The sequence below is a fragment of the Tachypleus tridentatus genome, chromosome 11 (assembly GCF_004210375.1).
Source record: "Tachypleus tridentatus isolate NWPU-2018 chromosome 11, ASM421037v1, whole genome shotgun sequence".
NCBI classification, from domain to species: Eukaryota; Metazoa; Arthropoda; class Merostomata; order Xiphosura; family Limulidae; genus Tachypleus; species Tachypleus tridentatus.
In genome coordinates, this window is record NC_134835.1 from 604,552 (window position 1) to 676,640 (window position 72,089).

General features: G+C 37.0%; 3 protein-coding genes and 1 long non-coding RNA gene across 7 annotated transcripts; all 4 read right to left on the reverse strand.

The window, feature by feature from the left end:
• Nucleotides 1-8,269: 8,269 nt before the first annotated feature.
• LOC143231405 (uncharacterized) lies at nucleotides 8,270-13,832 on the reverse strand. 2 transcript variants are annotated; one of them, XR_013016905.1, is made up of 4 exons: nucleotides 13,545-13,832; nucleotides 13,059-13,223; nucleotides 10,792-10,938; nucleotides 8,270-8,908 (listed from the first exon to the last, which is right to left on the reverse strand). It is a non-coding gene; the product is annotated as an uncharacterized LOC143231405 (long non-coding RNA). The 2 variants fall into 2 exon arrangements; XR_013016904.1 differs by lacking the exon at nucleotides 10,792-10,938 and having other exon boundaries at nucleotides 13,545-13,824.
• Nucleotides 13,833-22,264: 8,432 nt separating this feature from the next.
• LOC143231569 (uncharacterized) lies at nucleotides 22,265-40,523 on the reverse strand. 2 transcript variants are annotated; one of them, XM_076466084.1, is made up of 6 exons: nucleotides 40,384-40,523; nucleotides 26,588-26,808; nucleotides 24,855-25,903; nucleotides 24,040-24,106; nucleotides 23,237-23,368; nucleotides 22,265-22,400 (listed from the first exon to the last, which is right to left on the reverse strand). In XM_076466084.1, exons 2-5 carry the CDS (start codon nucleotides 26,805-26,807, stop codon nucleotides 23,310-23,312), a joined length of 1,395 nt encoding a protein of 464 aa, XP_076322199.1. In that variant the 5' UTR covers nucleotide 26,808; nucleotides 40,384-40,523; the 3' UTR covers nucleotides 22,265-22,400; nucleotides 23,237-23,309. The 2 variants fall into 2 exon arrangements, with proteins under 2 accessions (XP_076322199.1, XP_076322200.1); XM_076466085.1 differs by lacking the exon at nucleotides 40,384-40,523 and having other exon boundaries at nucleotides 26,588-26,951.
• Nucleotides 29,487-31,368, reverse strand: LOC143231523 (uncharacterized). Its single transcript, XM_076466045.1, has 2 exons — nucleotides 30,730-31,368; nucleotides 29,487-30,605 (listed from the first exon to the last, which is right to left on the reverse strand). The coding sequence occupies exons 1-2, from the start codon at nucleotides 31,366-31,368 to the stop codon at nucleotides 29,487-29,489; spliced, it is 1,758 nt and encodes a 585-aa protein (XP_076322160.1).
• A 7,678-nt stretch (nucleotides 40,524-48,201) lies between the features above and the next one.
• On the reverse strand, nucleotides 48,202-54,604 carry LOC143231570 (uncharacterized). Of its 2 annotated transcripts, none has more exons than XM_076466087.1 (2): nucleotides 54,050-54,604; nucleotides 48,202-50,788 (listed from the first exon to the last, which is right to left on the reverse strand). In XM_076466087.1, the coding sequence occupies exon 2, from the start codon at nucleotides 50,404-50,406 to the stop codon at nucleotides 50,029-50,031; it is 378 nt and encodes a 125-aa protein (XP_076322202.1). In that variant the 5' UTR covers nucleotides 50,407-50,788; nucleotides 54,050-54,604; the 3' UTR covers nucleotides 48,202-50,028. The 2 variants fall into 2 exon arrangements, with proteins under 2 accessions (XP_076322202.1, XP_076322201.1); XM_076466086.1 differs by lacking the exon at nucleotides 48,202-50,788 and adding an exon at nucleotides 51,844-53,553.
• Between the last annotated feature and the right edge of the window lie 17,485 nt (nucleotides 54,605-72,089).

The following is a 72,089-nucleotide window of genomic DNA, read 5'->3' on the forward strand; positions in this document are numbered from 1 at the left end:
CCTCGTTAGGATACTTCACTGAACAACAATCTAATCTCAGACATATGTACCAGCATAAGCAATTCCTTCACATCATTGTATCCGACTTCTTTCTGTTCACTGGACATGTTTGTATTCCTTACCACTGCTAATGGATTGTTTGATTATGATCCATTCTGAAAATTTCATGGTGATCTTTTTCATCAATCATGAAGCAGGTATCAGATCTTTAACTCTGTTTTAAAACACCCCACCACAGAGCATCGCTCTATAAATTCTCATGTATTAGAAGTGATGAACCTGAAAAGAGACCATCTGTATCATGTTCTTCCTATCAAATAGCCGCTTGACCCACAAGTTTTCTGATAATTGTGCGCCCTTTTGGGTAATTACGACTTATTTCGTCCTCAATAATCAAATTTCTTGAGTGGAACAGTGTATAGGAAACTAGTAAGCAGGGAGTTGATGTCGTTCTCCTATTGATAGAGGGATATTACTTCACCATAACATCATTGCCCATTAATAAGAATCACGTGAGTGTAGGTTAGAGTTGCCTAAAAGCTAGTGCCACGCAGATTCCTAAGGAAGATGTTCACAGAAGATATATTTTCTGTGTGAAATGGTAAGTCTCTAAAGGAAACACATTTTCATGCGAGAAAATGTAAACATTCCAAAACCAAATGTTTTCTGAACTAACCAACAGGAGATAATAGAATAGAGGTTCCTATCTTCATCTCTACATTTAACACAATAGTTTTATAATGTGTTAAAAGTTTCGTTCCTGCTTTTACTTTAATGTTTATCATACTGTTTATTACTTTTTATTTTGTACAGTTATTTAGTAACTGTAGTTTGAAAATTCACTCCAGGTGAACACAAATTTTAAATTTCACATTGCTTTTGAGACCCTTTTCACCTGGGACTATTTTTCAACACAATTTTTAACCAGTCTGAAATTTTGTTTTAAATGGAACCATGTATCTTTTAATTAACTCCTATAAGATCCGTTGTACAGTGTGTTCTTTTAGTACCAAAGTGTTCTGATAATTATACAATCAGTGAAATAATCTCTGTACACATTTACCACCCATCTCAGAAAGATAAGTTACACGTTTTTGGTCCCCAGTACCACATCGTTCTGCTTAGATGGTAAATTAATTATATCAAGATTGGACCAAGTTACCCATATATCTGTATGTTTCCTTCCGAAGGTTTCATCCGTCACTCAGTCCACACCAGCTAATGTCCTTTTGATAACACCTTTATGGCCAGCTCAAACCTAATTTTCAGTCCTTATCCTTCTTCAGAAAATACCCCCCTCTTAGTTTGTTTGTTTGTTTTGAATTTCGCACAAAGGTATTCGAGGGCTATCTGTGCTAGCCGTCCCTAATTTAGTAGTGTAAGACTAGAGGGAAAACAGCTAGTCATCACCACCCATCGCCAACTCTTGGGCTACTCTTTTACCAACGAATAGTAGGATTGACCGTCACATTATAACGCCCCTACGGCTGAAGGGGCGAGCATGTTTGACGCGAGGGGGATGCGAACCCGCGACCCTCAGATTACGAGTCGCACGCCTTAACATGCATGGCCATGCCGGGTCCCCCCTCTTAGTACTTCCCCTTACATATCACTACTCTGCGGTTTCAAACGTGGGTTTTGGATTAACTGTACATGTAGCTTATTTAGTTTTCATTTCCATATATCATTTTTATCTGATCAGTGAAATACTCAACGTCTGTATACAGTTGCCACCTATCTCAATAAGAAAAGTTACGTTTTTAGTCCTTTAGTACTTCCCTTTTAAATATCACTCATTCAACAGACCCAGTTTCAAATGTATCATTCCGCTATCGTCACCCTCTGGTTTCAAACGTGGCTTTTGGACTAATTATACATATAGCTTATTTCCTTTTCATTTCCACTTATCATTTTTCCTTTGTGGTATACAAGAGAATGTTATAACTGATGGATACAATCTTCTGCTGGTTCTTTTGTGGTAGAACTTGTTTTAGAAAGGTACTGGACCAACTAGATAATATTAGATCATATCTTCTTTTAAAGGTTCATTCCCGGAATTTCTGGTATAGAAATGAGATAGACTAGTCTAGATGTACTGTGTTAGCTAGGATATCACACATTACCATGGGAAAGGTGGACCAACCATCATACCTACAATTAAGGATGTCATCCTCTTTTTAACACCCAGTTTAGTGAAACATACTGTCAGGATGGGCGAAGTCTGTATCTAGTTATGAGCGCTCTTCCACATGTATGTTCCTCTAAGTTGAGATGTTACACTCCATAGAGATGAATTGGGACACTTTCCGAAGGGTGCTCGTATAGGTAAATTATACACTGTTTTATACTCAACCAACTTTGTGTAAGATATCATAATTTCTTACACTAATACCTCGACTCATATTTCTGGTACTTCTTTTCTTGGAAGCAGCTGCGACAGTAGTGGTAGTCACGTTCCTGTTGTAACCTTGGGTAGGTGGAACTAGTGGCGGCAGAAACTGAACGGTAAAGCCATCATATGAGAAGTGGTGTCCGTCTGAAATGTATTTACGGTGTATGAAAATATTAAGTTTTCATAAATTTACTATCATCCTGCAATAGCCGTTCGTTTCAAAAAAATATAGACATTACAGATGTAAGGCAAAGCTGAATATCGACATTACCAAAATGGTATTGAAATTTTATGTGTGTAATCTAGTATATATATATCTAAATAATTGTAGATAAACTCATCTACAGGTCCTTCTGTTTGTAAGTTCAAAAGTAGAATTAGTTGGCTTTCTTTATGCAAAATATTTGCCATCGTAAATTATCTGTATGTTTAACCTGTAAAGGCAGATCACAGATATAATGACACATATAAATGATGTAACAGTAATATCTGATTCCATGTAGTCCTAAACATTAATTATGGTAAGGATATTATTGAAACATTTTATTCAGAAGAGATTCAAAGATGTCATATTCACATGTTCAGACTATTTATGGATACAAATAACTGAAATCATGCATATTTTTTGCAATAAGATTTTTTTCAAAACTGTAGGTATGCTGTATAAAAAAATTATAAAAAACAACAACAACTTAAGACTGAATTATTTAAACAGTGAACAAACAGTTTATCTGATATATTTTCATTACATTGGTTCTTAACAATGTTGGGGAATGTCTTTACATTTGTTAATTCAAATATAACCACGTACCAAAAGTATAAAGTACTAACTAATTTACATTTGATCGTTTCTTTGTATAGTTTTACTTTTATTAGATAAACTTGTTTGTTAAAATATTTTAAACAAGCCTAAGTCTTCATAACAAGTTTTGCCCTACTTGATCCATTCAATAGTTGATTATTATTTAAGAAAAACTGAGGAAGAAAACATTTCTACATTTATTAAAATAATGGGATTTAATACGATCACATTTTATATTTTTTAGTAGTATACACAGGATTCAGGATGTTATATTAAAATAATTTTGCATGACAAAATCAACATCTTGAATATAAGGTTACACAGGTACAGTAACATAAAAAGCTATATTTGGTATTTAGTGTGTAGTTTCATGTCTCCAGGACTTTGTAACATTTTGGAAAGTATGTGATGGAAACTAATCATGTACGTGGATTATGAAGACGTGTTCAAATGAAGGTCTTTTCAAGATGGAGATAGTCCTTAAACGTAGTTGAATTGAGAAACAAAACAACATACATCAACACTTTCACTGATATACCTTCATTAACACTATATCAGTCCTCCATGGCTAGACAAGTAAGCTCTTGACTTCCAGTTTGAAGATGGCCGATTCGAATCCCTGTATCAACAAAAATGCTTGCCCCTTTTAGCATTGTGGGCTTATAAAGTGACGGTCAATTCCGCTATTCATCACTAAAAGCGTAGCTTAAGAGTTGGCGGTGGGAAGTGACGACTAGCAACATTCCTCTAGTATTTCAGTGCTTAATTAGGGAAAGTTAGCGGAGATGACCCTCGTGTGATTTTGAAGTTCAAGCTACACCAAACCAATTAACACAATATCACTGGTATGTCTTATTCTATAACGGGAATTTTATTTTGATATGGTTTCGTTGAAGTGGGTGTTTACTGTAAACTGCTATAATAATACCGTATTTTACAAAATTTACACTAGTAACTGATTAGCGTCAGTCACAGCGACACCCATATTAATTTCTCAGAAGTCACACTGATGCCTGCAAAGGTGACGTGATTGAAAGTGGAGCTAGTTTTACTATCGCGTATTTTATATGTAGACATGATGACTTTTTGTAACGTTTATTACACACAGGAAAACTTTATGTTTACAGCTTTGACTGATTATTTACACAAGGTAAAATGTTAGTAATTGGGAACGTCTATGAATTTCAATAATGAACAGAGACTTATTTTGCTGGCCATTCATTAATTTTGTTCACAGACACACAGTTAGGGACATTCAAGACACGGAATACCTAGTTATTTTCAGTTACCTGGGGTTCAGTGCCTCATATTGAATATGTAAAAAGTTTAGATTTAACAGACTAAGTGTACAGTGTCAGACTCGTTAGTTTTGGTAATGTAGTCGAAGGTAAACAACGGGTAAAAATCTGTTTAACTGGACCCAAATGCCATCTATATAATCACCTTTACTTACGTAACAGTATTTCATAAATGCTGACGGCTGATATCTTTCTTTACCTAAAGATAACCAACTTGTTTGTTAGGTTCTTTGATAACGTTTACCACATCTTTTAGTATTAGACCTAGACTGTTTGTTTTTGCAATTTCGCGCAAAGCTACACAAAGACCGTCTGAACGAACCATCCCTAATTTGTAGTTTAAGACTAGAAGAAAGGCAGCTAGTTATCATCACCCACCGCCAACTCTTGGACTATTATTTTATCAACAAGTACTGGGATTGACTCACATTATAACACCCCCCCATGACCGAAAAGGCGAGCAAGTTTGTTGTGACAGGGATTGAAGCCCGTGATCCTCAGATTACCTTAATCACCTGCCTATGATGTGACGTTAGACCCGGAATATATATCTAATTGTTTCCGTACACTACGTTTGTATTCTAACGTTACGCAAGATGTATATTTGTATTTCATAGGCCACGTACCAGTAAAATTTCTAACGCATGACTCTATCCAAATATTCACATTTCTTATGAGACAAGCTCCATCTACAAAATGTAATTAATTTGGTAAAATTACAAGTTATAACATAAGTTATATTTTCATATTAGTGAACTACTGCTCCTGTTTGATAATAAAATGGTTAAAACATTAGGACCAACACGTTTATTAAATTACGAGTAGTTCACACATTGTAGTCAACTGGAGGGCCAGGACGTGACGGTACGTTGCACGTGTGTGACAGGAATATGATAGTGTAACTCACGTGCAGCGGCCACATTATTCTTCCTCGAGAAACCAACAATGACGACGAAAGTTCAATCCTGTATTTTGTTTAACCAACAGCATCACAACAAAGTAGTAGTATTACACGATACAGTTCTTAGCATTTAATTGAATATAAGGTCATCGTTATTTCACTAATTTGTTATTAGGTCCAAGATGGCAGAATAAACAAAGCTGGTCAGGTGCATAACCTTTATAACGGTCTGATACACGTTACTCCGACACCTACATTTAGACTCAAGACTGTGACATCTATAACAGTTTCAGTTACAGATACCCCTTTCTGTAACTGTATACTTAACAACAAACAATGACAGGTAAGATGGATACATAACTAAAGTAAACTTTCTTCCGAGAACATTAAAATTAGTTGTTTTATTTTAATTTTCTAAAGTTGTGTTAGATCTCTAGTGGTATGTCTATGGACTAACTACGTTAGAAACCGGCTTTCTATACTAGTGGTAGGCAGAGCACAGAGAGCCAGTTGTGTATGCATACATACAAATAGAAACTGTTGATTTTAAAACTTTATGGAATTAAAATAACAGATACTAGCTTCCAACTGAAAGCATGGAGTATTGGATGGGTATAAACCTTCTTTACAAAATTTAAGACAGTAATGGTAGATGCCATACAGTTATTGCGGGATTGACCTACAAGTTCTTCACTACTTCCACTGATAACTTATTATTCACGTTGGCATCTTTTGTATCAAACGTTAAGAACAATTAGTGAGACTGTATAACTATGGTAATAAAACTTATTAGGTTTAAACTAAATCTCTCTCTAATTAGAAACACAAGTTGTAAGTTAATTATTATTCCTGCTACAGTGTATTAAACCCAGAAGAAAATAAAATAAGGTTTATCCTTCATTAGAGAAACAAGTACATTGCAATGTATTTCTATTAACGTATCACTGCGTTCTAATGTTTATAAACTTACTATTTATTAGTCAGATCTAGAACTTCTGTAAAGAAGTATAGTAAAAGAAACATCTCAACTAGAATATGAAATGAACTTGGTATATAATACATTTTAGTTTTACCGGTTGTATGTTCTTTGTGTATTTCAGTAATGGTGTAAACAGTTAAATAAACATGTTTACAGTTCTTCCTCTTTGTTATATTTTATTTTAAAATTGTCAAACCACTTTATCTTGTTAACAGCGATTACCAGCCCATAGTTAACTGTACGTCTTGGAGTCTTGTGTCTTTAAGTCTAAATTTTATAATTCTAAAGAATTCTATTAGGTAAAAAGACTTAATGTTGTTTTCGTGTGCTATCCCTATCTATCTTTCCTTAACATGTCTGAAGCACCTAGAAGGAGGTGTATTCATGTCAATCCCATATTGATTGTTTACTAATGCGATTGGTTTCACTCACCATTTTAAATTATGTCTACGGACAACCTATTTCTAAAGCAGTGTGGCTCCAAGAAGAGAAATCACAAATACCAAACGTGTAAAATAAAAGTTATACATTGAAGGTTATTCAGCGTGATAGGCCCGTCTAACCTCTTATGATCCAATAGGGTCGTATAGTTGACACTTACAGTGCAAGATAAACTGACACTTTATAATAAAAGTGGTTGATATACAAAAGACGTGAAGTTTTTTAGGCTATATTCTTCACCTACAGTCAGCAGCAGAGTAGATACGGTATCGACTTTGATAAATATGAAGGCTTAATTGTTCCTATAAAACAGTAAGATATACATTACTACGAAGTAACCAATTTCAGTGAACTTTGGAGAGATTACTACATCAAATGTACAATGTATTGACAAGAAAATAGCTGTAGACGTGTGCTCTTTACAGCAGACATGGGGTATTAGATATTTATATACTTTGGTATGAAATAGTAAAGTATTTGTACTTTAGAGAGACCAAGCAAAATTGAAATTGTTTCTTTTGTCTCATTCTTGAGGGAGGGTCTTTGTGGTTTCTCCAATAAATGATTTTACTCGATTCTTGTATCTTATGTTTAAAAGAAATCTTTCTCAGTAGCAAAGCTATACCTTTGTGATCTTAAGCCAGTTTTGACATTCGTGGGGGGCAGAGTACAGAGAGTCCATTTTGTACTTAACTGAAAACAAATCAACGGGGAAACATTTACGTGTATACATATATAAAATATTTTTATACTGTGATATTTTCCCGATTTAAGTTAAATTAAACAATATCACATGTACATAACATTTCGTTTTCTCGCGGACAAATGAAACTTAGACTCAGAACGAAACGTTAATATTGAGAATGTGATATAGGAAGTTATCTCCGATTATATATATTTCACAAAAATTTCTCAACATCACGCTACAGACCATAAAAAACCGCAGTAGTTAACGGTACGCAAACAAGTCAGTAATTTCAGGGTCAAACGTCATAGCAACAAAAAAGTTGCTGATGCAATAATTAAATTAATGATATGAATTGGAAAGCTCAGTCCCAACACCTAGTTTCGTCTGTCTTAAATTGTTAACACTAAATTCTGTGATTGGTGTATATCTAGTGTTAAGAATTCACTTGAATATTGAAGGAAGTACTTAACATCGTACGGTACTGTGGACTTTCATTGTGAAACTTCGAAAACTCTTTGGAAAATGGTAGGAAAAAGGTGAAAATCGAGTATTTTGTTTATGTAAACAGAAATGTACATATAAACGTGTAGAAGTATAAAAAAAACACTACAAACTCTCCCCCCCCCAAGGAACAACTATTTCCATGTTTAAAAACGTTGTACTTTGTTAATGGATAAACGAGTTTACAATCAGGTTTATAACTTAGCAAACACATTAGCGAAAAACAAAAATTAAAAGTCACTATCACGGAAAGAAATGTACAAAGAATGTCGGTATTACAGAATTGTAGTGCTAAAATCCGGAATTCGTTCCAAGAAGTGGGCGGTGTGAAGATAGCCAAATGATATTTCCGTTTTCAGCTTTTATTTGTATGTAGCAGCAGTAGTTTACTATTCATATAAATTACAATGATTTTTACTCGTTTCTTCCTAATTGAATTTCCCCAAAGCTGCTCAGGGGCTAAGTTTTCTTGCCATTCATGAATTAGAAATGATAAAATGAAGGGGAATAAAAGCTAATCAACATCATGCTATGGGCGACTCTCACACAATGTTATTTGACAGTCACTTTTATAATGCTTCTACCGCTGCATAAATACATGCTACAATTTTTTGCTCAATTAAATTCACTGTAAGTACAATATAAATATGCACCCTCAGTGGGGCTCGAACCACGAATCTATTCTTCGGTATAGAGTTGTTGTTTTTTTATTCTACATAAAATTTTTCTCTCCAAGTACCTGCTAAATAAATACTGGAAACGTCACAGTAAGCCTTAATACTTAGTTTTAATATACTGTTAACAATACAAGTTTGTATTGATTTTAATTCCTCTATTTTCATTCTGCTACTGTTTGTTGAAGCTCAGATCTCTTCAACTGAACCTTCTATACGATATTTGACCAATCTGTAAGAAAAGATTTGAATAAGGCATTGACATTTATTAAAAAACACAGAAATAGCAAGATACTATAATAGCTTTAAAGAACATTTTCAAACATATTTCTTGGTTATAATTCAAACATGATAGATGGCGCTTTTCCACTTACATCGAAGGTTCGGAAGTTATCATTCGTGCGTATTCGATTTGCTCTTAAATACTCTACATTTTAAATGTTTCTTTTAGTAAAAAGTCGCATCTTTTTAAGAGAGTTTGAATCTGTGTTTAATTAAATGATAATAAGCCAATACTTTGAAAGAACTAGCATCTTTCTGCGACTGAATAATACAATCACACCTTAAAATACTTTGTTTTCTCATATAATTATACACTAATTAAAAGCCTTCTTTAAAACTTTAAAAATGAGGAATAAATATTTTAAGTTAACTCGCACCTATGTTAGATTTAACTAGCACAAAATATCTGTAGAGTTTAGGACCCTTCTTGATTAACAGAGACTCCAATGTGTCAGTTAAGCTTCCCTACAATATCTAATTATTTTACATTTAACCATGAGTAGGGCTAGCATGCGAAACACAACCCTTTGGGTATTAAAACGTGGCATTAGTACTTGTGCACGTAAGGTATGTTTGGTTTCAACAGCTTTTGAGCGAGAAGTTAAGCACAGTATCAAACTTCATGTACACAGGATCTGGGGTAGAGAAGAAACACTGATAGTAGACTCTATAAGAAAGTCTGACAACTATCCATTGTGTTTGGGTAATCTTCATGGCACTTTGTAACCACTCCCGTCGAAACTCGGAGAGTAAACGACTAATAAACCATTTCATAATTAGTTTCCCAAGAAAAATCTACATTATACCCACTAAAACATGTTATCGTTGGAAACAGTCTTCAGTTTGTAAATGAGCTCACAAAACATAACATTAAACGTATTTTTGCTTTATTTGTTGTAACCACAAAACTGCTCAATTATTATCTGTACTGTGCGCACCACTTGTATAGAAATTCAGATTTTGGGCTTTGTAAGCCTTCAGATTGACAGCTGATCCACAAGGGCACAAAATATATTAGTTGTGGTTTTAGCACAGAATACTTAGGGCATCTTGGAAAGATTAAAATTTTGTTTTTCTTTTCTGGTAAAATATTTTTCCAACGTTTATTTTTAAATTTTTTTGACAACTGGTAACAGGTTTTACTTTTTATCTTCAACCAATCAAGAAAGAATGCTAAATGACGTGACAGAAACATTCTCCTTATTACAATACAGCTGACAGAAGTAGTAAAAAACATTTTCTGCAAATATTTTATATGAGTACATTGGAAGATTTGTTAAACTAAAACGCTAAAAACTGTTTTAATAATGAAATAATCTTAAACAGTTCAAATTTATTTGTTGAAATATATAGATTAAAAAGATAAACACTTTTTTTATAAAGTGTGTTTAAACCTACTGAACTTAGTAATTGATTAACAAAATACCACAATGAGCAAGTTAGTTTTTTTAAACAAAAATTACGTTTCGACGCATAGTATCGATGGTATTAGTCGAAATGGTGTAAATATAAAACTCAGATATTTTCTATTGTAAAGATTGTTATTGTAGTCAATATTATTCATTTATACCTTATTTGGCTTTGTTTTGCTTTCCTCAAGAGCAAATTTGCACAAATTGCCATACGAGTTGTGTTCACCACAGCAGTCGAATCTTTTAATTTAGTGTTACGAGATTTCAATCTTACCGATAAACAATCAGATGGAATAAACTTATCACGAATGTTCTAGAACTGAATATTAGAAGTAAAAAGGGATTTTGAGTTTAGTAAAAAGTTGTCAAGAAGTAGAAAAATTGTTTTTTTAATCCTTTATCACTGTCACGGTTTACTTACAAATCTGTATTAGAAAGAAGCCCTCTTGGTTCTCTATCTCCAGTATTGTATTGAAGTTGGCTGTTAAATGTTTCAGGTATAAGGAAGACTAATGTTTGCTACTATTGACAAAGATTAGTGAAGGTACAGCGACGTGCATGTATTTATCTGAAAGAATGAAACAGAACCACTAAACTCAACTTAGTATTAAATTTTATAAAAGAAATAAATGAAAGTTTCAAAAAAATATTTAACGTTATTTTACAAACAATAAATTTTCAATCTTTGCATTTGTTTTGTTAAACATATACAATAGGATATTCGTTTCGTGCCCACCACAAATATCAAAACAAAGTTTTTAGGGTTCCAAACAAACCTTCCACTGATCACGTGACAGGGACTTTTGTCTTTAAGGCTATACTTTTACAGCAATATTTCTTAGTGACGTATTGAAGGGATATAAGCACGTTCTTACAAACTGTCAAATAATCCTATTGTAAACACTTGATTGTGTTTAAAAGCTTTTACCATACATTTCAGGTTCTGTACAAATTACCTTGGCTATGGTGTATAATTTCGTTACATGCAACATCAGGGTACATTGTACTTTACAACAAATTAAAATAGTTTATTTCATATTTATGAATCAGGGGAAATAATATATTTAATACTATTATTTATTATAGTCTGTTATTGCATTCCTATGAAACATAATGGGTGAAAGTTTCAGTTTCAAAAATGTAATGTCTAGTTTGAAATTTAAGTAATTAGTGATATTTTGAAATAGGTTTTCTTTCTGCCACTCAATACGATATTTCATATTTTTAACAGTATTTTAGACGGTTATTAAAATGATGTTTTACGCACCCTTGGTAAGATGGAAAGGCATTGGTTAAGTCCTATGAAAAATAAACGAAAAAAAGTTTCCCAAGCGATTGTTAATACTAAGATAACGTCAGATAATGCAAGTCGGTTGGTACACAAAGTATAGTAATGTAGTTGTGTTTGATACCTGTCAGTGTTTATTATAGGATATTGTTAATCAAAGGTTAACGTTTTTAATACTAATGCATGACAAACGTGCTTTGTGGTTTTCTTATAAGAGAGCCACATCCGGTTATCTGCTAGCCCACTGAGGGGAATCGAAACACTATTTTTAACGTTGTAAATCCGTACACTTACCGTTTTATAGCAGTGGGCATGGAAAACGTAGCCAGATAATTCCTCTCGGTAAATACATTTTGTAGTGTTATTTCTCTTCATTGTTTTTATTTGTTTAGTGAAAAACTCCAGGATGGTCTATCAGGAGTTATATCCGCCGAAATATTCCATCCCCAAATTCAAGAATTTGAATCTGGGCCACTCAGGTTCCCAGGAGGTACTGTGCATGCAGCAGTTTTGTATACTTCTCATTGGAGAGAGAGAGAGAGAAAGAGAAAGAAAGAGAGAGAGAGAGTTTTGTAATCTGATGGTATGGAAAGGAATGTTGAACAAACAAAAGTTGAAAATAAAACTAACAAGTAATCTTGATATAAGTACCTAAATTACTAATAGTTGTAATAGAATGGCATAGACAGATATACAGCTTGTGGTGTTTGCATACCCGTTAGAACTGTAACAAGATTTTTAATACCCATAATAACAACACAAAACTATTAAATAAATTAGAAGACAACGCTTCGAAGTCCCAAAATTTTTACATTTTATACAAACAATCTTGAGATTCATTTTTACCTCGAATGGGTTTGTTGTTATCAGTTGAACTGATAGATAATGAGTGCGGCCAAGGTCATGAAAATAATTTTTTTTTGTTACAAAACAGTTGTGTTTACAACATTTAAACGAGATTGTATCCTACCCACTACTGGTTAGAGTGCAGGTGGTGTTACTTATTGGAAGATTTTACTATGTACATAAAGGAGTTTACCTTGTTAAAATTGTTTTAACATCCGAGTTTAAGCTGTTTGATACGTTTACTAATACAGCAGTTTATATACAAGTTTTTACTAAATTTATTTATAGAAAATATATACTGATACGGCTGTGCTAAGGGTCGACTATATTCTAGTTATAATTTAAACACTTATTACATGTTTTTATTTATTTATTTGCTTTTATCCACATAATGGTCCCTTTTGATTTTGTGTGAAATTTAACATTAAGATGTGTTCGTACACCAACCTTAAGCGGTCAGTGTTCATACATCAATATAAAACAATGTCTGGCGAGTGGCAATACATACTCTGGTAAACAAATGTTTATCAAAATACAAGTTTGTTTTAACTCACCAGTTCACGAATAAATAGAGATTGCTGCTCCTATCATCGAACGAAGAATAGAAGTACCAACCACCACAGTTCGAATAGGAGAGGGATATACTTCTTCAGTCACGAAATAGATGCCAGCAGCTGTGGATATGGACATTTTATCCATCATCGGAAAATTTATCATATCTGTACAAAGTAAATACATATTTAAAACGCCAATAACAAAATTACCAGTAAAACTACAATAAGAAATTAAATACAGATACGATACCTTAAAAAAAAAAAAAAAAAAACTTAACCTAACAAGTTTATAGCTGTTAAATGTTACTTCAGGAACGTAAATTCAATGAATATTAATACGTGACTAAATATTTTGCTTTTAAGCAAACACTGATTTGTAATTCATTTTAGTTTGTTACACTCAACATAACTGAAAGCATCATAACTCTAGTAAAATTATAATTATGATAAAACAAAGAATTGCAGGACACTTTGCTTTACACACACCTTGCGGAACAGCAATCTCCAGAACATAGGAAACACAAGTAACTAGGAAAGATACTATGATGGTTAGTTTCCGTTTCACAAAGTTTACCGTTAGAGGGAGCATTACACAAACCGGAAGTTCCACAGCAGCTTGCAGTGGTAAGCTGATGTACGTACTGTCCACTAGTGTAGAGGAGCCGAAGGTCAAGCCGTAGTGTTAAAATGTAAAACTTAAATGTTCCATAAATGCTACTAGTAAAAACATTTTTGTTAATACAATGTTGTGGTTTATCAATACCAAAACACAAGCTCGCGTATTGGAATATTTACTTGTCTGTTCTCAAATTGATATTCTTTAAAGGCAGAATTGGAGTAAATTAACCTGTAAAATTGTGGACGTGATAAAATGCACCAATCGATAGGGTTCCTTCGTCTTCTGAATCAGAAACCGTTATTAAATGTCAAATCGGTCAGGAGATGACGGAACTGAGCAAAACGTTTGTACCAAAAAAATATCAGGTCATTCTACGTGTGGCTATGCTGTGGCTAAAATATATTACAAAGCATGTATGGTTTCTGAAAAGTTAGAAGATAACTACCATTTCTATAATTCTACGACGCAATCGCAGTAGAAAGTCAAACTTTCCTGAAATTTGATTTATACAAAAGCCAGTGACGTCATTATGGTTTCCATTATTTTGTTGATATTCACAATTTCAAGAGGACATAAGTTAAAGATAAAGAGTCGTTTTCCTCCACCATCTTTGACATTAAAGTATTAACTACTGGTTAGTCAAAGAGCGCTTCAAGATCATCTACACAGTTTTTCTTTTGTACATTGTCGTGTTAAGTTGGGCCAAAATGCTATCCGTTACTTTAGAATATTTGCAACAGTTACTACTCATAATAAGGTGTGTTCTGATTCGCAAAATGGCTTCTAACATCCGCAGTCCCATACGATTACGGACCTTGTTTTTCAGGTGATATGGGTAAATATGCATTTGGCAATTGCATCACTCACTGGGGTGGTAAAACAGGATAGTGCATAGGCTGCTAGATCTTCATAAAACACGTGTGCTGCATCTTGATATCTGAAATTCCTTCCCAAAACTCACCAGGATCTTTTGGATGGTTGATTTAGTGTTTTATAGCACAAAGCAGCTAGTCTGTCTGCGCCAAACATCTGGTAAAAGTAAAATTACAAGTATATGTAGCAAAATTCATAAAAGGAAACTATGGTAAAACAAACGTTATTTTAGATAAAACAAAAGTAGCATAAAACCAATGTGTATATCTAGGGTACCATGTAAAGAGAAAAAACTAATTATCATAACCCGCCAGAAAGACTAACAGGTAAGTACAAAAACCATCGTCAGTCACCTGAAGTTGGCCTTTCCAGTCCTGGATTCGAGTTATTTAATGTTACTGCCAGTTTATCATTTCAAATCGAACGAGATGAACTGCGATTTTTAAAAAGTGAGCCACATTATAAAAAGTGTAATATAAAAATTAAAAACTTGTATAGCATTAGAAAGATCAATGGCCTTTAAAAACTAAAAATTATTATTACCATTACCAAGATGGACAGCGTTACCATCACCAATAATACTGTCTAACGTTATGGGCAAACCATGGGATGGGATAGAACATGTTTAAAATTGTGCCGTCGTTGAGTCGTAACGACAACAAAAAAGTAAAATATGGCTTATTGCAATCCGAGTGTTACACGAACTACACACTGGTGCAGTTTCAGATAATAGAAAAAAAACGATGCGTTAAAAAACTGACCAACGCGTATTTTAGTTGGAACAACTTCCTCTTTCCGATCCTTACGGATCGAAGACGAAAGTTCAATAGAGAGATTTATTTGGTAAAGCTCGTTTTCACGTTGCTCAATCCAAGTAGATTGCCAACTGGGATGGAGCCGTGCCTTAAATATAGGATTATAGTCCATGTATGGAACAGGCACAGCAGTGATAGTGCCAGAGCAAGTAGATTTAGCTGCAGTGCGAGTGAGCTCATTCCCATGAATACCAACGTGGTCTGGTATCCAGAAAAACTAGATAGCAGTGGATGTTAAAAGAGAAATGGTCTAATCGGTTTTGAATAATTAGCTAGAATAGGGTGAGAAGTGATTCAAAGCTAGCAGAGAACTAAGCGAGTTATTATAAATTGTGAAATGTGAGTACTGCTTAGCTTCTGTGTAATCGAGGTCAAGAGAAATGGCATACAGTTCAAACAAGCCATGAAGAGCCCACACAGTCGCTAGATTTCGAACCATCTGTATAAATAGGAATGAAGAAGGTCCAAAAAGAATGTTTAGCAAATAAACAGTATTTCCAATCGGGAGCGTCTGCTTTCCTCAGATGACCTAAAAGATACATCAATTCATCCAAATGTGCTTGGATATAAAGGCGAAAAAAAAAGAGCAGTGACCGATCGTCTGTTCTAACAAGTGTGGTCCACTGAGGAAGGAAAACACATCTGCAGGTGAGCTGTTTTGGCAAGGAACGAAGTTTTGAAGCATATAGTAAAGATAGTTGCAAATGGCAGAGGTGCAAAGAAAGTTCATGAGATTGTAAAAGCTGATGTAGGGAAGTGCAGATAGCCAAGCGCAGAGTAAAATCTTTGATGACGAATGGGGTCCATAATCGAGTTTGGATTGAATAAGAGCACGATATATTTTTAAACATAGAACCTCGATCTGCTCCTGAAGTGGCAGAAGAGAAAACAAGAAGAATGCTTGGTGTTCTTGTATATTTGACCCATAGCTGCATTACATGTGGTTTCAGGATCAGCTTACGGTCAAAGATATGCCCCAGGAACCAAACAAGAGGAGCATTATCCCTGATCCTAAGGTCTTAGAGACTACTCGTCAAAGCAATTAGACAGTAGTTTGAAGAAATCTAGGGATCCTTCCCAGGCTTAAAAGAAATGTAGGACAATAGTTTGGCGCCAGACATTAAGTAAAACATTCTCTTACCAAATGTAGTTACAGTGCACATCATCAGGTCCAACTGATGAACTACCAGACCACTGAAAAGCCAGGCTCAGTTCCATTAAGGTAAAGGGACAACTATAGTCAAAAAACAAAATCAGCTTGAAAGGAAAGAGGTGATCGCTCTACTAGAGTCTTGACAGGTAAGAAGGTGTAGGAGGGAGTAGAAGTTGTAAATACTCGGCTAAAGATTGACGATGCTCCAAGTACCAGCTATTTCCTGACCATCAGAAAGAAAGATTTAGAGAAATAAAGTGTATTGCTCACTGACCTTTCGAAGCTTTGAAACCGGTGGTAAAAGATATGCTGGTTGTGAACTTTATCCAAAATTTCTTCTGACATTTGTAGCATTGGATAATTGGTTTTTGGTGTGTTTTTCCCGGTTCGGTCGTGTGTCTTTTGAAAAATAAAAGCAACCGTTTTTAATAATTTTTCCTGATCGTCTTTTTTTGTTGACGGTTACAACTATTACGCTGTTCACTCACAAAGTTTTATCAACTTTGTAGGATTGAACGAGATATATTGAGTCGCCTGTGACGGCCGCGCTTCTCGCGACAGCTATCGAGTTCGCAAACCAAAATGCTATTGGCTACTTTTCAATCCTGCAGCGCGCAATTTAAACGCTGACTGAATTTTGCCCAAGTTTAGGTTTAGGGGTTTTCGAGAGACCTGAGCTAGTCACCGAGCAAGTCAGACGTGCCAATATGTTATTCAAAACGAAACGTTCATCCTCGCCAGTCAGGCCGTTATTGCCTCCTGTAATCGTCGACGGCTTACCGCCGAACCTCACGCCGTACCAAGTCGCCACGTTGATCGCCCGAGCTAAGCCTGGGGCAACCATCGAACCGTCCAGGACCCGTATTTTACGCCGGGGCGGAATCCTCATCCAACCAGCCACTATTGCAGACCAAACCTATCTGTGCCAGCCATGGAACACTGAATTTAAAGTAAGTTGTTCCCCAACGAAAAGTCCAGTCAATCTTTATTCTGTATTCCTCAGGGCGTCGACCCATCAATTCAACCAGAAGAAATCAGACAAACCATAGAACCCCAAATACAAGCCAAGGTATACGCAGTTCATCGAATTTATTCTAAGAACAGTAATCATCCCACACACTTCATAAAGATAGTGACAACATCGAAGTACAGTGCCGACTGTATTTTACGAGATGGCTGTTATTATCATATATTTCATTTTAGAGCCGAACGCCCACATCGACGACCACTCAAGAATGGTTCAAACCAAGCACCCAGATATCGCAAACAACCAACGGAAATCTTCCAACAGGAAAATACCAAAATACCGCCGAGTCCAGACCGTATTAGAAGAAACATGAAGACGGATTCAGACAACCCGACTCAGAAGACGACAACACCCATTGTTAGCAACACGCCAAGTTCCAGTAGTTCAAGAAAGAAAAAGGACAGTTCCTGCCAGACTTCAATCCTAGTTCCACAGAATTTAACAACCAGCCAGACTCAAACCATTACGAAAATAACCACTGACGTGACAGCACAAACTGAAAAACAATCTACCTCCACGCAGAAAACTCAAACCAAAATCTCGAGAAGAAACAAAGCATCACAGACCAGCGAAGAACAACTCACCGAAGAACAGCCAGTAGTTCCACCACCAAGACCACGTTTCTCAGTTGCACCAATGGGCTTCAAGTGTGGAAACAAGTTCATGATGAAGTTACCACCCGATCTACAAGACTGCAGCTAACAGTTTCCACGTACACCACCAACATAGTTCATCAGTTTTTTTTTTTTTTTTTTTTCCCAGCTACTTCCGGGCACGGTCTGGGTAGATTATTCGGCGCCCAGGCCGTGAAAGTGGGTTTTCTCGGGGCACTCCCGTTTCCTCCCACAGCAAAATTTCTGGCATTGGACCTGTAGGTCCCTGCCTCATTCTGAAAAGGGCCGTTTTCCCAGTCAAGGGTATCTAATCAATTACAGTAAATTTTAAAAACCAATTCGCCAGCCGCCAGTGTACTCCATCCTCGAGCCAAGGTCTGGCTCACTTCACTTTCGCTGCTTTCGTCCAGTTCTCCCGTCCTTCCTCTCACTCACAAATACACCACTACATTTTTTTGAAATGTTAAAAATAAAGTAAAAATTCCACGGATATCTTAAAACATTTCTCATGTAAGGGGACGAAGAGGAACTACAAAGTTCCTGAACACCCCAGTTGGAGAGAGAACTCTTCTGATTTCTCTCTCTCTAAACTGAACCCCTGCCACGTTAGTTTAGTTTAGTTTAGCCCAAGTTTATTTTTCAACATGCCTCCACAACAAGCGTCTGGAAAAGCTGTGAAGAAGGCCGGAAAGGCCCAGAAAGCCGTACGAGCTGGAGACAAGAAAAAGCGAAAGAAGAGGAGGAAGGAGAGCTTCAGTATTTACATTTACAAGGTTCTCAAGCAGGTCCATCCCGATACTGGAATCTCCAGCAAAGCTATGTCTATCATGAATAGCTTCGTGAACGACATTTTCGAGAGAATTGCTGCCGAAGCTTCTCGTCTGGCTCACTACAACAAGCGATCAACTATCACGAGCCGGGAGATCCAAACTGCAGTGCGTCTGCTTTTACCTGGAGAATTGGCCAAACACGCCGTCTCCGAAGGGACCAAGGCTGTGACTAAGTACACCAGTTCAAAGTAATGTGTTCTTCTTCTATTTTCAATTCAAACGGCCCTTTTCAGGGCCACCACATCTTGAAAAGGAGAAAGTCACATCGAATCTATTTCACTATTAACAGTTCAAGCATGCTTTCTCTATAACCATGCTTATAACGTGCGAGTAGAAATACACACATTATTAGAGAGTTTTGTTCCATTCCCACCTCTATGCTCTCAGTGAGTATTTTTCGTTTGTAGTTAAGTGAATGAAGACAGACAAACGAACGTATACACACCCAGCCAATACATGTCGTCACCGAAAGGTACAAGATAATTATGATAATAACAAGAAAACAACAGCTACTCATTATTTAAGAAAGCAAAAAAGAGAGAATGACAGAGGTTTAATCGATACACGGAAATAGTTATTTCATTTAGAGTGACATCCATTACATGTTTAATATCCATGCGCTTGGGAGAAAACGAAATAGTGTCTGAGGGACAGAGCAACAGAGAAATTGTCTCTATTAAGGAGCATAAATCATATTAGTTATTAATAACTAGTAAATCTAATAGTAAGGCACACTATTCAGCCGTATATGCATGTGCATACGGAATAGATTTCTCCATTACATTTGTGAAAGGCTCAGTACACTTCACTAACTAGTAAGGAGGCATACAATTTATATGGGTGGCTAGTAGTATAATACTGTTGCGAAAGAGTTAATTAATGAAGGAGCCCCGAGTTATTTTCCTTCGACCAATTGTGATTAAAACTAAAATGTAATTAAATGCAGTACTAATTGAAATTAAACTAAAGTTACGAATCATTAAGTATAATTTGAAAACGAGCATATCTATAACAGCACAGGGGAAGAAATAAATAAAGTCGCACTACATTACTTTCTTTTCTCGAACGTTCGTTAGACTACAAATCTGAGCATGAAACGTTTTAAGAATTTTTTACCATTTCACTCGCTCGATATAACAAGTGTTGTTACGAGCGGAATGAGTGTTTTGTTTGTTTTCTGTAACGACTTATATGGCAAACTCTTTATCAGGAGATGGTGGCCCTGAAAGGGCCGTTGATTTTGTGATATCACACAAAATTGGAAAAGAAGCAGCTTACTTATTTCTTTCCTGCCACCTTCTTGGAAGCAGCCTTTTAGGGCGGCTTTGGCCTTCTTGGGGCTTTCGGTTTACTGGTTGCAGGTTTCTTTGCTGGCTTCGCCACTTTCTTTGGTTTTGCCTTTGCCTTGGGTTTTAGCAGCTGTCTTTGCTTTCTTCTCAGCTACTTTCTTGGGCTTACTCGGGGCTTTACTTTTCTTTGCAGTCGTTCCTTCTTTCTTCTTTGGTTTTTTCACCACCTTCTCTTTGCTCTTTTGAGCACTCAGCTTGAAGGAACCCGTAGCTCCTTTTCCTTTAGTCTGTGTGAGAATGCCACTATTTACTGCTGATCGAAGATACTTCTTGATAAAAGGGTTCATCCGCTCCACGTCGAGTTTATAGTTGGCAGCAATGTACTTTTTGATAGCCTGGAGAGAAGAACCTCCGCGTTCTTTGAGAGAAGTAATGGCAGTGATTACCATTTCGGATACCTCAGGATGTACGGGTGCCGTTCTCGGTTTTTTCGCTTTTGTTTGCTCACCTTCTTAGGAGAAGGAGCCGTGGTAGGCGCCGTCGCATCAGCCATTTTTAAAGCTTTTTTATTTATTAATCTTTCTACTCGGTTGAAAAATACGAGCACAAGCACGTGAAGACCTTAAGTAAAGAGAGAGCGGCCGTAATTGAGAGCTTCATCTAACTGAGAGAAGTCAGCTGGGGTCGCCATTTCTCGCGTCTGAACGTATCATCCGGCTGTGTTTGTTCACAAAATTCTGGGTTCCTTTTGAGAAGTTTCGAATTTCCAAGATTTTTCCTAAGGTCTACTAAACGAAAGTTCGATCTTTCTTCTATAGATACGTCTATCCACGATTCGTCAATGGTGGCATTTTCTATTCCTTATTCAGAAATTGTTTTCGATCCTTATTATCGTAAACAGTGCATTACAAAGAATATTCAAACAGCAAAACGATTACAAGCCACCCTAAGCCAGTTTGAAAGCAAACTGGTGAGAGTTCGTGACAAATGAGAAACGAAACTAGTGTTCGTCGATACAATCATATAACACATATTCGATTTCAATAAGATGCCTTGAATCGTTAATTTATTTCTTTTTATACTTCCTCTGAAGGTTGATTAATATATATAATATTTATATATATAGAAATAACGATGCAGTTTTGAAACGCAGTGTTCTTGGCTTCGTCGACCTTTCTGACATCATTAATTAAGGAATATTTTATTGTAGAGTCTATGTTTACACACATTTTTCGGAGATAGAAAACTTTAGAGTGGTATCTAATAAGCTTGCAACTTTCATCTTTTGAATAGAAATTAACAATTGAGCAAGACATTCATTCGTCTCTCTAAGTGTATGTGTACTCAATAAGCGTAACGCTTCTTCATTGGCGAGTGTTATTTCTACACTGTTAGAAATTGTTCGTAATTTTACACTGCAATATAGTAGCAGCAGAGTTGACGCTACACTGGAGTGTAATTTTTACGGTGCATTGCAAAAACAAATCTTGTCATTTAACATGGCAATACACCGTAATTTTCATGCAAATACAGTGTAATTTTACATAGCAAGGTAGTGTAATTTTAATGCTGATAGGAGTAATTTTACATGAAAGGCAGGATAATTTTTATGCTGATGTGGAGTAATTTTACAGTAATATTTAGTGTATAATTTTTACGACCATGGTGGTGTTACTTTACAGAAAGAAATGCTCAATATGATAACATGCGCGGGGCCTGCATTTTTAGCATAACATTAATAGAAAGAAAGAGACATATGACTTTTTCTTGAAATAAAAAAAACAGAGACTCCTGTTTATTTTCCATATTTATTGCAAACTGATGATATTTTGTTTTTCAAGAAAACATGAAATAATGGTATACAAGGAATGTCATGCCAATGTTCCTATTTATTAACTGGTTAAATTTCAATATTAGAAACCATAAAGTCTTGCAGTTGTTTAAACTTTTATTGTCCATCTTTTATTAAGCAGAAATAAAATCTCAGTAAATAACTGAGATATCATTATCAAAATCCCTTAGATTGTCTATCAACTTTCTAACTTTGGTACTAAAGGCAGGCCTCCTCTTGTCGGTCTTCCTCACTTTGGAGCCCCTCTGAGGATTTATGCCAAGGAAGATCCTGTTAAAATTGATAAGCATGGTTAAATGAGTCATAATATCCTGGAATTCTGTTTTATATATATATTTTTTTATAACATTTTGACAATTCAAATTATCTGCATTATAACAAAATACAATAAGGCCACAAGGAACAAATCTTTTGTTACTCATCCTTTTATTCCTTCTAGAGTGGGTTACAGGGGCACTTTTTTTTTTATTCTGACCAGTCCACTGTTCAATTTGCAACAAAAATCGCTCAATTTTTCATACATGTCAATTCTCTTATAGAAAAAATTGTCATATTCTGCTGCAAATACCATGTACTTCTATTTCTGCCTACTGGTGACATAACTTTTTAAACTGAATATTCAACCAAATACTTCTAGCAAATATACATTTAATGCTGTTAACATATAATATTTTAAAAAATTTTATTCAGTAAAGCCATAAAAATGTTTATAGGGCAGCCAAGACTGGATGCAGATAGCGATGATTCACAAATCTGTATTTCTTGTGGCCTAAGCTTAAGTTTTGTATGGTGAAACAGGGCTGGGACATGTGAGAGAGGACCTGTGTAGTAAGACTAACTAACTACTTCAGCTGGCCTTGCATGTCGGCCAGTCTAAATACATGCAAATTGATTAGTACAAGTTTAAAACTTTTGAAAGACCAACTGTGAGTAGGGAACATTTAACCTTGGTCCTAAGAATGGCTCTATCAAACTGATGGGTAGCAACCAAAGTACCGGTATTCTTTTGCATAGGAAAGAACTATTCATATTTATCATCTTCATTTACAGGTCAAAAGAAATTATGTAAGTAAATACAGGTAAATTAAGAAAGTGCTATTCCAAACCTTTGAATAAATTCAAGAGTGTTGGCAATGGACTCTGGGTAGGTGATGTTCAAGTTATAATAAGCTGCTATGGTCAAACCAACTGCCATCCTTCTACAACTGCATAGCAGTTATTTTCAAATGGATGGTTTCCTACAAAAATATAAAACAACAAGAGTACATTTTGATGTTCTTGTGAGGCATATTGTCTTGTTAATACTGTTATCAAGTTTTCAGCCCTGATAATTCAGGTCAGACCAAAACCACATATGGAACCCTGCAGCCTGTAGTGTGTAGTTTTCTTTTATATATCTCTCCTGATGTTACAAATAAAACAAAGTACTTAGCAAACGGCCTAACAAGGAAATAATTACAGCTGCCCTCTTCTATCAGAGGCAGCTATCATATTTTCAGTGACGTCTGTGTGTCTCCCTGTGTGTGTGAGTTGCCCACATTTTTTGCCATGCAGGACTGTGTAACTTTGACCTTGAATGGTCAAAAATTAAGGTCTAGCAATTCACAGGTCTAAACTCTAAATTTACAGAAACATCAAGGAATTCTGAATATTGTATTATATAATCTGCAGTGGTGCCATATATTTTAAACATATCTCAAACTTTAGGCCTTCATTATCATTTTCTTGTTATTTTTAATATATTTAAAGAAAAACATGACTAATTGTTCTTAATGAAGGTTTTAGAGTTTCAAAAACACAATGAAGTCCATTAAATGGAAAAATAGGCATACAATGTGATGCACATACCCCCCCCAAAAAAAAAAAAAAAATCCAAGTACAAAAACAGTATGCATAATAAGTATCTTACCTCTGATGACTACATGGGGGTGAGGTAGGTCATCATGTTGTTCTAAATCAGCAGATGTGATGATATCCTGTTGAAAAATTATATAATCCTATTACATGTATTTATAAATTAGTGTCTAATACTGGAAACATACAGCAGGTCAAGTGACAGCAAAAGTTGATTTGTAATCAGGATTATAATATGAACTTATCTGCAGCGCAGCCCTAATTTGACGGTCACATAAGTGCTTAATTCATTTGTATAAATTCTGCCAACTTCAGTGATCCATAATACAACATTCAAAATGGCTCATTTTGCTGGGGAAAATCTTCAAGGACTGGCAACATTGGTAAGGTTGATGAATATTTTTCTTTAGTGAATATTTTCCTGTTTACAGTATAATCCTGTTTCAAATCTTATATAAGCGTTTTATGTTAATTATGTTAATGCTGGATACTGTCAGTCTACTAAATGTTTGTGAAAAGAACCTTGGTACTAAGTTAAATTAGGCAGTAGTATTAAAATGTACAGTACTACAGAGAACAGTATTTCCTTAAATAGTAGCCCTACCACAGGTCTCTGTTTTTTCAAGCTTATATTTGACATAAATTTGCTAATCCCATTTTCTTATAATTAAACTAGTCAATATTTACAGAAATTAGCAAACATTTAAGAAAGATTTACCAAAATCTCTAAAACAGGAAGAGCATCTGATCACTAGAGCTTGATGTATACAAAGGTATTTTAACTGAAATATGATATCATTTTGCAAAATCTGCCAAAAATAAATTGTTCCTATTTTTCACTCATTATAAAAGCTGTAGTGAAAGCCTTACCTCTGCAGTTTTAAAGAGGTCTTCTTTATCTTCTCCAAAGATCAGAGGAAGCAGCAAGAGGGTGCCATACACCTTGGGACTAACATTTCCAACCACTTCGGCTAGCATTGTCAACTGGGCTGCTGCTGTTGCCACAGTTACATTTGTTTGTGATTGACAGTACCTCAGCATCTTGTCTGCCCTACTGCTCATCTCATGGTCAAGTCTTTCAAATAAACTGAAGTCCATAAGGTATTCAAAATGGCTTAGAAAGTATGCTGGCTGTAAAAGGAAAGGCCAATTTACTCTCACTGCTGACAAGTGAGCACCTTTGTTAATAAGGTAGCGCTGTGACGGGTAGGTGCTGGTCATACTTTGAATCACCCTTGGCGTGTCGGTACTACCACGGTGGTATTCTTCTACAAGCCAGCACCTCTGCTGTTCCTGGCTTTCCTCAGTCTCCCCGTCGGGCAGATCAGGCTGCCACCTGATACAGCCATAGCTATCCTGCTGCAGCACTGAGGCAGACTTTCTCTTAGCACTACCAGTTGTACCTCCATTTTCTTTTTCTTCCAGCAGCTTCCTGCGGAAAGAGTTGCCTCTGCTACAACGATTCAGGTTGTCAAATCTCTCAGAGAGGCGATTTGCGAGAGTAGCATACCCTTTCCCCACCTGGCCATATCGTGCTATAGAATCCATGAAGGTTCTAGGATGCGTATCCACAATCTTCTTGGCAATAGCATTTAAGTTAGCTTTCCCAGGTTTGGGATTTACCTTAGCTATTTCTTGGCACAACACTCTTACTGCAGCAAAGAGATCAGTCTTGGCTGGGGTTGTCCCTTTGGCACAAGCGTCTTGGACTGCATCAGGCAGCTTTTGCCAAGGGATTTCGAATCTCTCTCCCCAGCTTTGCGCCTCCCGTCTATATCCAGAACCTGAGGTGGTTGGTGTGATATTGTCCCTTGACAGTGACAATGGTGGGGGTGTGACACATTGTTCGGCTGGTGAAGCTGCTGCAGCAAGGTTTCTACTTTTTGGAGTCCCAACAACTGATGGGATACTTTCAGTGCCTTAAGAAAGTAGATTACAATAGAAAATTACAATAATATCTAAAGAGAATTAAAGTATTTGAAAAAGCACTTGTACATTACCCATCAAACCAAGTTTCACCTGCATTTTTGACAATTAAATGCAAAGTTCTGTTTAGCTGTATTTTTGACAATTAAATACAAAGTATAGTTATAATATTAAAGTAGTATTGACATTTTCTTGCAAATTCATGCAAGTTAAGTCCCCAACTTGTGCCTCTCATTTTGATGGGTGAGGAAAAACTCTACACCCTCTCTGACATGCAGAAAGGAAGACATATTAGATAAAGGGGTGGGTACAGGATTGGTCTTAAATCCCCTCCCCAAGTAAGAGGATTTTTTTACAGCTGGAAGGTAAAAGGGTTGCCTGAATTACTTGAGGGTGGGGGAGATGTATATAATATTGTTATTTCAGTAAAAGAATCCTACTTTAGGGCTAAATTTTTGCCCCTTCCCCTTCCAAACATGTATACTTTTACATAAAATTTTCCCTGTCCCCCCAAAAAAAAACTCCTCCATACATATTTAATCACATAAGTTTATTTCCCCACTTTAGTGAAAAAGGGCCCCAAGTTTGGAAACACAGAATAAACATTAAAATATTGCCTGCCAAAAAGGATATTTAACTAAAGTTATATGCATTTGTTCATTAAACTTAAAGAATACCATTTGCTGTGAAGTGGGCTTTCAGTTTGAGGGCCAGTTTTCTGCAGGCAAGCAGGTTTAGTGTCCCTTCAAGATCTTTCTCAGGATCAAGAAACTCAAAGTCTTCCAGATTTTCCATCCCAAATTCTTGCAGCTTCTCCTCTAGTGCTACCATCTTGTCTGCTGTAAGATGAAGAGCTGCTACAAGAAAGTTCTTCACTTCTTCTGACACAGAGGGCATCCTAAAGTCAAAGGACAACTAAATTAACATCTGATTAGACACAGTGCATATAAATAATGACACCTGTACTATTTTTTTGTCCAAAACAAAAGCTTAGAGATGGCAAATAAGTCCCCAGGCTAGACCAGAAGCGGATCCATGGGGGGGGCAGAAGGGCTAGGATCCCCTTTCTTGGCTGCAGCAATTTTTTTCGGTTTCAAACCAATTTTGCCACCTGGACTCCTTTCTTGTTGGCACCTGAGGACCTTTCAATTTAGGATGTCTTATTGGTCATCATAGATTGGATCCCCCTTTACAAAAATCTTGGATCTGTTTCTTAAGATGGATGGACAGACAGAAGCTCACTATCTCCAACTTTCAGGCAGGAGACTGAAAAAAACACCCAGTGCTAATGTACTACAAAAACAGGGTTTTAATGAAGGCTTACTAATAATTTTTTAGAAATCTTGTTTGCAATTGAATATAATGTAGAGGTTGTATTTAATTTTAATGAAATTGGAGGGTGGGGGTCAGCTTATACATGGAATACCAGTACAAGTTACAAAGCATAGGGGGTGGGGGGATAGGGGGGTGGATTCGTAACAACTGCCAAATGCTGCTCATGTGCCATTTACATCACACACTGTCAAAAGTGACTGGATTCATGAATGCAAACTGCAACTAAACTCAACTGAAAGGTGCATCCAGCTCAAAGTTGCATTTGCCTATCTTCACTCAACAGAAAATGTGCCTGGCTTCACATGCAGATGCTGCTTATGTGCCACTAGCTTCACTTACTGTCTAGTGTGACTGGCTTAATGCAATATGCTTGTGTACAATATTACAAATGCTGAAATTTGGGCCTGTCCTCTAAAAATTCTGTAAGAGCAGACTAAGGGAGGTAGGCCAGGTGATTCAATGCACAAAGGAATTGTTAACAGTATATATTACCAGGACCAGGGACTCAAAAGACCAAAGAAGGGCACTGAATTAGAACTTGCGTGCTTGTGGCCAGTACTTATTGTATACACCGTATGCTTCACTTGTCATGACTGTGTATTATAGAAAAAATAAAAATAAAAAAAATTCTCCCCAAACCACTTGTTAGAAACCAGTAAGTTCATGTTGATTGTATTAGATGTAGGATGCTTTGGTACAACTGGGATAGCTCATGGGGTACCCAAAAACTTGGTGGGGGGGTAAAGGGAGGGGTCCTAGCTTCTCAACCAAAATATCATGGGTAGCAGGAAGGTTAATACTTTTTTATCTGATCATGTTATTATAGACCTAACACTGTACAGAACACAAAATAATTGTTTCCATCCCCTGCTAACTGGGTAGGCCTTGAACAGGCAAAATTCTTTGCCTGTTAAACAAAATTTCCACTTTATATTATAAACAGTCTTGTTCTTATTGGGTTCCATGAACAATTTATCTATTAAAAAAGAACAATTTATCTATTAAAAAGTGGTTTGGTGCCTCAGGAAATACCACTTCCAACCAAATTTGCCTGAAATTCTGATTGTCTACATCAGTATTTTACACCATGCTGCACCATTTTAAAATGAACAAAAAGTACCCAGATGGCACCTTAAGGATGAAGTGGGCTAGGCTGAGAACAGGGGTTATTCTAGGTTTTATAACTTGGGGCCCTTTCTTACTGATGTGGGAATTATTTAACGTGGTTTAATAGGAATGGGGAAATTTATGTTGTTGCAGAGGGGAATTTTGTACAAATAACAAAAAAATTGCCAGGGGGAAGAAATTCGGCCCTATAAAGGGTCTAGAATAATCCCTGGAGAACAAGGGAGACCAATATGAATATAGGCCTCATTGGAAGAATTCATGTCTTTGACATCCAAAAGAACACGTACCTGGATGACCTTAGTTATCCACCACAGCGTGTTTCAGAACAGCAAATACACTGGCACCAAATCTGTATAGCTCCAGGAGCCAGTAATCCAGTAGTTGGCTAAAAGGAACACATGTTGTTTTTTGAATTTTCAGATTCAAAAATTTTAAGCAATCCAGATTCAGTTCTTTGTGTATCCTTATTCTGAACAACAAAATAAATATCAGTATCCTTACTGAGAAGAACCATGGTGATTTCACCACAAACAAGGTGATTATCAGCATCTTTGGACAAAAACACTACTTGTCCTTTATGGTAGTGGACACCATGCACCACCATACTCTGGCAAACTACAGTACTTGAACTATTTCTCAAGTGAGGGAATTTGTCAACAGCCTTCTGGATGTACTCTCCATACAAATCTGCATGGAATGCTAATGCTGACTTGTATGACACCGGTGGTCGAAACAATGATCCAGAACTATACAATGCTTGCAACAACTGATGTTTTTCTGCTAAGGACTTTGTTACATGTATATAATTTTGAGCTGAACGTGCACTCCTCTTGAAATAAGAGTGTTTACTCTCAAATCGTAATGTCCACAATCGAATCAGGGGTCCACATTTCAATGTAAGCTCAGGATAGTGAGTCAGAAAATGGTGTTTTGCTCTTAAGTTAATGTTTGGAAAAAGTTGCATTCTTTTTACAATATATTCTTCTATCAAGTCCAACATTATGGCAACCTGATCCTCAGATATCACTGGGGCACATATAAGTTCAACAATCTGTCTTAGTAATAACAGCAACTGCCACACTTCATTATTATGGTCATCAATTTTTCCATGTATTAGCAGTGGCAAAATCGGAGCAAAACCCAGACCTGAACTGCATGCCCACTAACTGTCTTAGAGCTCAAAGTAAATGGGGGTTTGTCATTTGCATCAGATCCTTTGAATTTATAAGTCTGAATCTTTTTGTTCAGGTAATCATAATCAAACCACTCTGCTCGTACCAAGTAATTAAGAATCAAGTGTAGATCTTCCTTGACAATCCCTTCAAACAGGTCATGCCCAAGGCAAGGTGGGAGACCAGGGTTTGTAACATGAAAATGTTGCAATTTGTTCAATACTGAATCAAATTTAACCCCACTGTGATGCACCAGACCATTTGTACATACTTCTTGTACTGAGCTATTGTAATTTTCTTGAGTCCTTAAATCAAAGTCCCAAGGAAAAATATTTCCACCTTCAAGGTCATCTTTGGATATCAAACAGTATCTACAATTGTGAGAAACAGAACTGAAGTTTTCAACAAAACCACCTATCATATGACTACCTAAATTGTCCCCTAGAACAAAGGCAACAGACCCTTTGCGGTTCCCAAATCTGCCTAAGTCTACACCATTTGCTTCCAGATCAAGCAAATCTGTCATGATAGGAGTCAGAATCTTTTCCTGACCATGTGTCTTAAAGTCCTCTTCCCTACAGAGCAACAATAGCTGCTGTACATCTATTAAAGTCCTGACAGCAGGATGCAGATTACCAATGGTATAGTAAATGGCCAAAATTTTGTGTTTTTTCTTTGCTGACCCAAGTGGATTCACTATTTCAAATGAATCTTGATACAAGAGTAGCTTTAAAGCATCAGGATTTTCTTGAAAGAAAACATTTTCATTGCACACTTTACCATCTGTAAAGTCTGTTAGCACTCCTAAATCTCCATTATTTTCAGATTTTTCAAAGTAGTGACTGATTTTCTCATCTCGAAATAGGGCCTGAAGTGAATCTTTTAAAGGCACATAGTAGCACAATGCCTTTGTATCATCTTTTTTGTGTTTAGGCTCTGGATGTGGAAGTGGTTCAACATAATCAAATTTTTCCTTGTAATACTTTTTTCTGTAATATTTTGACCTTAAAGTGTCATGTACTGCTTTGAGGTTGTCATGTTCGTACCAGTGTATAATTTCCTGAATACAATCAGCAGAAAGAGTTGTTTTTTCTAGCTTTGCCTTCAATTGATGTTTTTTGGAATTTCGCTTGCTCATTATGGAGGGAGCTGAATTCATCCACAATAACCTGAATAGTGCTCACTGGTAAGTGGTGTTTTGTCTGTATTGATAAGAGAAATGTAGCTAATTTTGTTGTCAAGGCACTTTCTATTTCTCGGTCTGATAAGAAATTATTTTCATCCTCATCACTATGGCAAATTTCAGTACATGGTTCTTCATCATTGCCTGTATTATTGTTTTCATTAGTCTGGTTCTCTAAATTTCTATCATGACCATCATGATCACCAATGGAGAGGATGGCTACATGCAGGTGATGAACTGAGGTGTCCTTGTGATATCTGCTCAAGTGAGAACTGAAACTTGACACAACCTCAAATCGCTTATCACATTGTTGGAAGGGACATGCAATTTTAATACCATCCTTTATATGTCCCTTCAAACGAGCAATAAAAGGTTTCAAACCCAAATATTTTGCTAAGCAATGCCTTATCTCACATTGCAGCTGTATACTATCAGAGTCAACATACTGTTTTGAATATTCTCCCTTATGCTGCCTTGAAATGTGTGATTTAAGAGAAGGAAATGTTGGCAAGTTTTCACCACAGTCAGTCACTGGACAAGATATAGTAGGATTTGGTAAAGCTGCATGGAATGAGTTATAATGACTGCCATACGTTCGCAGAGAAGATGTTCTAAAGTGACAAATAGTACAGCGATACATTTTGAGTTTCAGTTAAACTCTAACAAACAAGACCAGAATAGTGAAAAAAAATTGATATAGGAAATGAACTAAGCAGCAGGGCATGGTGAGATCTCCAAGATTAAGTGGATAAGTGATGGGGGGGGTATGGCACAGGAATTAAAAATCTTGGCTTTAACCAACACGCCAGGCCTTGTCTGTTGAAAGAACTTGCGAAACAACTGATCAATTCCTGCTCACTTTCACTTACTTTTAGAGAAGCAATTCAAAATTTTTGCATAACTGTTAATTACAGAAGGAATCACCTGCTAAAATGCACCAAACTGGGATTAATCATGTAAACCACTCAGGACCAAAAATGTGCCATGTTATATGATTCGCTCAAAAGTTGGCCCAAAATTTTAACATAATATCTTTATAATTTTGGAATACTCTAAACATCAGTAAAATTCTTGCCCTATAATTTCATGCCCAGCAGCCAGACTGATCATGCCATGTACTTGCTGTAAAACCCTAATATTAGCGAGCCTTTTACTTAGGCAAATTTGGTGACTGGAATATTGTTGCTAAATTAACTGGATGGTAATTTATCTAGCTAAACATACTGAAGAGTGCAATTTCATAAAAATGCTATGGCAGTTTTTAAAGAAAAACGTGAAGTTCAGCCTACCTACGATCTTTAGGCCTAGCTTCCATGCATGACTGAATCTAAGAATATGCTCTCACAAGGTAACCAGACGACCAGATCTGAAGAATCTACACTACTAGGACTTAGCCTATATCTATTATAGTATAAGGTTCATCAGATCATCAATCAGGAACCGTTTATCATCAAACGGTACCCAGGTACCGCCCATTCCCAAATACCTGATACGAATTGACCAGGCCTGACGTTAGATCGCTAGAAAGCTACAATTTTAGGCAACGCAATAGGCCTAGAATATAGTTTGTCATGAAGTAGACATTGGGCTTCACGTTAGTAGATTTATCTATGTACCAGTAATATCAATGGTTATGAATCAAATAAAATACAAACCTGCCTCCTGGAAATGCACAACACAAAGTTAATTTAAATTAAACTGAATCTGGATTGCGTAGGTCTAAACAAGGGGTAAATAAATTGATGAGGTGTAGACTGTTGACTGCTAGACTCTATTCGGAACAAACTGCATCCACGATCCACTGGCACTGCTGATTCCTTTGTGTGAATTCAAAATTCTCGCTTCCGGTGCCGCGAGCGACCTAGTTCATGACTCCGCATCCAGCACTGCGTCAGCAGAGTCCGGCTATAGCTGATAAACACGCGCGTACGCGCATCTAGCCCCGCGCTAGCGACTTTGCAATGCCATGTTATTTGCGCCATGGGCTTGAAAGGCGGTGCCTGAGCGGGCCGCAGTGTTGATTACGTTGGTTAGCAGCGTGATTTCACGATGCTTACCAGCGTAGATCAGTAAACATGCGTATGTTCCGTAAAATAACGAGGCATTTCTTTGTTATAAAACGGTTATTTTTTACAGTGTATTAAAACCCAAATCAATCGAGTCAATAACCTTATCCGGCGTCTAATTAACGAACAAAAAAATTGGTCGGAGTTATGTGCGTCATAAGACAATTCATACATTCTGGAGAAAGTTCAAGAGCATAAGTAACGACAGTTCAACTAACAGCATTGCCAACTTAAAACTCGACTGTCTGTACTGTTTGGTCTCTACTTTTCATGTAGAGTCGCCTGAGTTTCCTGCGTTCTTTAATAAGATTATGTATTTCTGGCGTCAATGTCCAGTTTTGCTTGGGAGTATTCTTTTGTCTAGAGGGCATGACTGTATCCACGGCTTTTGAAATAGCATTCGTGACGTCGTTAACATACTTGTATACTTTGTTTGTTTGTAACGCTTGTAATTTCGTCTGGTGAGAGTGTGGTTAGGGTGTTATTGAAGGTTATCCAGTCAGTTTTTGTATAATTATAGACCTGTGGGAGATCTGTTGGTAAATTCTGTTTGTTTTACGAGATTTTGAAAAAAACTGGAAAAGGGTCAAGGTGAACCTTGAAATTCCGTGAATAAGGTAAAACAGTGATGGCGAACCTTTTAGAGATTGCGTGCCTCAATTGTGACCCAAAATAATTTTGTCTATCCGAACGTGCCAGGATTTTCATAAAAATGACGGTTACTTTCCAATAAAATCCGACTTTTTGATGAGTATCTTTATTTTAAAAAAAGTCAAATTACAAAAGTTTCAATGAAACTAATAAATAGCCTTGACTTAAAATTTGTATATTTTGTCTTGAATTTTATTAAATCAATGCGATCTCTGCTGTTGTGAACACTTGGATAACTTGTTTTGATGGTTCATATTTTGTTGATTTGAGAGCAACACATGCAGCACTCGGTTCATCTGTAAGCTTGTTTCTTCTGTCTGATTTGATGAAATTCAAAGTTGAAAACAGCTGCTCACAAGCGTAAGATGATCCAAACAAAGTTAGAAGAGCTATTCCAAGTAATTTCATTGACTTAAAATTAATTGGCAAAGAATTCCACACTTTAAGAATTTCATTTTCACAACTCTTTGCAACGTTTTCTTCCAAGATCCCTCCACACACTATTTTCTCAAGTGTTTTACGCAGGGCACAGAATTTATTAGTCCAAGTATAGTTTTTCTGAAATTCTACCAGCTCCATTTCTAGAGTTTTCAAACCCAACCAGTGCACACAGGAAAGATCGAGATCTTCAAATTCAGTTTTATCGGGAAAGGTAAGAAAATACAAAGTTTTTTTTTTCTATCTTTCGAAACTGTATAAATCTGTTACTAAAATTCTCCTTCGCTACTGCGATAATGCTTGAAAATTCTTTGGAGATTTCCTGTTTACTTAAGGAACAGTCTGCAAATGTTGTCGAGTTTTCTAAATGCATTTTCAGATTTGGAAAATATTTGAGTTCCCCACCTTCGATGTCTTTTTCAAAAACTTGCAATTTTCTCTCAAATGCCTTTATATCCCAGAACATTCTTTCTGCTGTTTTTCCTACTCCTTGTAGTTTTGTGTTCAGTGCATTGAAGTGTGATATAAAGTCTGTAAAGAACATGAGGTTATTAAGCCAAGCCACATCAGTGAGCTGTGGAATGTCTTGTCCATTTTCATGCATAAAAAATCTAATTTCGTTCAAGCAAGCAATAAACCTTTCCAGAAAACGTCCTCTGCTCAACCATCGGATATTGTTATACATAATTAAAGTACTATATTGTGCTTGAACCTCATCAAGAAGTGTTTGAAACTGACGAAAATGAAGCGCACGAGTCATAATGTAATTCACCATTTTTGTAACATCTTTGAGTATATCATCTAATTTTTTGCTACTTTCTTTTGCACAAAGAGCTTCTTGATGTATAATACAATGAAACTGGATGACTTGATGTTTTATTTTGTTCTCAAACAACTTTATGAAACCAGATGTTGACCCAACCATACATGGTGCTCCATCACTAGTGATCGAAACTGTCTTTTCGTGCTTAATACTTTGTGTCAAAAAACATTCCATCACAGCATTGTAAATATCTACTCCTTGTGTTCTTCCGGGTAAAGAAATCAGTTTCACCAATTCTTCCCTCATGGAGTCACCAACAGCATAACGCAAAGTTACTGCTAACTTTGCATGATTATTTATATCCGTACTCTCATCCAAACACATGGAGTAACAAGAAGCCTTTTGTAAATCAGTACTGAGTTGTTGATTGACATCATTTGCCATACGTAAGATACGATCTTTCACGATATTTCTGCTAAGTGGTACCTCACAGATTCGTCGTAAAATTTCACGTTTATTTGAAATCTCCATCAGATAGAGACTTACCATGTTTAGCGATACATAATGAAATTTGAAAGCTGGCCTTCGTCAAACGATTAGGTTTAGAAAGAAAGTTTCCAAGAATAAGACAATGAGAATGATATTTCCTCAGTTCGTTTGCAAGAAATTTCTCCTTTTCTGTTTCATCAAGTTCAGCAACATTTTTGTGGTTGGTTTCAAAATGCCGTTTGACACTTGAAGTACGACACACAACACTTTCACCACATAACATACATAACGCTTTTCCGTTGCGTTCAATGGTTCCAAATTGTGTCCAATTTTCTTGAAATAATCGTCCACTATCCATTAGCTTTGCCTTCTTTGCATTCATTTTTGGTATAACTTAAACACACAAAAGTAAAGTTTAATGAAACAAACTTTTAAAAATTTACTTAAACAAAGAACAGTTAAATATTTAAACAAATTAAATTGGCCCGTTTTGTTACTGTAGCTTTTTTAATGCCATGGTAATGTGGAGTGCAAAATTTAAAACTAAACACGATTGTTTGAAAAATATTCTCAAGTTAATCAATAGTTTATAATGTTTTGCATTTTTAGCTGCATTTAGCTTGTATTATATTCAAATTTTCAATAAAATTACAAAGAATGATTTATGACAAGTTTTCTGTTTTTTGTATAATTCTTCATGACTGCAGAATAATAAGTAACCGATATAATTATTTATTCATATTGGTTGAAAACCAATACGAATAGATGTAATGACTTACGATGCCACCCCCGTCGTTCAAAAGGTTCGACATGCAACCTGTAGGGATAATATCCCTAATATATCCCTGGGATATATTATAGTATTAATCCAACCCGAAGCAGAGACAAGGGCTGACGTTAAGGCGCATTAAACTGGGAACAACGATTTCCCAGGCTTTACCGATATCCAATCCTTCTCATCGATCCTACCGGGAATATCTCTAGTTCTGGTGTTAGCTACACTTAGGTGCATTGCCTCCTCTGCACCACGAGGAGGCCCTGAAAATCGAAGTACTTGAACCCCAGTGCTCTCAGGTCATGCCACCTCTCATAATTACCTAGCTCGCTACATACTTCTTCGCAAAGATGCGGAAATCCTATCACGTGCCAGCAATCGTGGCCTCGCGTGCCATAGGTTCGCCATCACTGGACTAAAAGATAGTCGGGGACGGTTACAAGGTCAAGTACGTCGTACATGTCTGTCGTTTATGGCGTGCATGTTATTGTTTTCTAACATTTTTAACATTCTTTCATTTGTGTTTGAGAAAATGTTTCTTTCGATTTCTATATATGGGCTGATGTAATACTTAAAATGCATTACAATTCCTTTGGTTTCACTCGTTCTCGGTCTCGAGAATGAGTTGAAACCAGGTAACTTGACATTATAGTTATCTTTTGCCAATGTTTCTGATATAATTATGTTCTTATTATATTCTTTTACTTTGACTCTTTAGGTGAAGGAGTGACGTTGGTCATAATACTGATGAGTGAGACAAAGGTAGCACCGGAGAGACCAGCCAGACCAGATCCCGAAAAGCAGATGTCAAACTAAATATGAACATCAACATAAACGCGAAACGACCCGGTTCGGGGCATGGCAATAATGTTGCCTTGGCTGTGGGGAAAACGGGAGTGCCCCGAGAAAACCCCACTGTCACAGGACAGGTGCCGAAAGATTTACCTGTCCTGTGCCCGAGACCTGAAAAAGAAAATGCATAATATTTACACGAGTTTTGCCCTTTAAGTACTTTGTTGTGTGATTTGTGATTCCTGAAGTATGTTGTATGGTGAAATAAATTTGGTTGGTGCACTGGTTAATTTACAGAGTGATGCAGTTAGTTTGTTTCTGTGTTCTGCTTTTAAATAGTATTTGTGTGACATTTCTGTTAGTCTGTTTCTTAGCGTTGGTAAGCTACTGATTTGATGTATATAATTGTGTGTGATTGTAGTCTGAATGCAGATCTTAGTATTTTGCTTTGTTGAACTTGGATTTTCTGGAGCGTGTTATTTGAAATATTATGTCTGACTTGACATCCATACTCTATTAGGGGACGTATGTAAGCCTTGTATATTTGGATAATGGTTTTTTGGTGAGCATTTTGAGTGTTTGCTGGTAAGTATCATTAAGTGTGAAATGCGTTTTCTAATTTATGAGTGTATGTTGTCAGCATGCTTTTTCCATGTTAGTTTTGTGTCGAAAGTGACACCAAGGAATGTGACACGTTTGCTCCTGTTAATGGGCGTATTTCAGAGTGATAATTTTACTTTTTTTAGATTTTTTCTGTCTTTTTAGTTTCCTGTAGAAGGTGATTGCTTGTGTTTTGGTTGGATTTAAAACTACTCTCCACTTGTTACTCCAGGTCGAGACGTTGTTAAGTGATTCTTTCACACTAGACATGGCCATTACTGAGTTTCTGGAGGTATTCCAGATAGCGTTGTCGTCTGCGAATTGCGAATTATGAGTATGTATTAAACTGGGGAAAGGTATATCGCTGACAAAAATAATGTACAGTAGTGGAGAAAGGACTGATCCTTGGGGCACTTCTGCAGTTATTTTGAAATATTTGGTCATGTCCGGGGGGAAGTGTTTTTCACGTTTTTAATATTTATTTTTTAGTTCAGTGATGGTAATTTTCCTGTTGATTGAACTTGAGTATGCTTACAGTGTCTCGCCAGGGAATTGTGGTGAGAATGAAGCTTGGTTTGTATTTATGAAGTTGTTGACGTGATGTTGGTGTTGTGTGTGTCAAAATCGACTAAATTTAGGTTGCCGAAGGAGCATTCGCAAGAGTCGGCTTTCTCTACGTCCGTCCTTGCGATTATATTGTTGTGTGCGATATGTTGAAGCATGTGATTTGGGTTTTTGTCTGAAGAAATGCTCTTGAATTTTTTCCAAAATTCTTTATTTTTTCTAAATTTGTACAAAAGTTTTGCCAATTAGTTTCTTTTGCTATTTTAATTTCTTGTTCAATTTTTGTATTTGTTCTGTTGATGTGTTGTGTTTTAATAGATGGATCACGTGTAATATAGTGTGTTCGTTCGATTATCAGTGCATGAATTTCCGGTGTTAAAGTCCATTGATTATGTGAGTGCTTTCTCCTTGTTTTAGGGATTGTGTTTTTTATGGCTTTATGTATGGCTTGTGTAACTTGATTTACATAATTGTCTAGTTCTGTTTTGTTGTTAGCGTGTTCAATTGGGTAGGGTAGATATGAGTCCAGTGTAGCATTGAAAGTGAGCCAGTCAGTTTTGGTATAGGTGTATGCAGAGGGAGTCACGTACGCCACAGCAGGGTGGCGCGGGTGAATCATACATGAAATTGGGAAGTGGTCACTAGTGATTTCATCATGCACTTTAAAGTTAGAGATTCTGTTTACCATGTCCTTGGGTGCTATGATGAAATCAAGTACGTCATATGAGCCGTTGGCGGCTGAAAAGTGTGTAGGTGTATGGTCGTTTATTAGGTGCATTTTGTTACTAGAAAGAAATGTTTTATACACAACCTTCTGCGTGTGTTTCTGTTTCCCCTTAGTTCTGTATGCAGAGAATTAAAATCCTCAATAATAATTGGTTTGGGTTTGCGATTAACACATTTTGAAGGAAGTTACTGTCAATATCTTTAGTTGGTGAGCAATATATGGCTAGAATCGGAATTGTTAGCCGGTTGTTAAAGTGTATATTACAAAAAATTGTTTCATTTATGTTAGATCTAAAGGAATCTTCTATCGAGATTAAATGCGATATTTTCGTACTAAAGTAAGCTATTATACCTCTGTTGTTTTCTGAGTGAGGTATGCTGTGCGTGATGAATCCTGGGATTGTGGTGTTTTGTTTCTCTGTGCAAAGTGTTTCTGAAACGATGATTATGTTGGCGTTCATATGTTTGTTTATGTTGTATATTTCTATCCTTTTGTCTTTGAGATTTCCTTGGCAGTTGATGTGTAAGATTTTAATGTGTTGTATCATTGTGTTGTTTTATTTACCTTGCATGAATTTTAAGTGAAAGATGGTGTGGTTTGAGGTGAGGAAGGTTAAAATAATAACTTGCAAGGCTACAAACAGATTTGAGTGATTCGTGCCTCGATTCGAATGTAGGGAGATCACTCAATTCTATTAGCATTGCGAGTAAGTTTGTGGTGAATTCTGTGGGGTTGAATGCTTGTGTTGTTTTCGGGCGTGTGACGTCTGCGAAAGTACGTGTTGGTTGAGGTTGAGAGTGTTTGATTTGTGAGTCTGCTGGAGTTTGTAGTAAAGGTTGTTTGGTGATGTAAAGGGTGCCTTGGGTTTGATTGTTATTGTTCGTGGTTTTGAAAATCAATCTATTACGTATTTGAGTGTATTTAGGGCAGCCTTTGTAGCTGGCTGCGTGAGGGCCCTGACAGTTTGCGCATCTCACTTGGTTACGCTCGTTTGGACACTGAGCAACCTCGTGAGGTCCGCCACAACTCACACATCTGTCCTTGGCCATACAATTGGTTTTCGTGTGTCCGAACCGTTGACATTTGTAGCATTGAATAATGGGCTTTTGGTGTGTTTTTTCCTGTTCGGTCGTGTGTCTCTTGAAAAATAGGAAGCAACCGTTTTTTAATAATTTGTCTTGATCGTCTTTATTGTTACCGGTTACCTTGATCAGTGGCGTTTTTTGTTTCGTTCTAAAGGATATGATTCGGTTTGATGATACAATGTCTTAGCCTTGAGTTTTTAATTCATCTGTGATTTCATTATCTTCGATGTCGAAATCGACACCTCTGATAATGACAGTAAATTTTGGCGTGTTGTTTTTTGGTGTACTAATGGTGGCTTGGACCCCGAATGGGCCAAAATATGTGCAAATTCTTGTGGTTCAGAGCATTTTAACATGATTCTTCCATTAGGAAGACGTTTGATGTCCTTAAACTGGATGCCCGGGTAATAGGCCCTCAGTTGTTTGACTATCTGTGGGATGCGTGTTGTGTTGTTAATTCCTTCAATGAACAGAATTGGGATTCTGTAATGAGGAAGAATCGTGTGTTTGTGTGACAGTGGTGGTGTTTTTAGAACTAGTGGCGTTAGCGGTGTTGTTAGTATTCAGGTTAGTTGCGTTATTTTTCTTAGAACTAGTGGCTTTGTCATTATTAACATTGGTTACGTTATTAACACTTGAATTTTTAGTATTGTTAGTAGTGTCATTAAGGTTAAGGTTAATAGTATTGTCCGAAACCATACTTACCTTGTCCTTTTTCTTCTTCAGCCTCCTCTTGTTTGAGGTCGCATTTGCTTCTTGAGATTCTTGTCTCGATAATTCTTCTGCTTCTAAGTATTCGCTTTCAGAACTCTCTGTCGAACTGCTCAAGGATTCTGAGGCTGGTCCTTCGATCGCCTTGTTTAGCATTTCAATGATTTCTTCGTTTGATAGGGCTTTTCCGTTAGATCGCGTTGCGATCTTCCTCCTCTTCATCCTGTTTGTTTTACTAGTCCTGATCAGGACTAAGGGTAAACCTTTTAGAGTAAAACTTGGGAATTATGCACTTCAACAAAGTATACCTTGTCTTTAAAGTACGTGTCTCGCAGCTCTCGACTTACACGTCTACTCTGCTTGACGGCGGCCTTGAAACTCCAGAAACTGTATATTTATTTCATTTACACTTGACAGTAATTTTGGTTTTAAAGACCTTAGGGGACCCCTAAGGCAAACCAGGGGCGCTCAGAAACTTTTGTTTCTCTTCAACCCCGCGCATGATTGAGGGTTCAAGATCTCTCGATGAGCAAACTGGATCATTGGGTAATTTGTAGAGCGTGTTTTGAGATTAGTTGGATATGGTCGAGCAGGAGACAAACGAAGTCGGAGGAGAACGGAAGGGGCGGTACATAAAGTGGAGGAGTGTAGAAAGATACAGGAGAAGTTCGGGATAGGAAGACGTACCTCTTTTCAGGGCCTGGGTATAGGCATACCCAAAAATTTTGCTGTGGGGGAAACGGGAGTGCCCCGAGAAAATCCACTTTCACGGTCAGGGCGCCGAATAGTCTATCCTAATCGTGCCTTAAATAGCAGGGAAATTTGTAACAAAGGTTTAATGAGGGGATAGGTATTGTTTTTTGACACATAGGCGATGCAGCTTTATTCGGAGCATAGCGGAATTTAGGCACTCTGGATCGCAACGGTGTATTCCAAACAGAGATCTTATTATACTTAAATTGGGGATAGAAACTAGGTGAGTATCTTGGTCGTCATCATCGGTCTAAGGGATGACGAGGCATTTGGCTATCGATATTATACGATTACCCAATTTTACGTCAGGGTCGACGATATCGACAGATGCCGATAGTGAAGACGCATAAAGATCAATTCATTTGCACATTATACCTACATTGGTCTAACGACAAGAGGCTGTTTTAATTTCGTCATGTGTTGTGGGCGGTAATTGCCTTACCAGGCGAGGTGTTTTCATTGTTCGTCTTCCACAGCACATCTAGGGTGTAAAGCATCGCACGTCGGCACAAGAACTCTTCAAAATATTTAGATCTTATGTCCAGGTCCGCCAGTACTTCCGTGTTTCTCGGATACCAGGCACCGCGGGCACCAATTGGTAAACCGTGGAAAACAATAGAAGTTGCACCAGTTAGATCTTTAATTTGTGGTGCGGGCGACCTTGGAATTGTATGCTTCCTCTAGGGAGCTATACATGAGTTCGTATCGGACCGTCACATCAACAACCACCGCTTTATCCTCACGATGGAAGATCAGATCCAGTCTCCGACGCTCACCATTGTCTGTCTCAATGGTGGGCTCTACGAGTACTTTCCACCCTTTACTTACACATTCTTTAACTAAATGGTCACAGATCTTGTTGTGACGCCGTGTCCTCATAGATTTTAATTTAGGACATTGACCACTAAGATGACATATGGTCTCTCTCGGGGCAGAACAACTCCGGCATTTCGCAACTTCTTTGTTCGTACTCAAATTCCCTCGACTGAGGGCTTCCCGTGTGGGATATACATTTGCCCTCAAAGCAAGACACTTCACCCAGTGGTGGTCCTTCATTCCCACTGGTTTAGGTAACCAGTGGTTGGCAGATCTTGAACCTTTGAAGAGACTTACACCGTGCCCTTGCAGGGCAAGACCTTCCCAGCGCTTCCTTTCCATATCCCTCCAATTAGAATGATATGTCCCAAAAGTCTGTTCGGGCTTAGGGATCGGAAGTCCCGCCTTTAAGGCAATTCATTGGATGTTATCGAGTACGTTATCAGTTTTGGCTAAATATGTAATAGTTTTCTCCGTTGAATGGACATGCCTTAATCATGTCTTGATCTTAAGAGTAGGAATCGAAGATTCCAACTTGACAAGTGCTAGGCCACTGTCTCGATAACTGGAATAGAGTAACCCGTCGGTCATGCAAGGCGGAAGATGACACCAGCTCTTCACGGCCTTTTTAATTAGATTGTCCATTTCTCTCAATAATGTACCACTCGATGCTCCCAATTCGAGTTGGTAAAGGAGCCGGGGTACCGCAAAACGGTTGAGAACGGTTGGTGTGGTTTTAGTGGTACCCTCGAGATGTTACCTATCCACTTCTCGAGGAGAGGAAGTACAGGCTCGCTGTACACCCCGGTTTATGGACAGACATTGGCCCCTAGGTAACGGTAAGATTGTTCGGGTCCAATCATCGGGAGTCCTTCGCCATTAACTGTCCATGGTGAACAATTATTGACGGTAAAGGTCTTACTGGACCCCCTAATCAGCATTCCGGCACTCTTCGAGATGTTCAGTGAGAGGCCGTTACCCAAACAGTAATCGTTCACGGTGTTCAACATTTCATGTAAGCTAGCATGGTCTTTTGCCAGCACTGCCATATCATCAGCATACGCCAAAGTAGAAACTGGATCCAGCTTCTTGTTTAGCGATATGCCTCGGCCAACCTCTTCGATCTTACGGATGAGAGAATCCAGGGCAATGTTGAACAAAATAGGAGACATGGGGTCCCCTTGTTTAACGCCTCTGTAGAGGTGAATAGGTTTGGTATTCTCGATACCAACCCTAAATGACGTTACACCATCTTGATACATGTCCCCTACAAGTCGGACGAAATGTGGGTGGACATGAAATCTGGCAAGGCTGGCTAGAAGATGTTCGTGGCCAACCATATCAAAGGCTTTACACAGGTCTAAAAAGGCCATAGCCAGAGTCCCATTTCGCTTGGCTTTCCTCATGATGGAACGGAGCAGGAAGATGTTGTCTCTGCAATCAGTTTGAGGAATAAAACCACGCTGTCTGGGATTTATCTGCACGGCCTGCTCGAGGCGACGGGCCATAATCCTGGAATATAACCTAAGCACGATGGAGGATATCGTGATAGGTCTCCAGTTTTTGACCTCGTGCAGATTACTCGATCCTTTCGGAAGGAGCATCGACTTATTGATCTTCATGCATTCAGGAATGCGGCCCGTGAATAACCAGATGTTATACAGACTTGCCTAGGAGGCGTCGATACCATACTTAAGGCGGTAGAGTAAGAAAGGAAGAGTGATCTTATCGGGAAACTGGCCCCTCTCTTCATGCCTTGAAGTGCCTGACTCACTTCGGATGATGTTATTGGTTCCAGAATACTGGTGTTGTCTGTCCTGGGTGGAAATGGACAGCCGTCAAAATTGACGTTATTATTCGCAACACTGTAGACATGATCGTAATGGTCTTTCACCTGATCTTTACTGAGGGGACATCTGACAGCATCCTGGCCGTCTAATATCTCCTCAAGTAGGCGTTTTCGTTCAAAATCGAACATTCTCTGGAACATTTTAAAGCGTTCTACCCTGTGGAACCACCTCTTGTATGGCCTTCAAGCATGATTAATGACTTTAAGAGCCTGCGTCGAAGTTCTCTCGTTTCTCCATGTTGTCTGAGAATGGGCGATCTCGTCAACCCATGTTTGGTCACAACTTCGACCTCCTGCCAGGTTGCTTCGTCGAGTCCCTTCTGATCTCTCAGCTGACATATGTACGGACAAAACTTAGAAGTCCAGTCGGGGATATTAATCCCTTCCCAGTCGAGCTCCTCGTACTGAACGACGTCAGCAGGATCTCCACGACTCTTGATGGTGTGTGAAGCAGTGCAGACGGGCAAATTTTGTTTATTAAGATCTCGGCGTTTGTCAGAGATCTGTTTTGGAGTTTTGCCGGGTAGATGTTCTGCACAAAGAACATTGATGTTCTTTGGCCCGAGTATACTACTACCATCTCTCGGAGGGTTCGTACTTCTTCCTAATTAATCGGTTATTTTTAACCGGGTGCAAGCCTTAGTCTGATTCCGGTCTCCTGGTGAGATCTGCGCCGCGGTTTCGCGCTCTGCTGTCGTTGATTTTTCAGGTAGTCTCCACTTGTAGTATTGGTGCCTGACTGTGTCAGACAGACAGATCTAGGTAGGAATTTTGGTTAAATTATTATTTCGTTCTGGTCGAACGAAAAATAACCAGGGCAGTCAGAAACTACAGTTTCTCTTCACCCCACACAAGGCAAGAATAAATTAACGAACTGATTACGGAAAAAGATGATTGGGCTGAAGTGGCGTGTAAGTTGTTCGACTTGCACGATGGTCACAAATTACCTGGAAGTCGATAGTTTATTGAATTCGATTGAGGAGCGTCAGGAGAAACTGAGAAAGAGTTGCCGGCCAGGGAGACAACGAAGAATGACGAGGAAGGTCCAGTATCACATCCACCAAAGTTCGCATAATCACATCGTGAAAGAAGAAGTGGTTTGCGTTAACACAGAGTGAGCGAGCAGAGAGATGCAAGCAGTGCGTCAGCTTAGTTTTATCTTCTGATTTTATAATATACATCTTGAACTTTTAAATTGACTAAAATGTGTTCTGGGAGGCCTCTTTTCAGGGCTAGGATCTATAAACCCAAAGTAAGAGGAATTTTGATGTGGGGGGAAACGGGAGTACCCCGAGAAATCCCACTTTCACTGGTGAGGCGCCAAAAAAACTCAACCTTACCAGTGACAGAAGTCGTGGAAATGAAAAAGAGAACATGAATGGTTAGACACTTGAGTTTACATTCAGGGCGTGTATGTAATTATAAGGCGAGAGGTATCGCTGCCAAGAGCGTGGGGTGGCTGCTAATCGTGGAATTTGTTTTGTTAATGATGTACGGTTATTTGCTTTTTTATAGTAGTTGGCTGCAAGATAAATGAGTCTCTTCTTAAGAGGCGGGATGGAGCTCGCTTTACTGACGTATGCTAACGGGGTGTATCTGGGCAGGCGAAGCGCAAGACGAATGGCAAGATTTTGGGCCCATTGTAATTTCTTACGATGGGAAGAGGGAGCGTTTACCGTGATCATGCTACCATCTTCAATTATCGGTCGAATGTATGTTCTGTAAATGGCGAGGATCGTGTTGGATCTACATCCTTGGACTATACTACCAATACGTCTGAGGTAGTTGATTCGTTTATAGACTTTAGAAAGTATGGTTTGAAAGTGATTTGTCCATGTAAGTCATCTATTAAATGTAATGCCCAAGAATTTTACAATAGACGAAAATTTAATTTCGGTGTTCATAATTTTAAGTTTAACTTTGGAAATAGATTTGTTTTTTCTCCCAATTTTGCGTTTAAATATTATGGCCTGTGTTTAGTGGCATTTAGTGCAACCCGCCAGGTATTACACCAGGCGGTAATGCTATCTACTGTGGATTGGACTTTCGCGGCGGCGAGGAGGGGATCGCGTGACATGCTCCATACCGCGATATCGTCGGCATATTGCGACGCATGAGTATATTTGAGCTGAGGAAAGGGGATATCATTAACATAGAGAATATACAACAGAGGGCTGAGTACTGACCCTTGGGGAACACCTGCCGAGAGGCGAACAGTGTGAGATATAGTGTTATTGATTCTAACTTTAACTGTTCTATTGTCGAGAAAGCTGGTCCATCTCGTTAGGTTGGGCGGAAGAACAAATTGGAGGAGTTTGAATTTAAGCCTCTGGTGCCAGACTGAATCAAAGGCTTGTTTCACGCCTAAAAATAAGCCGAGCGTGGTGTGATTTCTATTAAATCCTTGTGTAACTGATTCGGTTAACCGAACCAAATGATCAGCTGTCTGCCTGTTTTTCCGGGAAGCATTTTGTATTTCAGAAAGTAGCTCCTCACTTTCCAAATACCATGTAATTCGAATGGCTAATATTTTTTCAAGCAATTTGCCAATGTTGTTAATTAAGCTGATGGGTCTATAGTCTTTGGGGTTACTGGATGCAGGGTTTGTTTTAGGTATTACTTTAATTATGGGTGATTTGCATGAAGGCAGATAGTAGCCTGAATAAAAAGAGAGGTTAAATAAGGCTGTTAGATGTCTTAAGAATGAAGGTGATGCTTTTTTGAGAATGATATTTCGTATACCATCCTCACCTGGGGCACTGTTTTTTAATGTTTTAATTATTAATTTTATCTCAACTAGTGTTATTGGTTTGATTAGTTTTTGAAGAGCAGTAGAGTAGACATTGCTATTGTGGGGAAGACAGCACGGGAAATGCGAACTGAATGCTGTTATATTATTTTGAATAAAATTTTGAATGTTACCCAGATGAGTATGATTAAAGTGCGGCAAGTTAGGAGTGGCGAAAACCTGCTTATAGTAATCAGCTAATAAGTTGGCTTTCTCGAAGTCATTGGTTGCTGAGCTGTTATTATGTTTTAAATTGGGAATCCTATTGGTTGAACTTAGGTCACGGTAGGAATTTTGGTTAAATTATGATTTCGTTCATTACGAACGAAAAATAACCAGGGGCGGTCAGAAACTGCTGTTTCTCTTCACCCCACACATGGCAAGAATAACTAGTGTAAGTGAGAATAGAAGTGATGGAGTAAGGTTCCAATGGCTGGCGAATGGTTTATTTTTCCGAATGTGATGGTCATAGATGACCGCGAGTCTAATATGGTATAAATTTTCATCAGGAGGAGCGTCATGAAGAGCTGAGAGTTAGCACAGTAAGGCCCGCCGAAGAGAGGACGAAGGGAGATCCAGAACCACATCCACAGGCTTACGATGAGATGTGTTTAGATTGATTGACGTGAAGAGAGCAGGGAGATGCAAACACAGTGCGTCGACATGGACAGGAGTTGTTGTCACGAGACGTTATGATTATTTGAAATTTTGAGAACTAAAATGATAATAGAATTTATGTTTGAATACAGTAAGTCAAATGACGTGCCTCTTTTCAGGGCCGGGATCTATAGATCCTATCAAACGGAAATTTAGCTGTGGAGGGAAACGGGAGTACCCCGAGAAAACCCACTTTCACTGGTGAGGCGCCGAAAGAAACCAACCTCACCAGTGCCCGATGCTGAAAAGGAGAACATAAATGGTTATACACTTGAGTTTACATTCAGGGCGTGTATGTAATTATAAGGCGAGAGGTATCGTTGCCACGAGCACGGGGTAGCTGCTAATAGTGGAATTTGGTTTGTTAATGGTGTCCGGTTTTTTGCTTTCTTATAGTATTTAGCTGCAAGATAGATGAGTCTCTTTTTGAGAGGCGGGATGGAGCTAGCTCTATTAATGTATGCTAAAGAAGTATATCTGGGAAGACGGAGCGCGAGACGGATGGCCAGATTTTGGGCTTGTTGCAATTTCTTAAGATGGGTGGAGGGAGCGGATACAGTAATCATGTTACCGTATTCGATTATTGGCCGAATATAGGTTTTGTAGATGGCGAGAATCGTGCTAGATCTACACCCACGGACTATGCTGCTGATGCGTCTTAGGTAAAAGATACGTTTATAAATTTTAGAAAGGATTGACTGAAAGTGATTTGTCCATGTTAGCTTTCTGTTAAATATGATGCCCAGGAATTTAATAGTAGACGAAAATTTAATTTCAGTGTTTGCCAATTTCAGTTTGACTTTGGGAAGGGATTTATTCTTCCGCGTAATTTTACGTTTAAATATTATGGCCTGCGTTTTGGAGGCATTGAGTTCTACTCGCCAGGTATTACACCAGGTGGTAATTTTGTCTAATGTGGCTTGAACTTTCGTGGCAGCGAGGAGGGATCACGTGATATGCTCCATACCGCGATATCGTCGGCATATTGCGACGCATAAGTATGTTTGAGCGGCGGGTTGAAGTTACAACTACTTTTAAACTTCCTCCAGAATGTGGCCAGATCTTTATAAGAATTATCTAGAGATGCACAAAACTCGGACCAGTTTTGATCTCTTTGTTCGTTAATGCGGCGCTTGATGAGGTTGGTCACCCGGTTAATTTGGGTTTTAATCATAGGGTTTCGGGAAGTTATAAATTGACGTCTCAGTTTGCGCCTTTTGGTGATCAGTAAATGTACTTCTCTAGTTAGTTTCCAAGAATTTGGATGACTAATAATACGACGTTTGGGAATCATTTTGTGTATAGCATCAGTTGTTGCGTTAGTGATGTGAAGTAGATAGTCATCAATAGATTCTGTGTCGTTTGCCTGAGTAATGACTGGAGGTAAATTTCGGTCAAGAAATTCTCAGAAAGAGTTCCAATTCGCGGCCGAGTAATAAAAAAGATTTGGTTGAGTGTTTGGGGTTTGAGGATAGGCACCATTTAAAGTAACAGATATGGGGTAGTGATCACTTCCGATATCATGGTGGACTGTGAAATCTTGAATGTAGGGGGATATTTTTGTCGTGTATAATGCAAGGTCCAGAATGTCTTGGGTCCCATCATGGTGAGTATGAGTTCGGATATTGTTGCCTAATATGAGATCATGCTGAGAAATAAAATTATTAAGAATTAGACCATTTTGGTTGATTGACCTACAGTTAAAATTGCTGTGTTTGGAATTGAGGTCGCCAATAATAATTGAGTACCGAAAGCTATTAACTACATGGAGGAGTAAATTCGTGTTAGGGGTGGAAGAAGGGGGAAATATAGATACCAAGGATTGCTATTTTGATTAGGGTAGATAGATTTATGGAGGCAAGAATGTACTCATTAGTTGTGTCGATACAGAAGTCGGGAAATGATACATTAAGTTGTGTCAAGTGGAGTATGGCGATACCTCTGCGACCTGGACTTTTAGGTTTATTGATACATTGATAGCCTGGTAGGCTGAAATTACTATTCTCATTTAGAAGTGTTTCACTAATGATTATTAAATGGATGCTTTCTTTTTTGCATAATTTAAGTAATTCATATTTTTTGTGTCTGAAGTCGCCCTGAATGTTAACCGCCAAAATTTTTAGGAACTTACCTCAATTTGGTCCGTTGTGATATTATGAAGCATGATCTCTTCAAATTCCTCAGGGCTGAACGGTTGAAACTCAAAATAGTGGGGCATAGAATTTGCAATTCCTCTAAACATTTCTTTCTCGGATTCGTATTGACCTCCCCAAGCTTTACGTATAGTCTCAGCAACAAACCCTACTATACTTATAATGAGTCGTTTATGCATCTTCTTAGACTTGGAAGTTTCACGACTACGGACTGTAGCCTCGGCGTAGGTCCGCTTGCGAGATGAAGGGGCTGAGGTAGCAGCTGGCTGGGGCTGCTGGACTTGCTTCTGGGTTGTTGGCTTGACGGTATTGCTGGTCAGTGTTTAAACGGTCCATGTTAGTCGTTGGGTTAGTCGTCTTAAGATTCGCCGACAAGCTGGAATTGAGGAATTTTCCTCGTTTTAGAGCAAGGACTTGGAAATATTTGGGGCAACCACGATAGGAAGCCGCGTGAGGGCCTTAGCAGTTAGCGCAGCATGTGTTTTCCCTGTTTCTTGGGCAATCTTTTACTGTATGTAATCCACTGCATCTGACGCATCTGGGAGTAGCTTTGCAGGCGTTTTTGGCATGACCAAATTTCTGGCAATTGAAACACTGTAGCTACAGCAGGTTGCCTGGACTCTTCAACTCGGAGTTTTAAAAAACGACATGGTTATGCCCTTAGCAATTAGTTGATCGGCTAGAGCTATGTCGTTTATGGTAATTCGAACGAGCGGCGTGGGGAGGCCGTTCTTGGCCGATTTTATTCGTTCAATTTTGGATACTTTGATGCCTTGACTGGCTAATTCCTCTTGAATTTCTTGTTGGCTGATGTCACTATCGAGCCCACGAATAACAACTTGCTTAGCGGGAGGTCGGTCACCCGGAACATGTATATTTAACTTGACTTCATTGAAAGCTTCTGGAGGCCGTGGTTTCAGGAGTTTCACGTAATCCTTCGGTTCTTTACTTTTGATGACTAAGCTACCTCGGGGAAGGCGGCGAACCTCAATAAACGTCATGGAGGGAAAAAAGAGCTTGGAGGTGTTTCGCGATATCTGGCTGGCGGGTAGTCGCAGGGATTCCCTCCACTATGATTGCCGGTGGCAAAACTGTTTTCTTCGATTGTGCGTGAGCGGTTTGGGAGGCTTCAAGGTCAGACCCTTTCAACTTTTGTCCGCGTTCATTGCCGTCAGACTTGGCTGGAGAGCTCCGGGGGGAATTCCGGCCAGTGACCGAAGAGCTGCTTGTGTCAAGATCAGATGACACACTGGGCGATTCGCCTTCGGAGGAAGGCATGTCTGCCACTGTAGACTCGAGGAGTTCTAGTTGGTTACTGTCTGAAAGCGGCGGTCCGGAGGCTCGTGTTCTCATTGCCGAGATGTTGAGACGTTAAGACAAGCCCTGAAAAGGGCTTAAATCTATTCTGAGAAAATACTCTTGGTTTAAGAGTTAAAATACAGACACACGAGATGAGAATAGTTTGACCAAAAAATACTTAGACTGGGACTTACGTAACTTGAGATGCTTGTTATGGAAAAGGAAAGAAGTCGATGAAAGCTCCGTCATCTATCAATCCATCCGATAAACTTCCTAAAACCACCTGACTGTGTCAAAAGCTTTTTGTATATTTAAGAATACCGCTAGTGTAGCTTGGAGTTTATTGAACCCTGTAAAGTTGTTTCTATTAGTCGCACAAGGTGATCTGTAGTTTGTCTGTTTTTTACAGCCTGCGTTCTGAATATTAGACAGAATGTTGTCGTTTTCTAATTTCCAAAGCAATTTGTTTGTGATAATTTTCTCCAGTAGTTTGCCGATACAATTTAATAAACAAATTGGTCTGAAGTCACTAGGGTGTTGCGAGTGAGAACCTTTCTTGGGGATTAGGATAATAACAGCTGATTTCTATGCATTTGGTAAATAACCAGAAAGAAAGGAGAGGTTAAAAAGGTTAGTGAGGTGTAAAAGAAGTTCGTTAAATGAATTTTTAAGTATTATATTTGGTATGTAATCTTCTCCTGGGGTTTTGTTTTAAGTTTACTTATGTGTTTCTTGATCTCTACTGTAGAGATTGGGGTTGTAATATTATTAGTGGTGCGAATATGAGTAAGGTCAATTGGGAAGTTGACTGAGAAAAAAGTTTGCTATTGTCTGTGATAATAGTTTACTTTAGACTAGTGTTTGTTAAAAGTTTTCCAAAAGGAGGCTGGGTTAGGTTTGAGGCTAGCAAGTTTAATACAAAAGTTGTTCCAGTTTTCTTTTTGTTGTAATCTTATGAGACGTTCTATGTTGTTTTTGACTTGGTTAATTTGTGGTTTAAGTAATGGATTGTGTGTAGCGATAATTCGCGGCGAAGCTTTCTTCTTGTAATGATCAGAGAGTGAATTTTGGGGTTAGTTTCCAGGTATTAGGTGTGTTCTGTGTAGGTTTGGTTGGGACTACTTGCTGAATAGTTTTTGATATGGAAGTGGAAATTTTTTGATAATAGCGTTCTATGTCGTCTATAGTGTTTGCAAGTTTTAAGTGTTCGGGGAGGAGTGTCTAAGATGTGGTTAAAGGACAGCCAGTTAATCTTAGAAAAGTTAAAGGAGTTATTAGGGGTTTTAGTGAATGTAGTTCTGATGGAATTATTCCAGATGGGGTTACTTAATTGGAAGGATAAGGGGTTATGATCTCCTCCGATGTTATCGTGTACCTTGAAGTTATGTACTAGGTGTGTGATTGATGGGGTAGCGATCGCCAGATCAATTACACTTTGTGTTCCATTATGATGTGTATCTGTCGGTGAGTTGTTATTGATTACATTTAAGTTGTGTGTGTGCATGAAGTAGGCTAGAATTCTGCCAGAAGTGTTTACAGTGTATCCGCGGAGTGTAGGATGCGACGCGTTAAGGTCGCCGAGTATAACTACATTATTAAATGTGTTAATAATGGAGTACAGAAATGTAATGTAAGGGGTGAACTGGGGATATATACAGGGTGAGCCAAAAGTAGGTGGACAGTAAAAAAAACATTTATTTAGAGATCACGTATACGTACAACTATATGTAATAAGACAATTATATTAATGAAAATAAAATGTTATTTATTAACGCAAATGCTCAAATTGTTTTCCTTCTTGATTTACACAGATTTGAAGTCTACCTCTTACGCTTCGACAACCATTTTTGCACAAGTCACTCTGGGCATTAATTTCTTGAAATGCATCTCTTATGTAATTTTTTAAATCACCGACACTTGGTTTTTGACTATAAACTTTTTCCTTGAGTACTCCCCGAAAGAAAAAATCCATAGGGGGTCAAGTCCGGTGAACGTGTCGGCCAATCGATTGGACCTCTTTGACCAATCCATTTCAATGGAAATGTTTCATCAAGATACTCACGAACTCCTTTGGAATAATGTGGAGGGGCCCCATCTTGTTGAAAATAAAAGTCATGTAAATTAGGTTGTTGCTGTAACTGGGGAACAATTTGATTCCTTAGAATTTCGAGATACTTATCTCCTGTAATTGTTCCGTCCAAAAAAAAAATGGTCCATAAACACCAGAACTTGAAATACCACCCCAAACATTGACACCAGGCTGATTTAGCTGTTGTTCTAATGTTAAATGCATGTTCTCACTATACCAGTAAACACAATTATGTCTATTGACATGACCGGATAATTTAAAAGAAGCTTCATCACTCCACACAATGTTATCTAAAATTCCTGGGTTTTCTTTAATCTTGTTCAGCATAATTTCACTAAATTGCAGTCACCTGTCTGGATCATCCTCCAATAAGCCATGAATTAGTTGTGGTCGATAGGGTTTCAACCCAATTTGCGTTATAATTCGCCTAATAGAGGTTTGTGGTATGTTCAATTCCATAGAAGCTCTTCTGGTGGACTTGTTTGGACTTTGAACAAATGCATCGGCAACACGTTGCTTATTATTCTCTGTACAGGCTGTTTTGGGTCGACCAGTTTTAGCAGTATTAAGGATTGAGCCAGTGGCGTTGAATTTGTCACGGATACGGTAAATGGTTTGTCTTTTTGGAGCTGGAGTATCAAATGTTTCAACCCACTTTCTCCTTACGGTTTCAGTATTTTGAGATTTCCAATACTCTTTTAACACCCATATTCTTTTATCTGTATTTAAAGTATTTGACATTATGGGTTCTATTAACAATCTAAAAAAAAAAGAAAACAGATTAAGTTAAAACAAATGTAATTATAAAATTGTAATTATATAACACAAATAATATAGTTGCAACATAGTTATAATATACAATTGCATTAATATAACCGATACATAAACCTATTCCAAATGCTGTCCACCTACTTTTGGTTCACCCTGTATAGCCAAAAGGGTTATGTCAGGTAGTGATGGTGATTTGATGTTACAAAGTATATATTCATGGGAAGTTGGTATGTTGTGCTCAATCAAGGTGATGTTTAAGTTCTGTTTGTGTAAAAGTGCAATACCTCTGGTGTGAGTGGTTTTAGGTTTAGAAATAACCTTGTAATGGGGGAGTCGGAAATAGTTGTTATTGGTGAGTAAAGTTTCATTAATTGTAATAATAGAAGCATCTAAGTTAATAGCTAAATCTAAAAGTTCGTATTTTTTGTAATTAAGTCCACCTTGAATATTAATATGTAAGAAGGTGAGGAAATTTTTGGGCTTACCTATTCGGAGGCTTCGGAGAGTCCATCGGTGATGTGTTGGTCGGGGATATCGGGTGATAAACCTCGGATCATAAGATAGTCTTGAGCTGCTTTACATGCCGCTAAGAGGAACTAGTCACGATCGAGATTTTCGTTAGCAGCAGCAACCAGAACTTTAACGATGAATGCGATGACTTGTGAAGGCTTAATGACTGGCTGAATGGCAAGTTGTACTTCAGTTGGCTCTTGTTCCCTGTATCGTGGTTGTGGTGTTTGTTTTACTGTGTCAGCATAACTGCGGGTTTGTTGTTGTTTGCTAGTAGATGGTTGATTGACAAAGGTGGTTTGTTGAGGTAGAGTTGGGAACTTGCCGATAGGTACTGGTGCGGTTTGCACAAGTGGAGTCTTCGAGAATTTTGCCTTGATAGCGGCAACAAACTGGAATTTGGGGCAGCCTCGGAAACATGCCGCGTGTGGACCTCCACAGTTACTACACGTGGTGTCGTTCCTTTCTTTTGGGCAGTTGCTGATGGTATGATCGCCTGAGCATCGAACGCAGCGTGTTTTGGCGGTACAAGCGTTTTTTCGTGTGTCCAAAACGCTGACAGTTAAAACACTGTAAGATATTATTATCAGGGAAGTTAGGCTCCTCGAATCGAAAACGACGGAACCACAGAATGACTCCGTTTTTCAGGAAGGAGGGGGCCTGGGTGATGTCAGTGACATTGATTTTGATAAGAGGCGTGACTTGCTGCGTTTCGCTGATCTTATTCTAGAGAAGTTAGAAAATTTAACTTCACGTAGTATTAATTCCTCGTCAATTTCTTGGTCCTAGGTATCGAGAGGTATACCTCGGATGACGATGGTTTTTCTGGGGGGAGTCTGAAGGTACCCGTTGAGTTAAGGGGATACCACCGAAAGCATCCGTTGGCCATGCTTTGAGAAGAATGGCGTAGTCTTTAGGACATTCGGTTTTGATAAGTATTCCACCACGGGGTAATCGGCGAACGTTGTTGAACTTGACGCTTGGGAATAGTCGTTTAAGTTCAGCAGCTATTTGTAGTTGTCTTACTGTCGCGGGGATACCCTCTGCAATAATTGCAGATGGCATTTTAGTAGTAGCGGAGTTAGAGGAAGAGTTGGTAGCTTTTGAGTTAACCATGGGGCGTGATTCTGGGCACTTGCTGGTTTTGACCGAGCTAGTTGAAGTCGCAGTGAGGGTGGACAGAGAATCGCTAGAAGTGTTCGGGTCATCATCGGTAGAAAGAGCCGTGCTTGCGGTAGCTTGTAATTTCAGGCGCTCGGCGTTGGTAAGGGACGGGCCCTGCGAGCGGGTGGTCGGCCTTCTTCTTCATGGCCGTTCGTTTTTCCTGTGAGACCCCCAGAGTGGGAGTTTAGCTTGGTGGAAGACTTGGTAGGGAAAATAATACCTGTGGTAGAGCTTTAATTGAGAGTCTAGTAGGATCGAAAAAGCAATATGTAGCCCTGAAAAGGACTGAGGAAATTCGGATTGTATAGAACCTTCACAAAATTAACTGCACTAACGAAAGCTAGTAGCGTTCACTATCACTCGTTGACAACGTCGTCGTGACTCGTGTCTAAGATTCCACCGCGAGGTAGGTGGCGCATGTTGTTGAAATTGACGCTTGGGAAGAGTCGTCGAAGTTGAGGCAATTTGGGGTTGTCTAACGGTCGCGGGGATACCCTCTATGATAATTGGAGGTGGAATCTTGATGGTAGTGGAGTTAGTGAAAGTATTGGTAGACTTAGAATTTTCCGTGGGACATGTTTTGGGGCTCTTGTTGGTCTTGGCAGAGCAAGATGAAGTGGCAGTGAGGGTAGATATAGAATCACTTCATGTGTTAGGGCCCTCGTTGGTTGAGAGTGCCACGCTAGCGGCGGCTAACAATTTCAAGCGCTCGGTGTTGGTTAGGGTCGGCCCTGTGAGCGTGTAGTCAGTGTTACTTTCTTCTTTTTCATGGCTGTACGGTTTTTCAGTGAGACTCCCAGGGTGGGAGTTCAGCTTAGTGGTAGACTCAGTAAGGGGGGAAAAAGCACCTGCGGTATAGCTTTTAATAAGAGGCTTGTATAAATCAAGAAAGCAGTAAGTAGCCCTGAAAAGGACTGAAGTACTTTGGAATATAAAGAGCGTTTACTAAATCGACTACTATAGACGTTAGCTAGTAGCGGTCTCGTCTGTGACTCGTCGACTGAGCTCGTCTGTGTGACCATCTAACACGCTGTTCACTCACCATTCTTTTGACATTAGTAGGAAGGAAACACTGGATAGGAATTTAGGTTAATTTATAATGTCGTTCACCAAAGGGAACGAAAAATAACCAGGGGGTGGTCAGAAGCTACTGTTTCTCTTCACCCCACAATATAATATAATAATAAATTTATTAAGCAATAAATTAGACACAAAAAATCAAATATCAATATAAAACCATCAACAAAGAGTTAACTCGTCCTGTGATGGTTAAACACATAATAATGTAAAATCAAAACTTACAAAATCAATATAAAGTTCCCAGAATATTATCATCAGTATTTAAGATCCATTGTTTTAAGTATTTCTTTTGATTAACACGATTAATAGAAGATCTTATACTATAAGGAATAAAATTATGAATACGAGGTGCCAAATAAAGATATTGATGAAGTGTAACTGTTTTACGTGGTGTGGGTACATTAATTGGAAAAAAAGATTGAAGTCGTGTAAAATATGAAGTGACTTTAAAAGGCCTATTAAAAGAAACATGCAATGTAGATAAAGCTAAAAAATATAAATAAAGTTTATCATATGAAAGAGGGGAGTTAAATTTACTGAAATCGGTATCAAGCCTATGAGTAAAAATAAGAGAGAAAACACTTTTTTGCAACTTGTGAATAGGAATTAAAAAAGTCTTATATGTGCCACCCCAAATTGAAATACAATATTGTAAGAAAGATTGAAAGAGAGCATAATATACACTTAACAAAATATGATAAGGAGCACAATGACTAAGTTCAAAAATTAGCATAGAACTATATTTTAATTTATTAACTAAAGAATTAATATGAAATTGCCAATTTAATTTTCGATCTAAAATAATTCCTAAATATTTAACAGAGGAAACTTGAGTCAATTTGGGACACTTACAATTAGGGTAAGTATAACAATCACTAGAATGATAAAAAATAGAAGGAAAAGCTGGAATGACACCATAAAGGTTAAACTGAAGAAGAAAAGATTTAGATATATTTAAGGATAAGTCATTACAGAAAAGCCAATTTTAATTTTATTAAGATCACTAGAAATAATGGCTTCATTAATTAGATTTGGCTTACTATAAACAACAGCAATATCATCGGCATAGGCTTGGATATCTCCAAAAACTGTTGGTAAAGAATATCATTTATATAAATGAGAAATAATAAAGGGCCCAGAACAGAACCTTGTGGTACTCCAACATTAATTGTAAGCCAATCACTATAATTATTATGGATACAAACTGATTGCTTTCTATTGTGAAAGTAAGAAAAAACCAATCAAAAACAATGCCTTTAAAACCATAATAAGATAATTTATTTAACAATATTTTATGATTAACAGAATCAAAAGCTTTGGCTAAGTCAAGAAAAACAGCAATTGGATGAAGATCAGAATCCAAAGCTTCTGTAATACTTCCCACAAGTTTAGCAACAGCAACCTCCGTTCCAAGCCCAGGCCGAAAGCCAAATTGAGAAGGAGACAAAACTGAATGTCTATCAAGAAATGATAAAATTCTAATCTTCATAGATTTTTCAAATAGTTTAGAGAAATGTATTAATAAGGAAATAGGTCTATAATTCGTAAAATCAGAAATATTACCAGATTTATAAATAGGAATGACCATTGATAACTTTAAAGCATTAGGAAACTTCCCTTGAGTAAAAGATAAATTAATTAAAAAAGTCAAAATTGGTGCAAAAGATTAGCATTAGCTTTCAAAATCTTAACCGAAACACCATCTACACCATTAGAAGCTGAATTTGATAAGGAGAAAATATTATTCATAGTTTCAGATACAGTAACAGGATATAGGTAACAAGAAGAAGAAGGAGCAGGAGGCATGCCCTGAGAACAAAATTTAGGATTGGAGCAAGTAGATTTAGCAACATTAACAAAAAAATAATTCAAATCAGATAAATCAGTAGTACCAAAATTACAAAATTTCTTATTTTTTTTTAACATCAATAATAGAGTTAACAATATTCCAATTCTGTTTAATAGTTTTAGCATTCTTAAACAGGTTATGATAATAAGTCCATTTAGTCTTACGGGTCAAGCTAACAACATAATTCCTTAAACACTTAAATCTAATCTTTAGATAAATATCATCAGGAAATTGATGTACTTTCTTTTTTAACTTATCTCTTTTAATCATTAACAAAACCAATTCACTGGTAATCCATGGCTTAATTTTTCTAAACTTTCGTGACACAGAAACAGTAGTAGTACAACTTTGAATACAATCAGTTAACACTTCAGCAAAATTATCATAAGCAACATTAACATCAGAACAATTCATAACACAGGACCAATCTGAAAAATTCAAACAAGAACTCAATTCATTAAACTTAATCTTTTGAACATTTGAGACATGTTCTAGATCCGATAAAATGTCTATACATAAAACAATTGGAAAATGATCGGTCAAAAAACTCTCAACAATATAAGAATAACAATTTTTAATAGTATTTCCACTAATTAAAAAATGATCAATACAAGAATTAGTAACATTGGTTATCCGTGTAGGAGAAGAAATAATAATACGAAGATTGTTCTCAGACAAAAACTTAAAATATGCATTTTATAACAAACATCATCAAATGCCAAAACATCTATATTAAAATCACCAACAAGTATATTAATATCATATTTGTATAAATTCAATTCTAATGAAAGCTCATCAATAAATTTCAATACAGGCAATCTAGGAGATCGATAAACAACAAAGAGATTAAATTTCTTATTTTGAATCATACAAAATAAAATTAAAGCATCAGACTTAATGTACTGCACTTCTTTTATCATAGTCAGTATCTCAAATTTAACAAAACTGCCACTCCACTAGCCTTATTTAGACCAGAAGATGAAGAATAAAAGGAGTAACCTGGAATCGAAAAGGAAACAAATCCATCCTCAACAAACCAAGTTTCAGAAAAAGCTATTATATGAAATTTAACAACGCTTGATTGTAAAAAAACAAGAAATTGGTCAAAATTTTGAGTAAGACTTCGAATATTAACATGTATTAAATTTAAATGACCAACAGAAAAACATTTGGTAAATCAGAAAGAGAAGACAAAGTTGGTGTAACACCAACAATATCATCAAAATCATCAGCCATTGCAGTATTTATAAATTATTAAGATCAATCAAGCAACGTAAAACAATGGGCTGAGTAGTTTCTGATTTCCTAATAAGAATATTACCATTCGATACCCAAAGAAATTTATAGCCAAGATCTTTCTGTTTTCGTTTTGCTTGCATGAAAATATCACGATAATATGGGGAGAGATGTTCGTTAACATAAACTGGGTAAGATTCATTACAGACCTTAATATCATTAGTATTAAGAGAGCGAAATTTAGTTTTCTTAAGTTTAAGCAGATCAAATTTAATTTGCTTACGACAAAACTTAACAACAATCTGTCTCGGACTCTTATTTTCAGTTGTTTTCTTTCCTATACGATGAACAGTGTCAATATCTGTAGGAGCACAGTCAACCCCAAAAGTAGTTGTAATCTTCTCAACAACTTCTTGCAAATTCTCATCAGGCTTCTCTGGAATACCTCCAATCAAAACATTATAGTTATAAGAATATTGTTCCGCTTCACACATCTTCCTCCGAAAACTTGCCATCTCCTTCCACAATTCTTCATTTTCATGCTTTAATGTTTTATTTTCCTGTTTACACTCCTTAACTTCAGCTCTCAAAGTTGTGATATCCTCACTCATAGTTTCTACCTTCTCTGAATAATATTGAAAGGAAGTCACTAATTCTTCGACCTTTACTTTAATTAAGTGAAAGTCATCAAGTCTTGACAAAATTTCAGTAACTTTTGTCTTAAGCCACTTCATATCTGCCTCCCCCATATTTAAATCAAGCTCACTATTCTCAACAAGATTAACTGTCTCCCCCTCTAACGAAATGGACACAGTCCTTCTTAATGGAGTTTCACTATTTAGGCTTAACTTTCTTTTTCTCATACAAAAATCACATTCATAACTTTTCCCAATTTCATTTAAATATTCCAAATCCTGTTCAGTTAAGTTCTTACATCTTAAATGATACCATTTTTGACACTCACCAGAGCAATGAAGGGCTTTATCACCAACTTTAATATAAACTTTACATTGAGCACAAAATCTACGTGGCATACTAGTCAGCCATTTGTAACAAGCGACGAGATAAATTTTACGAAGTACGTGATTAGTGAAGTGAACTTGAGTGGCAAGATATTTGTTTATCTGAAATGGTGATTACAGATGATCCCGAAATTAACATACTTGTGTGACTGTTTAAGGAGCGTCGGAAAGAGCTGCGGAGGAGGCCTCCCGAGTCTGTAAGAGATCAAAGACTGAGACGAGAGACTCAGCAACTCATTCATCTGCTTGAAGGTTTCTTAGACGTAAATGTAGTCGTAAAAAAGATGAAATGAGACGAGTAGAGAGATGCAAACAGTACGTCAGCCTGGTTAAAACTCATAATCTAAATTAACCGAAATTTTGATACTAGAATTTGATGATTTAAGATGCATTCTAACTAGCTTCATTTCAGGGTTTGGACCTATAAATCAAAGTATTTTGATGTGGGGGGGAACGGGAGTACCCCGAGAAAAACCACTTTCACAAGACGAAAGAAAACAACCCCACTAGTCCCCAACGCTGGAAGTAAGAAGGCATACATGATTAGTCATTCGAGTTTACATTCAGGGCTTGTATGTAATTGTATGGTGAGAGGTATCACTGTCAAGATCGTGGGGTGGCTGCTTGTTGTGGAAATTGTCTTGTTAATTGTGTTTGGTTGTTTGCTTTTCTGTAGTATTTAGCTGCTAGATAAGTACCGTATTTTCCGCCTAATAAGCCGAATTTCTGGCCCTAAATTTTGGACCTGATTTTTGGGGATCGGCTTATTGGCCGATCACTCCTTTCGGAAATTTCTTCTTCTTAGGAAATGTTTTTCTTTTGAAAATTACCATAGGCGGTAATTTTGTCCCATCAGCAAAGCACGTTAAGACTACAGTGAAACGTTGTTTCTAGAATTTCATTGGTTACCTAATTACAGTGAGTGGAGCCAATAACGAATGACATACTGATTCCATCTCTGTCTCAATACGACACGTTCTGCTTTACTACAGAACGACAATGATCACACGCAACATGCATGCTGACGCTGAAACGAGACTAAGAAATCATTTTGAAGAAACTTGTCACTTCTTAAAAAATGGCTTCGACTTATTGGGCGGTAATAACCAAGAACCCTCATTTTCAGAGCTGAAAATTGGCCTCGGCTTATTAACCAGAAAATACGGTAAGTCTTTTCTTGAGAGGTAGGGTGGTACTTGCTTTATCATATTAATCAATCGGTGTGTACCTGGGGAGTCGATATGCTAGTTATATGTCAAGATTCTGGGCCTGTTGTAATTTCTAAAGATGGAAGAGGGGTGCTTTTGCAGTGATCATGTTGCCGTATTCAATGATCGGCCGAATGTAAATTCTGTATATGGTGAGAATCGTTTTTTGTTCTACATCCTTTGACGATACTACTGATTCTTCTGAGGTAGTAGATTCGTTTATAGACTTTTGAGAGAATGGTTTTAAAGTGATCAGTCCAAGTTAGCTTCGTGTTGAACGTAATGCCAAGGAATTTTATAGTTGAAGAAAATTTAAGTTTAGTGTCCATCATATTAAGTTTAACTTTAGAGATAGATTTTGTTTTTCCTCGAGATTTTGCATTTGAATATTATAGCTTGTGTTTTAATGGCATTAAGCGCGACCCTCCAGGTGTTGCACCAGATGGTAATGCTATTTAATGTGGATTGGACTTGAACAGATGTCCAACAGAGGGGATTGGTTTGCCAAGCTTCAGATTTTTATGTCTAAGCATTTTTTGATATTTTGGATAACCAGCGTAGGATGCTGCATGTTCACCATTGTAGTTGCTGCATGTGGTTTCTTAACATGGCCTCTGGCAGTTACTGACATGGTGTAGACCTCCGTAATGAACACATCATGGAGAGGCTTTACGGGCAGCGTGAGTATGGCCAAAGCATCGACAATTAAAACGCCTAAAAATGGCATTATTCTGCGAAGATGGAATATTTGGCTAACCATAGGGTTATTCCATTGGTAACAAGGTTGTTGGCTATGGTTTGGTCTTGAAGAGCAAGTTTCACGAGTGGGACTGGTAGTCCAGTCTTGAAAGATTTGATTCTGTCAGTATAGAGAGGGCAGATGTTGGAAGCAGCAAGTTTGAGTTTGATTTCATCCATAGTAGTTTAGCAGAATGCCTTGAATGAAAGCACTTAACTATATAGGTAAAAACGGCTCGTTTGGGTCATTGTCATGACCGAAGAAGGTCGAAACGTTGTTCACTCCTCTACGTAAAAAAAAGAAAGAAATATCAACCCAAATGAGGCGTTTTTCATATATATTTCTCTACAAGTGGGTTTCCTCGACATCACTGAGAGGACTTAACTACTATTCCCCTTTCGGGATTCTTCCGACTTCAGATTATTCAATATTCTGGAAGTTTTTAAGTATTTTTCGTGCAATATCAGGCTGACAAGTGGCTGGAATGCCTTCAGTAATGATAGCTGGGGGTTTTCAGCATTCCTACAAGTGGTGGAGACTTCCATGGGATAGCATTATCAGGCTTAACATTGGATGGTGCAGGCTTTAGTGGAAGATTGCAAAGAATTCAGTGCAGTTTCAGATGAGTCTTCTGAATTATTAGCGGATTTTCTAGACAACTGATGATGTATTCTTAGTCTTTCTTCATTGGTGAATGGCATGTATACTAAGTTTACTGTAACTGTCATGCTTTCATATGAGGCTCAAAGTGTACATCTGCATAAAGTAGTGCCAAGTTCTTAAACTACTTTATTTTTAATTAAAGTTTTCAGAATAAATAGCAGGAAAAATTTACTAATAGTTTTTCTTTATTACATTTTTGTATTTATTTCAGAATAGTTTTATAATTTGGTATACAATTTTTTTATTAAACCCATTAACTTAATTTTTATATCAGTATTTTAACATTACTAATAAAATATTGTAATTTATTACAAGTCTTACAACTGATGTATAGAAAATCCTATTAGAGTAAGTGAACTTAATTCAGGAATCTTTTCAGTACCCTTTGTGTAACTATGTAATGTTTGCAGGATAGAATAACAGAGCTGTGTAAATAAATGGGGTATTTATCTTTAAGCCATTTATCCCAGGAACTTTGTTTAATGTAAAGGATGAATTAACCTTATCAGTGGTATGCCGTAAGTCAACATACACAAATTTGACTACCAGATTGAAGAAGTTAAATTAAGGATTAGTGGATATTTAGATTGGCTAAAAGTCGTTGCATTCATGGTAAAGGAATTATGCTATCTCATTCGGATTATAAATGTAGGCTCAGACATTAAAGAACTAACAGGCATATCAAAGAATATTCGAGATTTACCTTGTATGAAAGAACTTCAACAGTGTGTAAACTGTTTATCTACGGAATAAATTAGGATAGATGAGTGGAAACGGACTGGTTCAGTGAATATAACATTATGCTTGGTAGGAATACTAGTAAGTATAGTGTTATACACAGTGCATGAGGAATTGGCTTTAATGCAATTTTGGAAGCTAGATGGGTTATGTAAATTCAAAATGAAAACCAAAACAGGGCTAGGCAATAATAGAAGGTTGTCTTATTCAGAGGCCACTGAAGTGGTTGCTTTACTTGACGGTGACCCATCTAATTAGGACGAAGATTGATTTGTTAGAGACTGACAAAATTTGAAGTTATTTAACCAATTGATGAGGTCAGCTAATTATAAAGTGAATATTACAAATCAAAATTATGAGGGAAAATTAATAGGATTAAAAATCACTGTCACTAACACCACCAACAAAAATGTTCGAGAAGCAAGATGTAAAAAGTTGTTCGAGAATTCAAAGACGATTAGAATGAGAATTAGTTAATTGAAGATGACCATAGATTTAAGAAACAAACGCTAAGAGAGCAGGAATTTGGAATGAGTAACAAGACAGTAGGACTTTCCGGATTAGTTGTCATCTGTAGGGATACAAGTGAGACATACACCAAAATCTGTCGAAGAGTTTGGAGGTGAGGCTCATCACTTGACTGATTTTGCATGTGTAGACGTTAAACTTCAGTTATTCAGTATAGAGACAATTGACCTACAATAATCATGTGATGTGATTATCGTATTCAACCACTTGAACATTGTGATAAGATAAAGGCTTGTGCATTATACAAATGGATCAGCAACAGTGAGTCGGTGTTTTGTTCTTTCAACACGAATTCTGAAGATGAGAACATAACAAAAGAACAGTGTCTAGAAGACAGGAAGAAAGGAATCACTTGACTGTAAATGATTGTCTTCAATTTGATGTAATAGCTAGATGATATTAACATAATTATGAGATAATGTTAAGTTTTTGCTTGTCATATCAAGTGTTTATATAATTATATAGTTTAATGAGAATCAAGCATATAATTGTGGTCTGTAATTGTTATTGTAGTGTGTTAATGTTTATTAGATACAAACACGAGCAAAGTACATATGATTCATGTTTAAAGTTTATTAGAAATGATTGATGTGTGTGTCATATATTTTAAAGATCAATTTAATTATGAGGATAGTTAAAGAATAAAGGAGTAAAAGCAGTAACTTATTACCCAGTTAAAGATTGACTGACTAAAAATGCAGAATATTAGGGAAAGTATTGAAAATGTCCCAAGATGTCTAAGCAGAATGATAGAAATGGAGAAGTTTACTCAGTAAATATTTACCAAGAATAAAAATATCTTAAGGAGGAAAAAATTTGTGCATTTCAAATGCTTCGTGTATTGAGCAGTTATATGCAGTAAGGAGAAGTGTGATGTATATTAACAAAAGTATAAAGTATTATAAAATGGCAATTACCTTAAAAGAGAGATATGTTGAGAAACGTTTCTACTCGTCTATTTATGCAAGTGACGCTCTTAAGGTCTTGAGAAGGGTAACGAAAGTCTCATTCATAAGATGAAACTAAGGTTGTTATACAGAGACTGTCGTCATTGCAGCATGGGAGAAACTGCTGCAAATGCTAAATCCTTCCTTGGCATCACAATGGAAAGTCGCGAATTTGATGCAGTATCCATTTCAAAAGTATATGTATGGATACAAGTAAGCAGGCTGCCAACTTACTGACTTCATCTGTAAACAACGAGCAAGTGATTTTTGATTGTGAAACAGTCAAGGAAAATAACCAATTAAGTGTCAGATCTACTTGAGGGCAGTTGTGTACACTATTTGGAATATTGTAATATTGGAAAGAGTTTGTATTAAAACTGATGTTTGAAGCTCAAACGTTAGTTCTTATGAATTCAAAGTAGGTTCTGCAAAACTTGTGTTTGGAGGCCAAAGAGCGAGAAGAAATTGGGTGTTTGAAACCATTGCAGCCATCACCAGGTGAACCTCTGAATCTGAATAATGGTCGTGACCACTCCAGTGATGAGTTTACCAAGCGTTTCTCACCTAAACTCTTTAAGTAACTTACTACAATTACTCATGGCATTGGATAACATAGTCGAAGACAGTGGAGTTGATACATTGTAAAGACTTTGTTTTGTTGGTTATACTAAAAGAGCTTAGTTGTGTTTAGTTTAATCAAAGTAGTCAAAATGCATTGTAATATAGCTTTTCGAAAGTATATTAAAAGTGCTTTATTTTGCAAAACTTAGTGTCTGAATCAGGTTCTTTAAATATAAGTATATCGAGTTAGTGCTTGTGTGCTCTATTGGCCACTGCATTTCTCAGTTAATATGGATAAATTGTGGAGTGGAAGAATTAGCCAAAATGCAACAGCTAGCCTACCCAGACTGTCTGTCTTGTATGTTGTTCATCTTGTGGTAGATGATGCTCTCATTAGGGAGAGTCAACTTTGATTCAAGTATTGGAAATACAATGGTCACTGTTCTAGTTGTGCATGAAATGTGGTTGGTACTGTAAGTGGGTAGATTCAGTGGGTTCCAATGGTGAGTTGCTTTTGAGGGTAGTCTGCTGTTGTCGTTAGACGTTCCATGAGGGAAGTAGTAGGGAAAGTAAGCCAAGAGATAGGTGTGAGAGTTTGGTGTTTTCTAGCAGAAGCTCTGTCCGACTTGATTTTCGGACACATCTACTTTCTACATTAAACAAACTACTAATCTCTTCCTTCTGATAATACATTCTTACAAACACTTCAAACAACCACCATTCCTTCACTTGTTAGCAAATTCACGTTAGAATTGGAAGTACTATAACATTGTTCAATACGTTTATATAGCTGTTTATGCTGTTCTAATGGTCTAGAGTATCTGAGGTCAAATAATTCAAAATATACATTTTGGATCTTGTGCAATTATATAAATAATGATTAAAATTGAATATTTATAAATGTGCTCCCAACCCAAGGACATGTAAAACATTGGATATAAATATTTTCTTCTATGCACTGAAATGCCAGATAATCCTCACCACAGTGTACACATCATGGCTTTTACTTATAAGCATCCGACACGTGTTTGCGTCTCTCACAATTGAAGCATTGTGTTACTAAAATGTTAGTGTTTTTGCCTTCTCCACTGTGTATCTTTGATACTCTGATTGGCTTGTGGAGACACAATAGAGTGAGTAAAGATAACTTTGCCTAAGCTCGATATTTAATATAGGATAGAAATCAAGCTAAACCTCAAAGCTGAAAAAGACAATCAATGTCTCGAGGTCAAAGAAGCCCATATGGATGTCAAGAAAGAAATGGAAATTGTACTCACTACCATCAACCAAGGCAAAATGACAACCTTAATATATCTATTTAGTACAAAATATCACCAATTGATGAAAATGATTTCTATAGATATATCCAACATTTTGAAAAAAAAGTGCCCAATACATGGAATGGCCCTCTGAAAAATGGTCAATATTATTGAAAAGTATTTTAAGTGGTGAAGCACAAAAAGGTTATGATGCATTGTCTTTGGCAGGTTGTACATATAATAATGTTAAAGCAACTATTCTCAACCCATATGAATTATATGGAATGTGCCCAAGAAAATGAGGTTTATTTTGGTTGATGATGTAATGCTATACACATTAGCAACAGTTTCGACAAACCAAGTTATTTCTAATGCAGGAACTTAAATGCTATACAAACCTTTCGTGTATGAAAATAAAGTTGAAACACTACAAGAAGCAGGTGCTCATTTTGATTATTACATGAACACATAAAATCATTGTTTTATAAATAAGTGTTCCCGACATTGCAGCAAAAAAACCTATATCTGTTCAACAAACTAAAGTTGGAGAGTCTTCTAACAATCCAGCTCACCTTATAACAATTAGAATAAAATTCCATGAAATTCATCAAGGTCTGTCTGCCATTTGTGTAAAACAACCTCTTCATGTTATGTCCAAAAAGACAGGGAGGCAACACAGAGTGCTTTTGCATCTACAAATGGGCGTTGTTTCACCAAATCATCCAATATTGTTGATTTAGAAAAGATATGCTCAAGATAGTTTTAAATGGTGTGTCCAAGAGAAAATGGAGACCACCAAATGTGCCACATAGAGACGACTGGTCTGTAATTTGTGAAATCGTTGTTTTTTAAAGCAAGTCATTCTGAAATATTTAAAGCTGCTTGTGAACTCACCATGAAAGGTTATTTAGGTTTTAACAAGACAAAATTATGAGATTTCTTTTGGCCACAAGTTAGGCAAGTTGTTTCTCTGTTTTTTAAAACTTGTCATACCCGTCAAGTAGTTACGTTTTCTGACTAAAAGGTTGCTATTGCTCATGTGAAACCTATTCAAACTTTCAAAGCACCCTACAGATGTGTTATTGATTGTGTTGAATATTTAAGAAACTTCGTGATGGAACAAGCATTTGTTGACTATCATGTGTGCATCCACACAATTTTCTGAAGCTATCCTTATAAATATTTAAGACAAACATTTCTACTGCTTTGATTAATTTCTTTACTTTTATGTCTCGCCTAAAGAAATTAAGTCTGATCAGATATTAAACTTTGGGTTGTTTCAACAGGTTGTTTACCTGCTTGATGCTAAACAGATCAAATCTAGTGAATACCATCCCGGATTACAGGGGTGCTCTTGAGAAATTTCATTCTACCATGACAACCTGCGATGCAGTCTCGATAATGAGACAGATTTGAATGAAGGAGCTAATTTATTATTTGCTTTTTGATCCATTTCGGTAATAATTATGGTTTAGCTTATTTGAGTTGGTATTTAGCCGTTAAGTGCATGGTGCTTTGAAGGTCCTGAAGGAACAATGGTGGGAGGATGACTCAAAGGAAATATACCTACTGGAATGTGTTTTCAGTCTGTTAGGTGTTCTGAATTGGCTCGGAAGAAATTGAAGTAATCAGAAGCTAAAATGAAAAACATTTACAACCATAAAACTAAAGAGTATAAGTTCTGTCGTGGTGACATGGTCTTAGTTACGTTATCCACCATGGGACATTCATTCAAAGATAGGTACCATGTTTGCTGTGAGGTTGTTTGCAAACTCAGTGAGGCATAAGAAGGCTACCCAGCTGTGTCATGTTAATACGTTCAAGCCCTATTACATCTGAGATGCATCTAAAGCATCTTAACCATTGAGTATTCTACTGAAAGACATTCTCTTTGACTCTGGCTCTCGTAAATTTGAAAATATTGTAGATGAACACAAAATCAAATTCCGTAATTCTGATACTCTGGGCAATCTTAATGCAAAACCTCGATCACTTTCCTCCTGTAGAGAAAAATCAACTTGTTAGGTTATTGAATGTAACTTTCCAGATCTTCCTAATCAAATCAACATTGTTGTTCTAAATGTAGATATAAGTGATGCTTCTGTGAAAACAACCTTATTGTGTGGGTTCAATTAAGGCTGATAAGATACATAATGAAATACCTTATGGGCTGGAAAATGGTATTATGGATAAGAAAGATATGATACCACTATTGGGGTTTCCTTACTTCTAACCAAACTGAAACTACACCATATTATGAAATTGTGATGCAAATACTACCTTTATGAATAAGACTTACACAAACAACACGAAAACAATAATAATCTCGATGCACCTACACACATATACTACGTACACAACAAGATTAAAACAATCTTGTCACACATACACTACTTACACAACAAGATTTGTAATAATATGCTTTACAAATCAGTATATTTGTTTTGTTGAACATTACCTATGTATTACTTCCAAGAATACTCAGTTAAATATACATTGAAGTGTTGTAAAAGCAGATTTGTTTATGTGAAAAAGTATAAAATCGGTCACCAACCTACTACTCCACAATCAGTTACAATAAAACCTTTAAAATTAACTCCAGTGTGCCTTTTAAGAAAGTAAAACTAAACATTCGTTCAATGATCAATTCATAGAAGTATCTGGTTAAACTTACTCCGTATAAACAAGGTATGTAAATTAGGAAATATCGTATATAAACTCTGGACCAATAATTTTAGTTTTTACAATGATATTTACCAAACACTAAATGTACAGTGGCTAGACACAATGTTGCTAAAAGAAGATTGATTAGAATGAAAAGGTTGTCAAATATAGTACAACTATTTTCTTTTGTTATGATTTTAATTTTAAAAACGCCTCTCACACTTTTACATGTCTTCTTCAATAACGTTCATTACAATATATTTCTACATTTCTATCAATGTGTTTTACAATACGTTACTAGTAGTAAACCCGGAATTATCGTGGCAATAGGATATCGCCTAACGTTAATAGGCTGCCACAGGGGATGAGAATTGAAGGAGAAACATCAAAGATGGCGAGGTCGTACTTCTAATTGTTGTCAACAGAGGGCGCACCATCAGGGACGCGTTGCAGAAACTAGAACAAAATGAAAGATCGATTCTATTGGAATATGTGAGATAACATGATTATCTTAATTATCCTACGTTTAGAAAAATTATTGTTATATATTACATAAATATGTCAAATAATTTACAATGACTAATTGTGATTTCTCAGTATCAATAACTTTATTGTTAATCAAAGACAAAAGAAAGATTTTGTTTGCATAAACATTTCATTTGGGAACACCATGTTGGCATCACTCTTTGCAAAAAACAATTTCACATGCATACGTCACAAACTTCGTAACTGTTTGAAATATTTGTTCAGAAAGCTCCAAAATACGCTATCATACTATTTACGAAATTTTGTTAATGTGTAAAAAAAAAAAATACTAGACTTTTATGGTTGTTTTATGGTTAAATTACATCCCATGAGTATTAGTTTCTAACACACTTTTATCTTCTATGGAAAAACTCGTGTTTTTTCATAACCTGGTGTAAAATCACATATTTAACAAGCTTAATGGAACATTTGTGAATGAAACTTCAAGATATACTAATATGCTGTTTAAGAAAACTTAAGTTAAAAAATACCGACACACACTTCGATATAATAGCACCTGCCATATATAGATGTTCGAGTAGGTTATCATAAATCAAGCATAATAGGCAAGTAATCTAAGCTCCTTTATTTTAGAAACTATATAAAACCTTTGAAAACCAACCTGCTTATCCCAACATCATTTTGACCTTGATATACCAGTCTTATACATCTTCAAACAGATGTGAGTAAAAGTTTGTGAAGTATCACACAAACATATATATATTGTATATTATTACACAATATACTTTGCAACTAAAACAAACTTTATGTCTACTACACATTAACTCTGACAATGGTTTTATATCAAGATAACTTTATACATTTAGCTTTGTGTAATGTTATCTGAAACGTAAGAATATATATTAATAATGTTTGATGTTTCAATTAGAAATTATTTTCTACTTTTGGGTTACTATTGTCTAGTTTTGATCTAGAACTCAAGTATGTTTCGTTTATATATAACACATATTTATATACATAGTCTAACTTCTTGAAGGTGTAATAATTTAGACGCATATATATATCAGTGTCGTCCATCTTGCAATTTGAACAATTTTACCTGAGGGTCAAATTCACCTGAGAGTATAATAACCTTTGATATTTATAAATAACACAATGCGTGTGGATTACCAAGATTAAATTAGCTGTCATACAAGTTAGTGTATAAAGTTATATAGGGAATTTGGAAGGGGCTTCGTAAAAAATTCCGTTTTCGCTACATTTTAGTAAAATAGGTGAAAAGGTCTGTCTTAACAAAGTAACTTAATTCTACAAAAAAAAGTTACTGCACAGTTACACTTCCCCAGAGTATGTAGTGGATGTATCTTATCGCCCATTCACACTGGTTGTGGTCTTTATCTCAAATAAATTGCTTCAAAAATGGTTGTTTAGAGAAAAAACAACAACACCTATATAATGATTAGATAAACATTTGAAGTTATTCAGTAATTTATGGACCAACCGTCAGATAAAATCATTCAATATATATCATCTACGAAGTCCTTACAATATATGAAGATACGCTGCTGGCCAAAACTTTAAGGCCAATAAACATAAAGAAAAAATTTGCATTTTGCGTTGTTATACTCAACCACTTATTTGAGTAGAGCTTCGAAAGATGGCAGTGAGAAGAGGGAAAATAAAAATAAACAACTTTTTAGCATTTAGTAAAGAAAATGTGAACACTATGAAATTAGCCTAACTACTAGCTGGTCGAAAGTTTAAGACCATACTGAAACGAAGCGTATTTTGGTAAACACATCACGAAATTTAGTCATTTGTATTCAAGCATTAGCGTTGTCAACATCTCCCGCTGACATTTCCTGTGTTAC

Coding starts and splice junctions, on each gene's coding strand:
- LOC143231569 (XM_076466084.1), bottom strand. CDS start 26,807: ATGCCCTCTGTGTCAGAAGAAGTGAAGAACTTTCTTGTAGCAGCTCTT. Junction 25,904..26,587: donor AGCCCACTTCACAGCAAATG/GTATTCTTTAAG, acceptor TACTTTCTTAAG/GCACTGAAAGTATCCCATCA. Junction 24,107..24,854: donor ACCTCTTTAAAACTGCAGAG/GTAAGGCTTTCA, acceptor ATTTTTCAACAG/GATATCATCACATCTGCTGA.
- LOC143231570 (XM_076466086.1), bottom strand. CDS start 54,075: ATGGACTCTCCGAAGCCTCCGAATAG. Junction 53,554..54,049: donor TCTCCGAAGCCTCCGAATAG/GTAAGCCCAAAA, acceptor TTTTTTTTTTAG/ATTGTTAATAGAACCCATAA.
- LOC143231523 (XM_076466045.1), bottom strand. CDS start 31,368: ATGTATCGCTGTACTATTTGTCACTTTAGAACATCTTCTCTGCGAACG. Junction 30,606..30,729: donor AGACAAAACACCACTTACCA/GTGAGCACTATT, acceptor GATTGTATTCAG/GAAATTATACACTGGTACGA.